Below are 72089 nucleotides of genomic sequence, written 5' to 3'. Positions count from 1 at the left end.
AACCATAAGCAAGTCACTTAACCATTCCAGTTTCTTAATTTAGAAATTTAATCTTAAACTAAAACACTCATTCCTATCTTTTTGCATTGTTGAAAGGGTTTGCTCTATAATCCTAGTACAAAATGCCCCCTCAGCATCATTCACTATCTCATAATAGTGGCTGCCCAACTGGTAGATAAATGGCACCGTGGAATTCAGATTGACCCTCCTTGGCTGTCTAGAAGGAAGGAATATAACGAAAGGCCAACAGCACATGTTCTTGGGAGGCTGTCTAGGAAGGAAGTAATATAACGTAAGGCCAACAGCACATGTTCCAGAGAGTCAGACTGCCTGGCTTTAAACATTCTCTCCAACACCTACTGGTGGTGGAACCATGAACAGTTTCTCAAGTTCTCCAAACCTTAGGTTCTTCGAATTAAAAGTAGGGAGGTAGAAATAAATAATGCTGTGTAGGGCTTTTGTGGTGAGTAAAGGAAATAATGCAGACAAAGCACTTAGCACAGTGATTTTGATAAGATTTTGATCCTAAGATGTTGGCTATTCTTACTTTGGTGGTACTGTGGTAATGCTGTATGAGTACACTGTTGGAGATCAGAATCATTAGTTCCACCCATAGTACGATCACACATTCCCTGGGGCAGTGTCAGGTGTGGAAGACTGTCAAAGCTGGTATAGCCAACTGTGGATTAATAAGAGCTCTTTGAATTACAAGTGTCAGATGTTCAACTCAAAACTAATTTCAATGAAAAAGGGGATTCATTAGCTCTCGGCAGTGTTCAGCCATTGGCAGGGATGAAGTTTGCCTGGAGCATGACTGGCTTCAAATGCTTGAAGTCATTAGGGCTCTCTAACTCCTTCCCTCAGTCCTGCTTCTCTCTGTAGATTGGTCTCCTTCCTTCTTCAATAGACGACCTTCTCTATGGAGCAAGTAACCCCAGAGGAAAGACAGAGCTTCTCTCTTCATACATCTGTGTGTGAAATCCAGGGAAAGATTCCAGTTGGCACAGTTTGGATCATATGCCCACCCCTGGACCCATCATTGTGGACAAATAGATGGCATATCCTGATTGACCAAGCCCAGCTCTATGCCTTTGGCCATGGTGCTCTTCCTACCATGTAGAATGGGGGTTGTTCAGATCCACAGAGGAGACAGGCTGACACTGTTACCAGAAAGAAAGAGAGTGAAGAATATTGATCATAGCAACAGATGCCTAGTGTAGACAACATTTAGGGGTCATTTTCTTTTTTTTCTCCACATTCAAGGTTCAGCTTTATTACCTGACACATTTCCAATGTCTAGAACACTGATTCTTCTAAATTTGACTAATTAAAATTTATTAGTATGTAACATCTAATGTAATGCCAATGTGTAATAGTGCCTGAAAAGCATTTCTAAGTTGAGAATGAAAAATAAAGCATATTATATATCATTAAACACAGATAGTTTCTATTCGATCTGGTCCTCAGTCAACAATCAGCAAGACCAGTCTTTTGAAAGTTCTTCAAGTTCTTCTGTTAAATCTTCTGTTGTTTTCTATGATGGGGGAAGGAATGGAAATCCCCACTGTTTTTCTACCTCCATACATGCTTGTGATGTTGGAGTTATTTGCACAAATTCTTTAAGGTCATAAGCCTTGCTCTTCAAGACACATCTCTCAGTAAGAAGGTCACAGGAGATATCTCATGCAGAGAGGAGGCCTGGTGCTCAGATGCTTATTCTAGGTTCCTGGAACTCCTTGAACAATTTGATCTTTTGGTGAGTTTTTTCCAGAACTCATTAGAGTAAAAAACTTCAGCCAGAGCACCAAAGTTTTTACTGTTTTGAGTGCTGCAAACCCATTCTGGTTGTTAGACAGCAGTTGGCCTGCTATATTGCTGTAGCCTCCATGTCTTTTGCTGTGTCAAGTATCCTATTGTGACCTTCATCTTCAGGTGATAGCATTTCCAACTCTTGCAGGATTCTAGACTGCTCTCCTTTCGTTAGAATATCCAGTAAACTACCTGCCATTAATATATGGGTAATCTTGGCATATAACAAAAAAAAAAATCAAAACAAAATATGGATGCTGAAAACTACTGGGAAGCTCAGCATCCTCCCCATAAGTTCAGTCACTTAAATTTGAATCGTCGTTGCTAATAGTTGTCTATGATGCAAATATAACACTGGAATAACATGATTCCTTTGGGCTTCTTGGAACCTCCACAAGACAGTCACTCCAGACTGAAGCCATTGAGTTGTTATCCCCAGTCTTACAGGACAGTGGCAGAGTTCTCCTACCACAGGATCTTCAGAATGGAAAAGTCTCCATATTGCTGGCCATCTGGTCTTCTTTCAGACTCCCCTGACTATAACAAGCCAGTTGGTCAGCTTTCCTCCAGATCCTTTAACTATTTTTAACAGGGCCAGTCTGCCTCTGTTCTCTTTCTAAATTATTGCTTTATAATTATCTTAGCACGTCTCTGACTTCCTTTTATTTTCCTCAATGGGAACGCTGAAGTCTTTGGCATCAATTACTACAGGGTTTCCTTTCTCCCTAGGATGGCAGCCGTGGTTCTCCCCATCTCTGCAAGGTGTGTGATTCAGCCTTCTGCTCTGCAGTCTTTTGTGAGTCTGTCATGAAATCTATCCTCTGACTCAGGCTCTGAGTTTGCTCTAAGAGTCTGCACTGCACCCCTGAGTGCAATATCCTCTTTGCAACTTTATAATAAATGGTCTCTGTTTGTTATAAAGCATGGCACTTCATATCTTTTGGTCCCCCTATGGACTGGTAGCCATTATTCTTAGATCTCCTCTTTTAAGTACTAAAATCACTAATATTTAATAATTGCGAAGTAGTCAGGAGTCACAGGAAGTAAAAAGAAAGCTCCTGGGTCCTTTCTCTGCAAATACCTTATCTATTGATTCAAAACTTCTGGAAGGGATGTCCATTGTCCTAACTAAAGAGCTTTCAGGAAAGCTCAGAGATAGAAATTCCAAACTTGCAGGAGCCTGGCCCCAGAGGCATCCTGGTTTTTTCTCCATAAGGTGTTGGTCTTGCTGCTGCTTAGCATCCTTTGCTCTTTGTTTTTCCCTTTTTTCTTCACCTGGGAACTGCTTTTGTCCTTTCTTTCTCTTTTTCCTTTTTCTGCCCCTGTTTGTTGTGATAATTTTAGGCCTCAGAGAGGTTTAAGGCAAAGAGACTTGCATACCAAATTGAGGCGGACCCTAAATCCAATGACTAGTATCCTAATAAAAAGAGGAGAATCCCTACTAAGGACACTAAAAAAGAAAAAGAAAAAAAGAAGAAGAAGAGGAGAGAACGCACAGAGACACACCCAGAGGAGGAGGCCACATGGAGAAGGAGTGCCTTTCCACCTCATCCTCACCACACTCTCCCCCGAGAAAAAAGTCAGCAGTGTTTGGTTATGGTTCTGGTTGCATAACTCTGTGAATGGTACATTTCATATTTTTGGAGACAGAGTCTCACCCTGTTGTTGCCCAGGCTGGAGTGCAGTGGTGCAATCATGGCTCACTGCAGCCCTGACCTCCCAGCTCTAGCAATCCTCCCACCTCATCCCCCCAAGTAGCTGGAACCACAGGCGTGCACCACCACACCAGACAATTTTTTTTTTAATTTTTTGTAGAGACAGGATCTCCTCATATTGCTCAGTCTGGTCTTGAACTCCTGTGCTCAAGTAATCCTCCTGCCTCAGCCTCCCAAAGTACTGGGATTACAATAGTACATTTTAAATGGGTAAATTATGTGATATGTAAATGATATTCAATAAAGCTGTTATTTTTAAAAATTGTGTCCTGACCTGCCAGTGGCATCATTTCCTCCCAATTTCAGGACCAGCTGCAGAGGCCTCTCTACACATGCCTTGTAGTGGCGTTTGTCCTACCCATGCCTCTCCGGCTTTTCTCCAACATTGATCCCAGCCCTGGAGCTTACACACCACTCTACCACTCTGCCAGATCCAGACAGAGAGGAAGAGAGAGAGGGGGAGAAAAAGAGGGAGAGTGGGGAGAGAGAGGTGATAAAATGCTTCGAAGAGAAAGTACCATAGAAAATAATAGCCTGGACCTACTGAAGGGCATTTTAGGTTGCTTCCACTTTTCCCCTACAAAGAAACTGTCATTCAGTGTTACTTGTGCACTAGTGTGAGTTTCTCTAGGATATAGGTGAGAGTGGAATTTCTGGATTATAAGGCATATCTTCAACTCCCCTAGATATTAATAGTTTATTCTCCAAAAAAGGTTGAAATAATTTACAATCCTACCAGCAATGTGTGAGAGTTCTCATTTTCCCACAACCTCCCCAGTCCTTGGTATATCAGACTTAATGGTTTTTCCAGCACAATGATTATAAAATATTATCTTATTGCTTAAAGGGGCATTTCTTTCTCTAATTATCAGGTGAGCCTCTGTTCATAAGTTTATAAATAGACAGGTTCTTTCTCTATGAATCACCCATTCATATCCATTGTCATTTTACTAGGGGCAGTCCTTTACTTTTTGGCTTGTAGATCTACATATATCCTAGGTTCTAATCAATTGTCAGTTATGTGCATAGCAAACATCTTCACTTGGTCTGTGCCTTGTCTTTTCACTTTAGTTATGATACCTTTTATTATTTGACAAGTTTTTTGTTTGTTTGCTTGTTTGTTTCAGAGATGGAGTTTTGCCCTTGTCACCCATGCTGGAGTACAATGGCATGATCTTGGCTCACTGCAACCTCCAGGCGATTCTCCTGCCTCAGCCCCCCGAGTAGCTGGGACTACAGGCATGCACCACCACACCTGGCTAATTTTGTATGTTTAGTAGAGGCGGGGTTTTGTCATGGGCCAGGCTGGTTTTGAATTCCTAACCTCAGGTGATCTGCCCACCTTGGCCTCCCAAAGTGCTGGGATTATAGGCATGAGCCACTGCACCCAGTCTATTTGACAAGATTTAATTTTAACATTGTCAAATATTCCTTTTGGGTTCATGGAAATTTTTTGTTTTCTTTGGCAAATCCATCTCTACTTCATAAAAATATTCTTCTGTATGTTCCTTTTTAAAGTTGTATACTTTTGTCTACACTTGGGCTTTAATCCATATGGGATTTATTTTATGTGTGCTATGAAGTAGGAATTCAACTTTATTTTTCTCTAGATAGCCACTGCTTCTAGTATATTTACTGGATAGTCCTTTGTTCCCCTATAATTTGTAGTGGCTCTGCTATCAAATCCAAGTTCTCACATACAAATGGAGACCTCAGAAATTCATCCCCCTTGACAAAAGTGCTAACAACACACAATGGGGAAAGGATAATGTCTTTAATAAATGGCGTTGGGAAAACTGGATATCCACATGAAGAAGAATGGAATTTGACCCTTATCTCACACCGTCTACAAAAGTCAACTCAAAATGGATTAAAGACTTAGACATAAGACCGGAAGTTGTAAAACTAATAGAAGAAAACATACATAAGAAAAAAGATATTTGGGCCAGTTGAGGTGGCTCACGCCTGTAATCCCAGCACTTTGGGAGGCTGAGGCGGGCGGATCACAAGGTCAGGAGTTGGAGACCAGTCTGGCCAACATAGTGAAACCCCACTCCACTAAAAATACAAAAATTTAGCTGGATGTGGTGGTGTGTACCTGTAATCCCAGTACTCGGGAGGCTGAGGTAGGAGAATCATGTGAACCCAGGAGGCAGAGGTTGCAGTAAGCCCAGATCCTGCCACTGCACTCCAGCCTGGGCAAGAGTGCGAGACTCAGCTGGGCGCAGTGGCTCATATCTGTAATCCCAGCACTTTGGAAGGCTGAGGTGGGAGGATCACCCGAGGTCAGGAGTTCAAGACCAGCCTGACCAACACTGAGAAATCCCATCTCTACTAAAAATACAAAATGAGCTGGGCATGGTGGTGCATGCCTGTAATCTCAGCTACTCGGGAGGCTGAGGCAGGACAATGACTTGAACCTGGGAGGCAGAGGTTGCTGTGAGCCAAGATTGCACCATTGCACTCCAACCTGAGCAACAAGAGCAAAACTCCTTCTCAAAAAAAAAAAAAAAAGTCAGACTCTGTCTCAAAAAAAAAGAAGGTATTTGTCATTGGTCTGGGATGCAATGGCATCCAACTAAAAAGCTTCTACACAGCCAGGGAAACAATCAACAGAATGAAAAAGCAACCTATGGAATGGAGGAAAATATTTTCAAACCATGAATCTGATAAGGGGCTAATATTCAAAATATATTTTAAAAAAAAACTCATGCACTTCAATAGCCAAAAAAAAAAAAACCAAATTTTGAAATGGACAAAGAATCTGAATAGACATTTCTCAAAAGAAGACATACAAATGGCCAGTAGGAGCCAGGCACCATGGAACGCACCTGTAGTCCCAGCTACTCAGGAGGTCAAGGTGGGAGAATCACTTGAGCCCAGGAGTTCAAGTCCAGCCTGGGAAACATAGACCCCATCTCTAAAGAAAAAAAAGAAAAAAACACACACACACAAATGGCCAACACATATATGGAAAGGTGTGCTGAACTTCACCAATCACCAGGAAAATGCAAAGCAAAACAGTGGGATATCACCTCACACCTGTTAGAATGGCTATTATCAAAGAGGAAAAAATAAGTGTTAAGGACGTGTAGAAATGAGAACCCTTGTATGCTGTTGATGGGAATGTAAAGGTTGGTATAGGCATTATAGAAAAGAGTGTGGAGCTTCATCCAAAAAATAAAAGTAGAACTACTTTATGATCCAGCAATCCCACTCCTGGGTATATATCCAAAAGATATGAAATTAGTATCTTGAAGGAATATCTGCACTCTCATGTTCATTTCATCATTATTCACAATAGCCAACACATAGAAACAACCTAATTGTCCACTGATGGATGATGGGATAAATAAAGTAAGGTATATATATCTAGATAGATATCTACATATATATATCACATACTGGAATACTATTCAGCCTTTAAAAAGGAAGGAAATCTGTCATTTGGAACAACACAGATAAACTTAAAGGACTTTATGCTAAGTGAAATAAGCCAGACACAGAAAGAAAAATACTGTATGATTTCACTTATATGTAGAATATAAAAATGTTAAACTCTTAGAAACAGTGTTAGAACGGTGATTGTCAGGAGCTGGGAGAATGGGGATTGGGAGATGTTGGTCAAGGATACAAAGCTTTCATTTATACAGGAGGAATAAGTTCAGGAAAGCTATTGTATAACAATGCGACTATATTTAACAATATTCTATACTACCCTCTCTGCTGAAAGAGTAGAACTTAAGTGTTCTCCCTACACACACACACACACACACACACACACACACACAAAGGTAACTATGTGAGGCAATTGATATGTTAATTAGCTTATAGTGAGTATTTCACAATGTTTACATATACCAAATCATCAAGTTGTACAACTTAAATATATGCAACATTTAACTGTCAACTGTACCGCAGTAAAGTTGAAGGGAATGGAAATTCATCATTCTGCAAAAGTTATACAGTTTTAATTCCTGCAGTTTTATGATGTCTTCATGACTTAAGGGCAAATATCCTCATCATACTCATCTTTTATATTGTCTTAGCTCTTCTTTTTCTTTTTTGATATTAATTTTGTCAAATTTCATAAAACCCCCTACTCAAAGTTTTATTTGAATTATATTAAATTTATAATTTAGGGTAGAATGTTCTCATTTATGAATATAGTATATAGCTCTGTATTAGTCTATGTTCTCCAGAGAAACAGAACCAATATGGGTGTGTGTGTGTGTGTGTGTGTCTGTGTCTGTGTGTCTGTGTGTCTGTGTGTCTGTGTCTGTGTAGAGGGATTTTAAGGAACTGGCTCACACAGTTGTGGGTTTGCAAGTTCAAAATCTGTAGGGCAGGCCAACCGGCTGGAAATTTCAGCAGAAACTGACTTTGCAGTCTTGAATCCTGAGGTAGTCTGGAAGAAGCATTTCTTCTTCTCATGGAGACCTCCATCTTTTCTCTGAGGTCACCCACATTATGGAGAATAATCTGCTTTACTCAATATCTCCTGATTTCAATGTTAATCTAATATAAAAAATACCTTCCTAGCAACATCTAGACTGCTGTTTGACCCAATAACTGGGTACCATAACCCAGCCAAGTTGACACTTTAACCACCACATTTTCTGTGTTTTTAGGTAATCTTTGATGCCTTCCATAAAAGTGTTGCATATCTGCTTGTTAGACTTATTACTGGACTCATAGTTTTTGTCGCTGTTGGAAATAGTATTCATATATTTTTAACTTTATATTGAGGTATAACATTCATATGGCAAACTGCACAAACCACAAATGTCCAACTTGATAAATTTTTGCAAACCTAACACATCCATAAAGCTAGCAAACAGAAACACAAAACCTTATCAACATCCCAGAACTGGCTCGTACCTTCCTCCAGTAGCTGTTCACTGCCTTTCCCCCTCATCAACAGTAACTGCCCTGACTTCCAACACCATGATTGAGTTTCCCTGGTTTGGGACTTTATATAAATCATAGAAAATGTGCTTTTCTTTAAGATGATCTCTTAACATTCTGTTTGATATTTTTTTCACATTGCATGCAGTTGTTGGTTCATTCTCACTGCTGTTTTGAATTCCATTGATTACACCAGTCTTTTGTCAGTTTATCCATTCTACTGTTGGTGGGCATTTGAGAAGTGGTTTGGGGCTAATGCAAATGGTATTACTCTGAGTATATTTTTGTTGAATATAAAGATATAGGAAATGTTTGTTAATGTCATTTGGTGAAAGTAGAATATAGGAAATGATGTATTTTTAATTATAGATTCTGTTATTTAAGATATTTAGGACCATTACTGAGTTTTTTAAGTTAATCTTAATTTGTTGTCTGAAGACTCTCTTGGAACATATATGTAGAGAGTTGTAACACCTGGGCGATATTTCCAAGCTATGCTGTGGCAATTAACACTTGTCCCAGGTCACCAGAAAGGCAAAAGTACCAATGCCCAAAAACAACTCCTTCTGGTGGAGGAAAAACCCCTTAAGCTCCTTTGTCCTCTGGCTGGCAACTCTCTCTGACTCAAGACAATCTTTGGAAGAGGGAATTCTAGTAAAATAGACATAACAATTCCTACAGCTGTGTCCCAACCACATACTCTTTACCGTCTGAATTTGGCCTTTGTGGTAGGCTGAAAAAGACTTTCCAAAAATATCCAAGTCCTAATACTTAGAACCTGTGAATACATTATCTTACCTGGTAAAGGGGACTTTGCGGATGTGATTGAATTAAGGATTTTGAGATGGGGACAGTATCCTGGATTATCTGGGTGGGTCCAACATAATCATAAGGGTCTTTATAAGACAAAAGCAGGAAGGTTAGAGTCACAGAAGGACATGTGATTGTGGAAACAGAAGTCAGAGAGATTGACAGATGCTACCCTTGCTGGCTTTGACGACAGAGGAAGAGCACATGAGCCAAGGAATGCAGGTGGCCTCCAGCAGCTGTAAAGACAAGGAAAAAGATCCCCTAAAGCCTCCAAAAGGAATCAGCCCTTTTGTCCCTTGACATTATCCCAGTGAGATTGATTTTAGACTTCTGATCTTCAGAACTGTAAGATAATAAATTTGTATTGTTTAAAACCACTAAATTTATAGTAATTTGTTATAGCAGCAATACAGCCGTTATCCCCAGCTCCCCTGCCCCCTGGTAACTGGAGAGGATGACTTCCTGCTCCCTGCAGAGCACCACTCCCAGCCCCACCCCCGTCCTCACTGCAGGACTTGGTAGATGAACAGGGCTGTCTACCGACTTTCTTTCACATACAGATGCACCTTGATTTACAGTGGGGTTGCATCCTGATAAACCCATTGTAAGTTGAAAATACTAAAAATCAAAAATGCATTGAATACAAGAGCTTAGCACAGTCTATCTTAAAAGTGCTCAGAACACTTACATTACTCTACAGTTGGGCAAAATCATTGAACACAAAGCTTATTCTATAATCGTATTAAATCTCTCATGTAATTTCTTGAATACTATATCGAAGTTGAAAAACAGAATGGTCATGTGAAACTAAATGAAAACTTACATACCTTGGCATAACTATTCTAGGATTTACAGTGGCAATGGAACTTAATCTTATGACTACTAATCTCAGATTTGAATCCCCCTCACACACATATAAATTCTTCAACATATTGGGGTTCTTCCCATCACAGTACACCACATCACATCATACTCAAACCTCACTGCAAGCCAAAATATAACATCTCTTCTCTTAGACTTAATTGGAATAGAAAAAGCAATACCAAAAAATGTAGCCCAATTCCAAAAACTCAAAGTACAGTTTCTGCTGAATGTGTATCACTTTTGTGCCATCTAAAGTCGAAAAATCCTAAATCAAACAATCCTAAGTCAGGAACCATCCACACAGTCTTCAACAGCTTCCTGGTACAGGCAGGGCTGCCCCTCTCTCTGCTCTATTCCCATCCTAGGATCTCCCTGGTTGTCCCCTGCCCTCCCTAAGGTACTGTCGGTCCACAGAGAGAAGAGAAGCCTGGGAGGTATCTGTTCAGAGGCATGGCCAGATTCTAACAAAAGGGGAAGCCAGTAGCAGTCCCCACGCTCAAAACCTCCCACAAAATCTCATCAGCACCCCCTCACCACCAACCCACCCTAGCCACCTCCTAAAACACTCAGTGCCAAACCCTCCAGTTGCAGCTTCAAGACAAGATCTCTAACTCTGTTCTACTCTCTTCCAACTGGATTGCATCCCCTAAATCCTGTGATCCAGAAATTCTGGAGCTTCCACCAGGAAGAGAGAGCATGGGGTTGAATAACAGGGTAGGTCCCAGGCATTGTTTTGATCCTTGCTCTAAAGGGGCTTGGATCCTCAGGACAAACTGGAAAACCCATCACCTTTTCATACCAGAGCATATCCCTGGTCTCCTTGAGGAGGACTCTCTAATGGCAGAGTTTTAGAGCCTCTAGTGGGAAAAGGAGAAGGTACGTAATTGCTTACAAAATCCTGGCTAAGGCATGGTGCCCACACCTGTAATGCCAGCACTTTGGAAGCCCAAGGTGGGAGGATCGCTTGAGCTCAGGAGTTTGAGACCAGACTGTATAACACAGTGAGACCCTATCTCTACAAAAATTAAAAATAAGCCAGGAGGCTGAGGTGGAAGGATTGCTTGAGCCCAGGAGATCGAGGCTGTAGTGAGCTGTGATTGTGCCACTGCTCTTCACTCTGAGCAACAGAGCAAGACCTTGTCTCAAACTAGCAGTAATAATAATTGTTTATAAAACCTTATTCTTCAGCCCGCATGTCCCCAGGACCCCCAGGGAAGGTGGCAGGAAAGGGGTTCTTAGAGAACCCAGCAACACCTGAGGGACCCTTAGGGATTCCTCCTACAGGTAGGCAAGACTCTTATAAAACCAGGACTAGGGCACAAAGGACTCAAAGGAAGAGTCTGAACTGAAATGACGACCCACTTAGCATGATTGAGGAGAGTTTAATAAAGAGATCAGTGGCATGGCAGGAACCAGGTCAAAGACAACAATCCTGTGATTTACCCTGAAACTAGTGACAGTGGGGAGCTGTTGCTATCTCTAGACCTGAGGGGCAAGGGAGGAAGTGGACACTGCAACACAGAGAGACCCATAGCCATGGGAGCCAGCTGTTTAAAGGGAGCCGCAGCCTTCAGCAGAGAGAGACAGCCATTGCCAGCCCACGCCCTTAATGAGAAATGTTAAGCCTCAAGCACTTTTTTTTTTTTTTGGAAACAGAGTCTCGCTCTGTCACCCAGGCTGGAGTGCAGCATTGTGATCTCCGCTCACTGCAACCTCCGCCTCCCGGGTTTGAGCAATTCTCCTGCCTCAACCTCTCAAGTAGCTGGACTATAGGCGCACATCACGATGCCTGGCTAATTTTTTGTATTTTTAGTAGAGATGGGGTTTCACTGTGTTGCCCAGGCTGGTCTCGAGTTCCTGTCCTCAGGTGATCCGCCTGTCTCAGCCTTCCAAAGTGCTAGGATTACAAGCCTGAGCCACCACACCTGGACAGCCTCAAGCACCTTCAATGGCTTTAGCACTTAAAGCAAAGCCCATTGATGAAGCAAAGAAGAAATCACCAAGCGGCCCTCTGCTTCTTACTCTCATGCCTTGGCCCTAGAGTTGGGTACTTCTTACAGCCAGGGCACCTGCAGGCTTCTGTTCGTTGCCCCCATAACAGGAAAACAAACGAGCACTGGGTTGGGTCTGACCTTGGCAGTCCTGGGCCGGATGAAGGATGCCACCAAAAACTCTCTCACACCACCAGCCACCACACACATACACTTGTACATCTCTGTGCATGTGTATTAACACCTATCAGGTACTCTGCAGTTGTTAGTTATTTTATTACCAGGGATGTTCTTCGTGGGGTAAATTGGTCTTTAAAATACAAAAAGACCAAGAAGAAGAAAGGATATCAGAGGTCGAAGATCAACTCAATGAAATAAAATGAGAAGGCAAGATTAGAGAAAAAAGGGTAAAAAGGAATGAACAAAGTCTCCAAGAAACATGGGACTATGTGAAAAGACCTAATCGACATTTGATAGGTGTATCTGAATGTGATGGACAGAATGAATCCAAGCTGGAAAATACTCTTCAGGATATTATCCAGGAAAACTTCCCCAACGAAGCAAGGCAGGCCAATATTCAAGTCCAGGAAATACAGAGAACACCACAAAGATATTCCTCAAGAAGAGCAACCTTAAGACACATAATCGTCAGATTCACCAGGGTTGAAATGAAGGAGAAAATGTTAAGGGCATCCAGAGACAAAGGTCGGGTTACCCACAGAGGGAAGCCCATCAGACTCACAGCAGATCTCTCAGCAGAAACCCTACAAGCCAGAAGAGAGTGGGGGCCAATATTCAACATCCTTAAAGAAAAGAACTTTCAACCCAGAATTTCATATCCAGCCAAACTAAGCTTCATAAGTGAAGGAGAAATAAAATCCTTTACAAACAAGCAATTACTCAGAGATTTCATCACCACCAGGCCTGCTTTACAAGAGCTCCTGAAAGAGGCACTACAGATAGAAAGGAACAACCAGTACCAGCCACTCCAAAAACATACCAAATGGTAAAGAGCATAGACACAATGAAGAAACTGCATCAACTAACGGACAAAACAGCCAGCTAGTATCAAAATGGTAGGATCAAATTCACACATAACAATATTAACCCTAAATGTAAATGGGATAAATGCCCCAATCAAAAGACACAGACTAGCAAATCGGATAAAAAGCCAAAACCCATCGGTGTGCTGTATCCAGGAAACCCATCTCACATGCAAGGATACACAAAGGCTCAAAATAAAGGGATGGAGGAAGATTTACCAAGCAACTGGACAGCAAAAAAAAGCAGGAGTTGCAATTCTTGTCTCTGATAAAATAGACTTTAAAGCAACAAAGATCAAAAGAGACAAAGAAGGACATTACATAATGGTAAAAGGATTAATGCAACAAGAAGAGCTAACCATCCTAAATATATACGCACCCAATACAGGAGCACCTAGATATACAAAGCAAGTTCTTAATGACTTACAAAGAGATTTAGACTCCCACACAATAATAGTGGGAGACTTTAACACCCCATTGTTAATATTAGACAGATCAATGAGACAGAAAATTAACAAGGATATCCAGGACTTGAACTCAGACCTGGAACAAGCAAACTTAATAGATATTTACAGAACTCTCCACCCCAAATCCACAGAATATACATTCTTCTCAGCACCATATCACACCTACTCTAAAATTGACCACATAATTGGAAGTAAATCACTCCTCAGCAAATGCAAAAGAACGCAAATCATAACAAACAGTCTCTCAGACCACAGTGCAATCAAGTTAGAACTCAGAATTCAGAAACTAACTCAGAACTGCACAGCTTCATGGAAACTGAACAACTGGCTCTTGAATGTTGACTGGATAAACAATGAAATGAAGGCAGAAATAAAGATGTTCTTCGAAACCAATGAGAACGAAGACACAACATACCAGAATCTCTGGGACACATTTAAAGCAGTGTCTAGAGGAAAATTTATAGCAATAAATGCCCACATAAGAAGCAAGGAAAGATCTAAAATCAACACCCTATCGTCAAAATTGAAAGAGCTAGAGGAGCAAGATCAAAAAAACTCAAAACCTAGCAGAAGACAAGAAATAACTAAGATCAGAGCAGAACTGAAGGAGATAGAGACACAAAAAAACCTTCAAAAAATCAATAAATCCAGGAGCTGGTTTTTCGAAAAGATCAACAAAATAGACCACTAGCCAGATTAATAAAAAAGAAAAGAGAGAATAATCAAATACATGAAATATAAAACTATAAAGGAGATATCACCACAGATTCCACAGAAATACAAACCATCATCAGAGATTATTACAAACAACTCTATGCACATAAACTAGTAAACCTGGAAGAAATGGATAAATTCCTGGACACTTGCATCCTCCCAAGCCTAAACCAGAAAGAAGTCGAAACCCTGAATAGACCAATAACAAGGTCTGAAGTTGAGGCAGCAATTAAGAGCCTACCACCCAAAAAAAGCCCAGGTCGAGATGGGTTCACAGCCGAATTCTACCAGAAATACAAAGAGGAGCTGGTACCATTCCTTCTGAAACTATTCCAAACAATCCAAAAAGAGGGAATCCTTCCCAAATCATTTTATGAGACCAACATCATCCTGATACCAAAACCCAGCAGAGACTCAACAAGAAAAGAAAACTTCAGGCCAATATCCATGATGAACATAGATGCAAAAATCTTCAATAAAATACTGGCAAACCAATTGCAACAGCACATCAAAAAGCTTATCCACCATGATCAAGTAGGCTTCAACCCAGGGATGCAAGGCTGGTTCAACATACGCAAGTCTATAAATGCAATTCACCACATAAACAGAACCAAAGACAAAAACCACATGATTATCTCAACTGATGCAGAGAAGGCCTTCAACAAAATTCAACAGCCCTTTATGCTAAAAACCCTCAATAAACTAGGTATTGATGGAATGTATCTCAAAATAATAAAAGCTATTTATGACAAACCAACAGCCAATGTCATACTCAATGGGTAAAAACTGGAAGCATTCCCTTTGAAATCTGGCACTAGACAGGGATGCCCTCTCTCACCACTCCTATTCAATATAGTACTGGAAGTTCTAGCCAGAGGAATCAGGCAAGAAAAAGAAATAAAATGTATTCAAATAGGAAAGGAGGAAGTCAAATTGTCTCTATTTGCAGACGACATGATTGTATATTTACAAGACCCCATCGTCTCAGCCCAAAATCTCTTGAAACTGATAAGCAACTTCAGCAAAGTCTCAGGATACAAAATCAATGTGCAAAAATCACAAGCATTCCTATACACCAATAACAGACTTAAAGAGATCCAAATCAAGAACAAACTGCCAGTCAAAATTGCTACAAAGAGAATAAAATACCTAGGAATACAACTAACAAGGAACGTAAAGGACCTCTTTAAGGAGAACTACAAACCACTGCTCAAGGAAATAAGAGAGGACACAAACAGATGGAGAAACATTCCATGCTCATGGTTAGGAAGAATCAGTATCGTGAAAATGGCCATACTGCCCAAAGTAATTTACAGATTCAATGCTATCCCCATCAAGCTACCAATGACCTTCTTCACAGAACTGGAAAAAAAACACCTTAAACTTCATATGGAACCAAAAGAGAGCCCGCATAGCCAAGTCAATTCTAAGCAAAAGGAACAAAGCTGGAGGCATCACACTACCAGACTTCAAACTATACTACAAGGCTACAGTAATCAAAACAGCATGGTACTGGTACCAAAACAGAGATATAGACCAATGGAACAGAACAGAGGCCTCAGAGGCAACACCACACATCTACAACCATCTGATCTTTGACAAACCTCACAAAAATAAGCAATGGGGAAAGGATTCCCTGTTTAATAAGTGGTGTTGGGAAAACTGGCTAGCCATGTGCAGAAAGCAGAAACTGGACCCCTTCCTGACACCTTACACTAAAATTAACTCCAGATGGATTAAAGACTTAAACATAAGACCTAATGCCATAAAAACCCTAGAAGAAAATCTAGGCAAAACCATTCAGGACATAGGCAAAGGCAAGGACTTCAAAACCAAAACACCAAACGCGTTGGCAACAAAAGCCAAAATAGACAGATGAGACCTAATCAAACTCCACAGCTTCTGCACAGCAAAAGAAACAGTCATTAGGGTGAATCGGCAACCAACAGAATGGGAAAAAAAATTTGCAATCTACCCATCTGACAAAGGGCCAATATCCAGAATCTACAAAAAACTAAAACAGATTTACAAGAATAAAACAAACAAGCCCATTCAAAAGTGGGCAAAGGATATGAACAGACACTTTACAAAAGAAGACATACATGAGGCCAACAACATATGAAAAAATGCTCATCATCACTGGTCATTAGAGAAATGCAAATCAAAACTACATTGAGTTACCATCTCATGCCAGTTAGAATGGCGAGCATTAAAAAATCTGGAGACAACAGATGCTGGAGAGGATGTGGAGAAATAAGAACACGTTTACACTGTTGGTGGGAGTGTAAATTAGTTCAACCATTGTGGAAGACAGTGTGGCAATTTCTCAAGGACCTAGAAATAGAAACTCCATTTGACCCAGCAATCCCATTACTGGGTATATATCCAAAGGATTATAAATCGTTCTATTATAAGGACATATGCACATGAATGTTCATTGCAGCACTGTTTACAATAGCAAAGACCTGGAACCAACCCAAATGCCCATCAATGATAGACTGGACAGGGAAAATGTGGCACATATACACCATGGAATACTATGCAGCCATAAAAAACGGTGAGTTCGTGTCCTTTGTAGGGACATGGATGAACCTGGAAACCATCATTCTCAGCAAACTGACACAAGAACAGAAAATCAAACACTGCATGTTTTCACTCATAGGTGGGTGTTGAACAATGAGAACACATGGACACAGGGAGGGGAGCATCACACACTGGCGTCTGTCGGGGGGAAATAGGGGAGGGACAGTGGGGGGTGGGGAGTTGGGGAGAGAGAGCATGGGGAGAAATGCCAGATATAGGTGATGGGGAGGAAGGCAGCAAATCACACTGCCATGTGTGTACCTATGCAACAATCTTGCATGTTCTTCACATGTACCCCAAAACCTAAACTGCAATTTAAAAAAATACAAAGAGATTTTGAAGTTCCTGAAAGCAACCTGGAGTGGAAGGGATGAGGAAAAGAACAAGAGGAGGAAAAACAAGGACAGAGAAAATTATAAGGTGGCTTAGGACTGAAGTCTATTGTTTTGTTGTTGTTGTTGTTGTTGTTGTTGTTGTTGTTGTTGTTGTTGTTTTTAGAGATGGGGTTTCATCGTGTTGCCCACGCTGGTCTCGAACTCCTGAACTCAGGCAATCCACCTGCCTTGGCCTCCCAAAGTGCTGGGATTACAGGCGTGAGCCACCATGACCGACTTGTTTTTGTTTTTTGAGACAGAGTCTTGCTCTGTCACCCAGGCTGGAGTGCAATGGCGCAATCTCGGCTCATTACAACCTCCACCTCGTGGGTTCAAGCAATTCTCTGCCTCAGTCTCCTGAGTAGCTGGAATTACAGGCGCCCGCCACCACACCCGGCTAATTTTTGTAGTTTTAGTAGAGACAGCGTTTCACTATCTTGGCCAGGCTCGTCTGGAACTCCTGACCTCGTGATCCACTGGCCTTAGCTTCCCAAAGTTCTGGGATTACAGGCGTGAACCACCGTGCCCAGCCACACCACTGTTAATAAAGCAACCAACAAGACATCTCCAGTGGTGGGATGTCAAGGGATTGTAAGAACACTTTTAACTTGAAATTGCTGTGTTGTCATGATGTAAACTCCTCCTCTGCCCCCACCTCTAGTACCGCAGTGAAGTCTGCTCCACACACAACTTGCCTTGTTTGGTGGGAGTGTGGATCGTGTGGAAAAAGGAAGAGATTGGATTGCATACATTGGAGAAGGCAGAGTTGGATGGAGACAGTCCTTAAACTGGGGATGCAGAAGTTTAGAAGCAGTGGAAACCACAAGCCTCTCTCCTACTATTTCCCCATCCACACCCTGGCCCACAGCCCCAAGAATCCACAGAAATGTTAGGGAGACCTCTGGATTTCCCATTTATAAAATAGATGGCTCGCTGGGCAAGGTGGCTCATGCCTATAATCTCAGCACTTTGGGAGGCCGAGGCAGACAGATCACAAGGTCAGGAGTTCGAGACCAGCCTGGTCAACATGATGAAACCCCATCTCTACTAAAAGATACAAAAGAAAATTAGCCAGTCATGGTGGCACATGCCTGTAGTCCCAGCTACTAGGAGGCTGAGGCAGGAGAATCACTTGAACCTGGAAGACGGAGGTTGCAGTGAACCAAAGATCGCACCACTGCACTCTAGCCTGGGCGACAGAGCAAGACTCTGTCTCAGAAAACAAAAAAAAGAAAGAAAAAAGAAATCGATGGCTCAAAGGAAGTTTATCTAATTCTTAAGGAATGAGGTGACCCTAACTGACACTTGGGCAACACTTCAATAGACTCAAAACACGCTGAGGCGAGGTTCTTGCATTTGCTTGATTCTGTTATTCAATGATTAGTCATTCATTCATTTATTCACTCATTCAGACATGCAGGCAGTCAATGAATCACATCTACAGAGGACTGGCCACAGGGAAGGCACTGAGCAATAAGCACTAGAGATTCAATAGTGAACAAGTTCCTGGCCCCACCCTCAAGGCACTTCTGACTGATGAGTGACACAGGCAAGATGAGCATAGAGAGACAAGGAGGCACAGGACCCCGTGGTCATCCAGGTTCTAGGCAGTAGAAGTGCCGCATTGGAGGGAAGCAGCAAGGAAACCCTCCCTCTAGAAATAATTTGGCTGTGACTGGCATTACCAAGGTCCCCCCAAATGTCTTCCTTTCAGCTGGACTCTAAGATCCATCTTGGCTAGTTACAGTCCCCTTCCTCTATGCAGAAGTTCTTCTCCATCTCAGCTCAGCCTCTCTGACTTCTAGATTCTCCTCCCTCCAGTTCAAGCAGTGAAGTAAGACAGTCTTCCTGGCTCCCTTTTTTTGTTACTCCCCAAAAATGAAGTACCCAGGAATCTCGGTTTTAAGGATTTGACTGCTAATTATACTGTAAGGTCATAGGGAACATTAAAAAATAAAATGGGGCTGAGCACTGTGGCTCAAGCTGTGCTATAATCCCAGCACTCGGGGAGGCAGGCGGATCACCTGAGGTCAGGAGTTCAAGACCACCCTGACCAACATGGAGAAACCCCATCTCTACTAAAAATATAAAATTATCTGGGTGTGGTGGTGCATGCCTGTAAGCCCAGATACTTGGGAGGCTGAGGCAGGAGAATCGCTTGAACCTGAGAGGCAGAGGTTGCAGTGAGGTGAGATCGCACCATTGCACTCCGGCCTGGGCAACAAGAGCAAAACTCTCTCTCAAAAAAAAAGAAAAGAAAAAAAATGATAAAATGGGTCTAGGTTAGTTACAAAGATTCCAAAATCTTACCAAATTCTGAGGGTCCTGATCTTGAATCAGGAGTTTCTAACATTCTCTGAGATAGTAAATGAAATGAAGATGATGATGATAATAATAGCAAGGGCCAGGCTCAGTGGCTTACACCTATAATCCCAGAACTTTGGGAGGCTGAGGCAAGTGAATTACTTGAGGTCAGGAGTTCAAAACCAGCCTGGCCAACATGGTGAAACCCCATCTCTACCAAAAGTATAAAAAATAGACGGGTGTGGTGGTGCACACCTGTAATCCCAGCTACTGGGGAGGCTGAGGCAGGAGAATCGCTTGAACCCAGGAGGCAGAGGTTGCAGAGAGTCGAGATCATGCCATTGCACTCCAGCCTGGGCAACAGAGTGAGACTCCATCTCAATAATAATAATAACAGCAGGTATTGAATGTCTAGGATTTCCAGGTACTTTGCATTCCACAGATGTACAAATGTAATACAATTATCCCCTTTTTTGCAGATGAAGAAACAAAGGCTCATGCAAAATGACTTGTCCAGGGGTGCAAGTCTAGAAAGAACTGAATGCTGGGGCCCTGCTATTTGCACTGCATCCCCCTCCACATGTATTTCTGAAGGCAGAGCTCACCACCTTCTCCTCCTCCCTTTGACTAAACCTTGGGCAAAGGTCGGAGGGACCCATTTCTTCCTGCTAACCCCTCTTCCCAGACTCAAAACAGGATCATGGTTGCTTTCTCTTGTTTCAAGTAGACAACCGGCCTCATCAAGGGTCCCTGGACTAGGCAATGCCAGGCTGCTCTGAACTTCAGGACTGACCTGGATTCCATACGAGGTCACACATTTTCCTCACAAGCACATTCTTACACTCAGGTGAACCAAGGAACTCACCAAGGAAGAGGTCAGAGCCTGCAAATAGGGATATTTTCTGTTTCACATACTGTTGTGAGGATAAAATCAATGTTGTAAAAACATGTGACACAGAGTAGGTACTAGATATGTGTGAGTTGATGCTAAACAGGCTTTTCACTCATCTCTAATGAGTAAACTCCTCTCAAGCCATCTACCCGATCCTCACTGCTCACTTGAACTAGCTCAGCAGACCATCCCTTCTCCCTAAATCTTCATCTCTTCCCTGTTTTATCAGTTCCCATCTCTCTCAGAAGGAACACCCACCTTACCCCTCCAAGACTGACCCCTCCATCTGGACACTCACATGCCTCAGACCAGGCCGTATCAGTTATTCCTCTTCTTTTGTTTGTTTTTGTTTGTCTGTTTGTTTTTAGATGGAGTCTCGCTCTGTCACCCAGGCTGGAGGGCAGTGGTGCCATCTCCCATGTTCAAGCAATTCAACCTTCACCTCACGGGTTCAAGCAATTCTCATGCCTCAGCTTCCAAGTAGTTGGGATTACAGGCAAGCGCAACCACACCCAATTGTTGTATGTTTAGTGGAGATGAGGTTTCGCCATGTTGGCCAGGCTGGTCTCAAACTCCTGGCCTCGGATGATCCGCCAGCCTTGGCCTCCCAAAGTGTTGGGATTACAGGCGTGAGCCACTGCACTCAGCCCAGTTACTCCTTTTTAGTCTTTGGTTTCTCATTCCATCTCCTTTCCCTTGCTTATGTGCCAACTTAGTCTTACTCAAGATTTAAAAAACAAAAACCTCATGACCCTGTCCTCCTTTCAAGTTACAGCCCTTCACTCCTCCCTCCCAACACTACTGCACTCCCATAATGCCCTGCCTGCCTGGTTTTCTGCAAATGGCATCATAAAAGTCACCAGGGACCTCCTCATTGCCACATCTGATGGTTCCCTTTTTTCTTGCTTTTGCAGCCGCACTTGACCCTGAGGACCACTCCCTCCTAGAAACCGTCCCAGCCGGTGCCACCATCTCACTGGGTTTGCTCCTGCATCTCCAACCACATTTTCCCAGCCTCCTCTGCCACCTCTTCTCCTCTTTGAATGTAGAAGGCCCCCGTTTTCTTTCCTTGGCCCCTTTCTCTTCTTACTTTGTCACTCTTCCTGGACAAGCCCATCCACTCACACATTTGCACCAGTCTTCCAAGTCATCATTGCCAGCACCCAAGCACCAGAAGTGTGGAACCAGCCATGCTTTGGTGGAAACTGTGGGTACTGTGAGGGTGCTAGGTTTGGTGCTATCCTATCCACAGCTCAGACTTCTGCCTGGTGACCCATGGACACTTTATGCTTAGCTGTCAAATTGATCCATGGGCAAGGTCTTCTGCTAGGCACTGGGGGGAATTCACAGAGGCTGAAAGCCCTGCAAGCTGGTCACTAGCCCGCCGTCTCCTTTTCTGGGTTCCCCTCCCTTAGGACATCCAGATGGCCACACCCCTCATTACTGCCTTCATAAGTTCTATGCAACAGAAGGAATGATCAATTCAAAAAGGATAAGCTGCCCCTTTGCCAACACCCAAATTCCTTATTCTCTCTCCCCAGCACACTTCCCATCACCCCACCCCATCCCCCAGTCAAATGGATTCAGCGTCACATGACAACAGTGACCTCTAGAGGAGTGTTTTTCAAATTGCAATGGTGCCGTCTCGATGTGGCTAATTGTATTTTCCAAAGATGATTCGAATCTCCCATCCCACCTGCTGTTCTTACAATGGGACTTTGATACTCCACCCATTATGAAGTAGAGTCTATGTTCCCATCACTGCATTGGAGTTGGTGGGTGATTCTGAAGAAAATGATGCTATATGACTTCCACTTGGAGCTCTGAGTCACCTTAATCAGTTCAACTGCCCTGAGGCTGCCATGCGCAAGAAAGCCCAAACTAGCCCAGACCTAGAGACCACATGGGGAGACTACCTGGAGAGAGATAGCTAATTCAGCCCGTCACTGTTCCAGCCCCAGCTACTGACCACAGTCACATGAGACACCTAAATCAGAACAGCCCTACTGAGCTCTTCCCCAATTCCTGCCCCACAGAAACCATGAAAGATACTGAAATAATTATTGTCGCTTTAGGTCATCATGTTGAAATGATTTGTAATGCAGCAACAGATAACTAGAACAGTGGGTCATGAAATCATTCGAGTGTGTCATGACCAGCATTGTTTTTTAAGAATTAACTGGTAGAGAACAGAATAGAATGGAAAATGTAATAACAAAGGTTTTGTTGAGAAACTTTTTTCAATAAATGTGTTTGCATATGTGTATACTGGATCAAGTAGTAAAATGTATTTGTTTCTGTGCATCATGTAAAATTTTTAAAGTTTTGGCCAGGCGCGGTGGCTTACACATGTAATCCCAGCACTTTGGGAGGCTGAGGTGGGCGGATCACTTGAGGTTGGGAGTTTGAGGCCAGCCTGATCAACTTGGAGAAACCCCATCTCTATTAAAAATACAAAATTAGCCGGGCATGGTGGCACATGCCTATAATCCCAGCTACTGAGGAGGCTGAGGCAGGAGAATCACTTGATCCCAGGAGGCAGAGGTTGCAGTGAGCCGAGATCATGCTATTGTACTCCAGCCTGGGCAACAAGAGCAAAACTCTGTCTCAAAAAAAAATTTTTTTAAGTTATAAGAACCTAGATTATTGTCGCAATTCCAGAAACTACATAAACCAAACTCCACTAAGGCCAATATCATCTCAGTGAATCAAGGAAGCTGGAAATTTTCATACCTTGTAAGCAAGTTACAGGTGGGCCCATTTAGCTTTGTCATCTAAAACAGAGGAACAAAAACGCCTTCTGCCTCTGAGAGCAAGAAAGGAGGCAATTCCTAGGAAAGTGGTGTTCTAGATGGTTCGTGGATATTTTTGCTATAATATTTGGTGCCTTGATCCTCTCAGTAATTAATGGAATTTCTGAGACAGTTTGATGGTATGTTTCTCCATAAAATTTATGATGCATCAGCATCACGTGGGGGCTTGTAAAAAGGCAGATCTGTTGGCCACGTTTCAAACATGAGGCAGGGGACCCAAGACTCTGTATCTTAACCGAGCCTCCCAGAGGAATTATAAATGCACTAAAGTTTGAGATCTACTGAGTCACAGGGAGGACTGTATGAGGATTGAAACTTAGGGCTGGGCATGGTGGCTCACACCCATAATCCCAGTGCTTTGGGAAAAAACATGCAAGGAGGATCACTGAGCCAGGAGGTTGAGACCAGCCTGGGCAACATAGTGACACAACACCTCTTAAAAAAACTGTTTTAGGTTAACTATCATCCAAAGGCCTGCACTGTCATCCAGCCTGGGTGACAGAAGGAGACCCTGTCTTTTAAAAAAAAAAAAAAGTTAGCTCTCATGCAGAGGCCTAATTGATCAGAATCCTAGGACATTTCCACTGCACTATGGATGTAACTGGAAATAGCCCTGATTGTCAAGAAAGCTCATCCAGGGCTCCTGTAAAGTAAAAGGCAAGGCCGGAAATGCCCTTATTTCTTTAAAAAGAGGTTGTATTTCTGAGGGTGTGTGTGTGTGTGTGTGTGTGGACATGCACATGCATGTGTGTCTGTGTCTGGCTGAATGTGTTTGTGTATCTGAGTATGTGTGTGGCTGTGGCAGGAGTCCCGAAAAGGCTTGTTAGACAAGGTGTTTCCTGACAAGTGCCAGGACAGGCCTATCTATTCAGACTACTTCACACCTTGTCATACCTGCATGTTTTTCTCACTCACTCACTGCACACACAGGTACACACACATACAGGCTCACACTTTACTTTGATTGGTAGGTAGCTAAATTCCTACTAGATGAAGTCTCTGCCTCTTTCTTCTTTCTTTCCCAGAACTGCACGCATGTTAGTCCAGATTCAGTGGCCTAAAAAGAACGTCCGAGATCCTAAAATTCAGTGCTTCCTTAAGAAATTCGACAAGAACACTTTGTTAAAATCATCATGCCTTGACAGAATGCTGGTAGGTCACTTGGATTCAACCAAGTAGCCAAAATGGTCTCATAGGAGAGAGTTAAATGCTCAATAAGATGCAAAGTTTATTTACATGTTGTTTTGTCTCATAATAAAGTGAAAATATTAGCTAGATTAAATCGTTTTATTGCATTAAGAATGAAAAGCACAATTCATGACCAAAAAAATGTATAATAATTACAAGACAAGAGACCTAACAATAGAGCAGTACCGTCAACTCCACCATCAGCTGGCAATCACTGCCTATCCCTGCCAAGCAAGCTCAACCTCATGTTTCTAGGCTTGGGTCACTGTCCCTTAAGGATGGTTTATTAAGTAAAAAAGATACACACACACTATATATGTGTCTTTCTATTTTATTACATGTTCTTCAATACATTTAAGGAAAAAATGTCATCTGGATTGTTTTAGAGTTTGGTTTTGGTTTTGCAATGTTTTGGTTGGTTTTAGGATGTTTAGGATCACTTCACAGAAGAGAGATTTAGAAACATTGATTTAACCTCACCTTCAGTGGGGAAAACTGAAGCCAAGGAGGGGAAATAACCTGCCCAAGATGGTAAGTCATTCTTGGCTTCAGGCTTTTAGGAAGAAAAGACTTAGAGAAGATTCACAGGCATGCTAAGTACCTGCTGGTCTCTGATCCCAAGGGGAGTATGGGACTCACAAGGAGCCAGTGGCTTCTGGGAGTCACAGGCAGAATCAGAAGAATTGAAGCTATTCCTGGAACATATATATATATATATATATATATATATATATATATATATATACACATATGCCTCCCAGGTTCAAGCAATTCTCCTGCCTCAGCCTCTCCAGTAGCTGGGACTACAGGCACCTGATACCACACCCGGCTAATTTTTTGTATTTTTAGTAGAGACGGGGTTTCACCATGTTCGCCAGGATGGTCTCGATCTTCTGACCTTGTGATCTACCTGCCCTGGCCTCCCAAAGTGCTGGGATTACAGGCATGAGCCACCATGCCCGGCCTCATCTAGTGAGTTTATAAATAACCTTTAGTCTAGCTGGGTGGGTCTAAATTGCCTCAGCGTGTCCTTAGTCCCAGCAAGCAATAGACTCAGAGTGTGGGCTGGCTCCCACTTGCTGTGACGATACTGGCAGAAGCCGCAACAAAGTCAGATCCATTCAGCTCTACTGGGCATAGTTCCACTGAGCAAATATTTTTTAATATTTTCCTTGTTTGTTTTGGGGATTTTGTTGTTGTTGTTGTTGTTGTGGTTGTTTTGTTTTGAGACAGGGTCTTGTTCTGTCACCCAGGCTGGAGTGCAGAGGCACAATCACAGCTTACTGCAGCCTCGACCTCCTTGGGCTCAGGTGATCCTCCTGCCTCAGCCTCCAAGTAGCTAAGACTACAGGCATGTGCCACTATGCCTAGCTAATTTGGGGGTTTTTTGTTGTGGTTGTTTTGTTATTTTGAGACAGAGTCTTGCTCTGTCACCCAGGCTGGAGTACAGTCGTGCTATCACAGCTCACTGCAGACTTGATTTCCCCGGGCTCCGGTGATCCTCCCACCTCAGCCTTCCAAGTAGCTGAGACTAAAGGCATGTGCCACTACACCTGGCTAATTTGGGTGGGGGGTAGTTATTGTGGTTGGTTTTTTGTTTTTTTGTTTTGTAGAGATGGGATTTTGCCATGTTGCCCAGGCTGATCTCAAACTCCTGGGCTCAAGTGATCCACCTGCCTCAGTCTCCCAAAGTACAGGGATTACAGTCATGAGCCACCATGCCTGACCCAAAATATTTTTTTATTAAAAAGAAATTCCAGGAATAGCTTCAGTTCTTCTGATTCTACCTGAGACTCCCATCAGTCCACTGTTCCCTCATGGGCGCCAAGCCACCCTGATTTCCCTGCACTAACACCAGGAAGCTGGGGAAAGCTGGTGCCTTAACCCCTGCTGCTGGGACCTGGAGACACATGCAAAACCATGGTGCCAGTATCAGGTTCATTCATTCTCCCTGTGCCCCAGGGACTTGCCTAAGGCCCTCACTTACCCACCAGCAAAGACCACAGGTTGGCACTGGTTGGTTGTCAGATTCCAATCATGGATTAGGAGGTGACACGGTAGAGAAGTCTAGGAAGCAAGGAATGGTTGGAAAGGCATGTGGTGGGCACAGAAACTCAAAGGGACCTCCCACCCCAGCAGAGGGTGCAGTCTCAGATAGTGCAACATAGAGCAGGTATATTCAACCTTGAGGAATGTGTAAAACTTTCTTTTTTTTTTTGAGACAGGATCTTGCTTTGTTGCCTAGACTGGAGTGCAGAGACACAATGATGGCTCACTGCAGCCTCCAGCTCCAAGGCTCAAGCAGTCCTCCTACCTCCTACCTCCTACCTCAGCAGCAGCCCCCTCAACCCTCAGTAGCTGGGACTACAGGTGCATGCCACAACGTCTGGCTAATTTTTAAAAAATTTTTTGTAGAATCAGAGTCTCACAAATCTATGTATTACCTATGCTCCAATAACAGATTCCTTCTTAAAGCCTCCAAAAAAATGAATGATTCAATATGATAAAGACATCACTTTTTCTTAAACTGTTATCCAGAAACTTAGTGTAACACTAATCAAAATCACAATTTTTATAAAAGTTTATAACTGATTTTTAAAACTCCATCTAGACCAGGCGCAGTGGCTCACACCTGTAATCCCAGCACTCTGGAAGGCCAAGGCAGGTGGATAACCTGAGGTCAGGAGTTCAATACTAGTGTGGCCAACATGGTAAAACCCCGTCTCTACTAAAAATATAAAAATTAGCTGGGTGTGGTGGCGGGTGCCTGTAATCTCAGCTACTCAGGAGGCTGAGGCAGGAGAATCACTTGAACCTGGGAGGCAGAGGTTGCAGTGAGCTGAGATCACGCCACTGCACTCCTGCCTGGACAACAGAGTGAGATTCTGTCTTTAAATAAATAAATAATCTCCATCACAAGAGAATATATACAATAGCCATGATTCTTTTTTAAATAGGGTGACAATGTAGGTAGAGTTGTCCTCTTGGTTATCAAATTATCCTATAAAGCTATGGCAACAGTGGTATTGGTATATAAATAGACAAATAGAACTGACTAATGTATACATGGAAATTCAGTATATGATAAAGGAGTACTTCAAAATGGTAGGAAAAGGAGCAGGGTGCAGTGGCTCACACCTGTAATCCCAGCACTTTGGGAGGCTGAGATGGGCAGATCATCTGATCTCAGGAGTTCAAGACCAGCCTGGCCAACATGGTAAAACCCTTTCTCTGCTAAAAATACAAAAATTAGCCAGGCATGGTGGCACATGCCTGTAGTCCCAGCTACTTGGGAGACTGAGGCAGGAGAATCGCTTGACCCCAGGAGGTAGAAGTTGCAGTGAGCCGAGATCACACCACTGCACTCCAGCCTAGGTGACAGAGTGAGACTCTGTCTCAAAACCAACAAACAAAAAAAGACAAAACGGTAGGGAAAGGGTGGCTAGTTGAATACATGGTGTTGGTCTATCTAGATGGAAAAGAGTAAAGCTATGTTTCAACCTCACATCATACCTTCTAAGATAAATATTTTTTTAACTATAAAAGTATTAGCAGAAAGTATGCAAAATGGGTTTAAACCATTGAGGAAAAGGAAGACCTTCTCAAGCAAAACATAAAATATACAAGTCATAAATGGAGTGTCTTAGTCTGTTCTGATTGCTATAACAAATACCATAATCTGGGTGACTTAGGGACAGTATTTCTCACAGTTCTGGAGTCTGGGAAGTCCAAGAGAGTCCAAGACCCAGGTGCCAATAGATTCAGTGTCTGGTGAGGGCCTGCTTCCTGTTTCACAAATGACTATCTTCTCCCAGTGTCCTCACATGGTGGAAGGGACAACAAGGGTCTCTTTCACAAGGGCACTAATCCCATTCACGAGGGATCTACCCTCATGACCTAATTACCTCCCAAAAGTCTCACCTCCTAACATCACACTGGTAAATTACATTTTAACATATGAATTTCCGGGGACACAAACATTCAGTCTACAGCAGGGAAGAAGTAAAAAATGTAACCATTTAAAAAAGAAAATAAGGCTGGGTTCAGTGGCTCACCTCTAATACCAGCACTTTGGGAGGCTGAGGCAGGTGGATTGCTTGACCTCAGGAATTCAAGACCAGCCTGAACAACATGGTGAAACCCATCTCTACAAAATACACAAAAATTAGTTGTGCATGTTGGTGCTTACCTCTAGCCCCAGCTACTTGGGAGGCTGAAGCAGAAGCATCACTTAAACCCAGGAGGTTGAGGCTGCAATGAGCCGAGATCGCGCCACTGCACTCCAGCCTGGCTGACAAAGTGAGACCCTGTCTCAGAAAAAAAAGAGAGAGAGAGAGAGAGAGATCCCTTCCCAACTCACTCTTATTATGGATCATCTGGGGTGTTTTCTCTCTCACTGCTGCAAACTAAATAACCTACCTTTTTTTTTACCGCTGGTATTGTTCCTGGTAGTCTTTGGTCAGTGAATATTCACAATACTATTTTATTATTAATTGTTTTTATTTTATTTTATTTTGTTTTATTTTATATGATAAGACATGTTACTGATTTCTTCATGAGTTATATTATTTGTGACTTCATTTCAATAAGATAAAGGGAGAACTATAAAATATTTATTTGAAAAAGGGGCACCAGGGCTGGGGACAGTGGCTCATGCCTGTAATCCCAGCACTTTGGGAGTCTGAAGTGAGGAGGTCACCTGAGGTTGGGAGTTTGAGACCAGCCTGATCAACTTAGAGAACCAGTCTCTACTAAAAATACAAAAAATTAGCTGGGTGTGGTGGCCCATGCCTGTAATCCTAGCTACTCAGGAGGCTGAGGCAGGAGAATTGCTTGAACCCAGGAGGCAGAGGTTGCGGCGAGCCAAGATCATACAAAAAAAAAAGAAGAAGAGGCACCAAGTCCAGCAGGATTGAGAAACAGCAGGGGAAAGAGCGCTTTGCCAGATTACAAGACAAATTCGAATTATGGCCACCCCAATCTGAGCAGCCTCTCTGGACTCCCGTAGTTGGGCTGTCTGAGACATTTCCCCACATCCTGGTGGCTGCCAGCCAAGACTGCATGGGAAATCCTTCAGCAGAAAGGAGGTGCTCCCATAGACAGTGCTACAGGAGCCTGCCCACACACCCCAGACGCTACAGCTGGACCAGATGACAGCTGCGAATCCTCAATGGCCTATGAGGGAGACCAAACTCTTCACATGGAAGATGGTTAGGAGATGTGCATATAACATGCAAAAATGCAAGAAGCTGGGATAAAGGAATAGCAGGTAAATCTCCAGGCCAGCCTTTAGTTGAGGAAGCATTGCAGTAACAGAAAAAGCCTGGCATTGAAGCAAGTGGGCAGAGAAAACCATTCGATGCCCACCAGAAAGGTGGGAGCATCCCTGGAGGGAATCTTCTCCAACTGCCCTTTGCCCCGATGAAAATTCAGATGAGAAGAGGAGGCATAGCATGTCCCAGCTGCACACCTCCTGAGGTAAAGAAGAGAGACAGAATTACAGAGAGTAAGATACTGAGGTGTCTATCACATTGTCTCCCTAGGTGCAGGGCAAATGACCAGGGGCCTTATACAAGGGACCCTGGGCACCATGAGAATCATGAACACAGAGCATTAGCCCAGAATCTACCTTTACCTTATTAAAATTATTCCCCCACCCCCACACTTCATGTTGTCTTCCTCCCTCCAGGAAGACTATCAAGCCCAAATGATTACACTTCCCTCCCTTCACACCCCCACCCAACCCACCACGCTTGGTGCTGCCATGGATACCCCCATTAAAGCACATTCTTCTGAACTCAGGCTCTGCCCTCTGTTAACAGGTGGCTTTCCTGAAGAAAGAAGTACCCATGGGCCAGGCGCCATGGCTCATGTCTATAATCTCAGCACTTTGGGAGGCTGAGGCAGGCAGATCACCTGAGGTCAGGAGTTCGAGACCAGCCTGGCCAATATGGCAAAACCCCATCTCTACTGAAAACATAAAAAATTACCCGGGCATGGTGGCAGGCACCTGTAATCCCAGCTACTCAGGAGGCTGAAGCAGGAGAATCTCTTGAACCCAGGAGACGGAAATTGCAGTGAGCCCAGGTGGCGCCACTGTGCTCCAGCCTGGGCAACAAGAAATTTGGCCAAAAAAAAAAGGCTGGGCGTGGTGGTTTATGCCTGTAATCCCAGCACTTTGAGAGGCCAAGGCGGGCGGGCAAATCAAGAGGTCAGGAGTTCGAGACCAGCCTGGCCAACCTGGTGAAACTCCATCTCTACTAAAGATTTTAAAAAATTAGCTGGGCATGGTATCGTGTGTCTGTAATCCCAGCTACTCAGAAAGTTGAGGCAGGAGAATCACTTGAACCCGAGAGGCGGAGGTTGCAGTGAGCCGAGATCACGCCATTACACTCCAGCCTGGGCAACAGTTCAAAACTGCATCTCAAAAAAAAAAAAAAAAAGAAGTACCCGTGAAGCTGGTTCTGCCAAACTAAGTGGAAGGCAAAAAGAAACTGTCCCCAGCTCTTGGTGTGGGGCCCTCAGCTGGCAGGTCTGGGGAGTCAGTGATGGGTGACCTCACAGGATATTACTTGGCTCAGGGCTGAGTGACCTTGATAAAATGTACTATGATAGCTCACTTCGGCCTTAAACTCCCAGGCTCAAGCAATCCTCCCACCTCAACACTAACCCCTGACCCCAGGGTAGCTGGGACCACATGCACATGTCACCACATTCGGCTAATTTTTCTTTTCTGTAGAATTGGGGTCTCATAAATCTATACATTACTTATACTCCAGTAACAGACTCTCCCTTAAAGCCTCCAAAAATAATGAATGATTCAATTTCATAAAGATATCATTTTTTCTTAAATTTTCTTTTTTTGAGAAAAAGTCTCACTCTGTTGCCCAGGCTGGAGTGCAGTGGCACAATCTCTGCTCACTGAAACCTCTGCCTCCTGAGTTCAAGCAATTCTCATGCCTCAGCCTCCCGAGTAGCTGGGATTACAGGTGCGCACCACCTTGCTTGGCTAATTTTTGCATTTTTAATAGAGATGGGGTTTTGCCATGTTGGCCAGGCTGGTCTTGAACTCCTGACCTCAAGTGATCCCACCTCAGCCTCCCAAAGTGCTGGGATTACAGGTGTGAGCCACTGCCCTCAGCTACTTTTTCTTAAATTATATTATCCATAAATTCAATGCAATCCCAACCAAAATCACAATATTTATAAAACTTCATGAACACAAAGCATTAGTCCAGAATCTACCCTCATGGGACCCAGGGACTTCAGTCATCCACACAAGGGGCTCTTTTCCCCATAATGTTCAGATTTATCAAAGTAATGCAGTCAGTAAAGAAAATTAGGCAAAATATTTAAAAAGTAGAAAGAGGAACACAGTTTCACCCACTTCCACTTTCAAAAACAACTTTGCAAACATGGCAGTGTATCTACCTTCAAATGTTTATAAAATTTGCAGGTTTGCTCTAACATACAACAATGCTATTAAATATGTTTGATGGTCCTAAAAGTCACATCCTGAGAACAGGCACCCAGAACACAGTTGCGTTTAGAATAAACTCCAAGCTCCTTCACAAATCCTGCAGGCCGGTATGGTCTGGCCCTGCCTCCCTGCCCGGTCTCATCTCTCAACCCCACTGGCCTCTCTGCCCCTCAGGCAGACTGTTTTTTCAGTCCTGGAAGGCACCCAGCCCTGTCCACCTTGGTGACACTAGGTGCACCATTCTGTTCCTAAGGTGCTTTGGGCGCCCCAAGGCCTGGTTCACATCCTCTCAAAAGTCAAAGCTTGGTTCTGGGGCCTCTCCTGGCCTCCCCCATCCCCATCTCAGTTAAAGTCCCTCTGTCATTCTCTTTCACAGCCCTCTACCTTTTCTGAATCGTACCTCCCCCAATTTCTAAGGATACACTTTACTTATCTGTTTGGCATCTGTGTCCCCCGCTGGAGGGACATGGGCGGGGTGACATGCGTTTTGCTCCTCTCTGGTGCTCCCCTCCTTACTGTTCTTTTGTTGCACATCTCCCTGTTTCATCTGCTCCAACACAACTTGCTCCCAGTCCCATCAGCTTCCAACCTCATGCTTCAAATCCAATGTATAATCTCTCTTTGCAACCCCCAAATAGTGTCTCCAGCTGTGACCTCTGTTTCTCTCCTCTAGTAGGAGGCAGTCTCCTCCCTGCTTTTTTGCTTCAGCTGGGAGGTGTGCAGCCCTATCTGCTCCCACCCAGCCTGACCCTAAGCAGCAGTCTCTCCACAGCTGCCGAAGAAGTTGCTGCAGACTTCTCCCCGCCCCTAGAATCAAACACATCCAGTGACATCAAACTTGTGCCACAAAGTTCCAGAGGCACCTCTGGGTTGCTGGGAGGAGCCGCAGTAACTTCATGCTGGTGTCTGGGGTGCAGAGGAGAAAGGGCCCCACTCTGAGCTCACAGAGTGCTAGAGGTCCAGGCTATGGAACACTGGAACACAGATGTTCCCCAGGAGCCTGGATGGCCACTCAAAGCTTCTTAGGCACTTATGAATCTTTACAGGCACAGGTCCCACCATCTTGGGTGAGGCAAAGTACAGTTTACCTTCATTATTCACAGTAGTCATGATCTGTAAAATTGGCTGGAGGCCAGGTGCAGTGGCTCATGCCTATAATCCCAGTACTTTGGGAGGCCAAAGTGGGAGGACCACTTGAGGCCAGGAATTCAAAAGCAGCCTGGGCAACATATTGAGACCCCATCTGCACAAAAGAAAATGTGTTCTAATTGGGCGGGCATAGTGGCCCATGCCGGTAGTCGTAGCTGCTCAGGAAGCTGAAGTAGGAGGATCTCTTGAGCCCAGGAGTTCAAGGTAACAGTGATCTATGATCACACCACTGCACTCCAGCCTGGGCAACAGAACAAGATTGTCTCTAAAAAAACCAAAAGCTCAGCAAAGAGCATCTCTGATATTTAAATAACGATTGTAGAGCACTTAACAGTTCTTAACACATTTGAGTGCATATATGTGTGTGTGTGTGTACACATATATGGTTAAATCAACAGCAGATCCTCAAGACTAACTACCGTAAACAAATTGCCATGATGCCTTTTCCATGAAAACTGCTTTGTACACCCTGGCAATCCATCAGAACAGAAGCCAGAGCCCCAGTGTGCCCTTCTGTACTCTGTACTCCAGCTCACCTGCCGCTTCCCAGCTCACCTGTTTTCCCAAAGTTACAGACAGAGGATAGACAATGCTGTTAAACTCTAGAGTGATTGCCACGGGCAGGGCAGCAGGAGAAGTGAGTAGGAGGGTGTTTTCTTCAAGTTGAAGGAGAGGAAAGACAAAATATCCAGCTGTAGCAATCAGATTGTTGGTACCAAAGATAGAGTGACTCAGGGCAGGTCCTTGGCAAGCAGGCACTGAGCCAGGCTGGGCCCACACCCTGGAGAATGAGAATAGCATTCTGTGATCAAAGTGGGAAGGAATGCATCCATTCCAGAAACCAGGTGAGGCAGGGCTGTCATTAAGACAATCTGGCCAGAGCTATGATTACAGAGGGAGCAAACTGACGGGATGAAAACAGAAATCCACAGTGCCTGCTCCCTGCTGAGCAGCCAAGCTTGCCCATGCTGCCCTTTCGTCTAGCTAATGTCTCTGGACAGTGATAAGGCCTCCAGTATCTGTGGCTAAAGCACCTGATTATTAATAAAAATAGTAATAATTTAAGAGTGCTGTTGAGTGAGCTATAGTATTACATGAACTATCAGTCCTCAGTCTTTTCCTCATTAATTAGGATAGATGTTCTAATGAGAGAATTTTTATACAACTAAAGAAGACACCATTTTTTTTTTGAGATGGAGTCTCTGTCACCCAGGCTTGAGTGCAGTGGCACAATCTCAGCTCACTTCAACCTCTGCCTCTTAGGTTCAAGTGATCCTCCTGCCTCAGCCTCCCAAGTAGCTGGATTTACACACCACACCCAGTCATTTTTGGATGTTTTGATTTGGTTGGGTTTGGTTTTTGTTGTTGTTGTTTGTTTGTTTATTTGTTTGAGACAGGGTCTTGCTCTGTCACCCAGGCTGGAGGGCAGTGGCATAATCTCGGCTAACTGCAACCTCTGCCTCCCAGGTTCAAGCGATTCTCCTGCCTCAGCCTCCAGAGTAGCTGGAACTATAGGCATATGCCACCACACCCCGCTAATTTTTGTATTTTTAATAGAGATGGGGTTTCACCATGTTGGCCAGGCTGGTCTCGAACTCCTGATCTCTTGATCTGTCCACCTCAGCCTCTGAAAATGCTGGGATTACAAGTGTGAGCCACTGCACCTGGCCATAATTTTTGTATTTTTAATAGCTATTAAAAATGTTGGCCAGGCTGGTCTCAAACTGCTGACCTCAAATGATCTGCCTGCCTTGGCCTCCCAAAATTCTGCGATTACAACTGTGAGCCAGAAAACACATTTATTAAAAGAAATTTAGAAACCCATGCAGACACTCAGAAGAAAATTATAGCCATTTCTAATCCAATCACTCATATGTAATGACCTTTAACAGTTTGTGCTGTGATGCTTCAGATTTTCTTTGCATGTATATACACACATTGGTTTCTTATTAAAAAAATAGAATCATGATGCATAAACTATTTTGTTACTTGGGTTTTTTCACTCAATCAAATGTAATATGCTTTCTTCATATAAAAAAAATACTCCTGGAGTGTGATTCTTTATGTCTGTGGGTACTTCATTGCATGGTCCTCTCGTTAGTTATTTAATCTGTTTCCTGTTCTTACACATTTAGTTGCTTCCAAATGTGGAATATTATAAATGCTGTACTTGCCATCCTAGCTCACATATATTTCCAAACACGTCTGCTTATCTCCCTAGGTCCCTTCTTCAAGAGGAATTGTTGGGCCAAGGGGTTTTCATGTATTTGTGGCTTGTGATATTAACTGCTAAATGACCTTGCTCTACAGGCTAGTCATACCATTTATGTCACCACTGTGTAAATGGCCCTTTTTCCTCGCCTCTTCGCCTGCAAACAGTTTTGCCCTACTAGCCAATCACACAGAGTTGAAGTGTGTGATATGAAGAACAGTGATTTGTTTTCCTTTTGATTTCTTAAATGTTTAGTGAAACTGAATGTGATTTCACACATGCATTAGTGTCCTCAGGCTGCTCTAATAAAGTATGACAAGCTGGGTGGCCTAAAACAACAGACTTTGATTGTCTCACCTCTGAAGATGGTAGGGAAGGATCTGTTCTGGCCTCTCTCCTAGCTGCAGGTAGCCTCAGCTGTCCCTTGACTTGCAGATGGCTGTCTTCTCTCTGTGCCTCTTCACGTGTCCTCCCTCTGTGCATGTCTGCCTCTGTCCAAATGTCCCCATTCTGTAAGGACACCCAGTCACAATGGATTAGAGACCACTCTATGACCTCAGTTTAACTAGATTATAAATTAATCCAAGTGTACAGGTCCTATTTCCAAATAAGGTCACAGTCTGAAGTACTGGCGGTTGAACTTCAACATATTGTGTTAGGAGGACAAAGCCTTCAACAATATGCTTATTCGCCATTCCTACTTCCTTTTCCTTTGATGAATTGCCCACTTTTCTATTGCATTTTTTGCCTTTTTCTCTAATTGGTAGAAACACTTTGTTATCAATCCTTTGTCGGACACATATGCTATTAATGTTGTCCCAGTTTGTGAGAAACAAGGTTTTTTTAAAAATTGTTGCATATCTATATTTTTCTGTTTTATTTCTCTCTTTTATGTCCTACTTAGAATCATTCTACCTCAAGATTATAAAAACAGTTTTTCCTGTGTTTCCCCTAGCACTTTTTTGTTCTGTTTTTAAATTTCAAATCTGGAGTTTATTTTGACGTGAGACTTGGATCACTTTTTTCCCAAATGGCCAACCAGTTGTTTTAGTATGTTTATTGAGTGACTCCTCTTTTTCTTGGTGATTTGAGGCCATCCTCATCTTGTTTAAATCCCTATATATATTTGGATCTATTCTGGGCTCTTTATTCATTTTTAAATATTTTTCTGTATGTCTATTGCCATGCTGTACTTTATAATACATTTTAACATTTGAGGTAGTTATTCTTTATCATATTCAAGGAAAACTTTCCATCCTTAATTTATTAGGTAATTTCACCAAAACATATTTGGATCAAATGTGCCTTCTTACTATATCTCTAGACAATGACATCATTTTTCTCATTTATTTATTCAACAAATATGTCTTAAACACCCACTATGTGCCCTACGCTGGCATGTGGTCATGCTCTCATTAGCAGACCCCAATCCAATATGGCTGATGCTCTTATAAAAAGAGACTGGGATTCAGATGTACACAATGGGATGACCATGTGAACACACAGGGAGATGTCGACTATGATTCTTCTGCAAGTCAAGGAGAGAGGCCTCAGAATAAATCAATCCTGCCAACACCCTGAGCTCAGACTTCTAGCCCCAGAATTGCAAGGAAATAAATTTCTGTTGCTCAAGCCACTGAATCTGTGATACTTCATTATGGCAGTCCTAGAAAACAAGACAAGACATTATGGCGGTCCTAGAAAACAAATCCAGCCCTAGCAAACTGAGACGCCATCACCCACATTTCCTTTCTTTCCATTTTATTTTATTACAGTGACTTGCCTTTGACATCAAACAGCATATCATCTAGGGCTGAAACTACAAACTACCTCAGGCTTGGAGTGCACACGGTGTGGGCCAGTGTCAAGCATCACAATCTTCTCCACTAGAATTTGAAATACCCCAGGGACTCTGAATTTGCTGTAGTATTCCAGGGCACTGCAATTTGGGAACCTATGGCTCTTGAAGGAGAAAGACATAATGTGTGTGTGTGTTTTTTTTTTTTTTAAGGTTTTAAAAGCAGCATTTACTGATTGAAAATAAATGTGTAGATAAGCTCACAACAGCATAGAATCCATTATTTAATGAAGTGCATGAAGACTCCTTAGATCTTCCACCATGTATCTTGTGTGTGCTTATAACAACCACCGTATTCAAATGGAGGGGAATTTTCAATATTTTACTGAAAAAAATTAGAAATTCTTCCTTCAGCAGCTCTCCATAGTTTGACAAACTTTTGGAAAGAGATAAAAACACACGCCAGTATTTGTACGTCGAACGTTTATTACAACTAATTGGCGAACTGATAAGACAGTGCTCACGTGGCCTGAATATTGGTCACAATCACAACAAAGCTTAATCCAGCCCAGCATATACAAGTGAAAGTATAAACCATGAAGACACGTTTAGAGATGTATAAGTACTTAGAAAAGTGACGCTGAACAATTATATAGCTTTAAAAAATATAGGGCCAACTAAGGCCATTTTACCTCATTCAACTCTCACTTTTTTATACGAAACATGTCTTTTTAAATTTTTATGAGACTTCTGTTAACTAGGCAGTGCCATGGAAAGAAAGGAAGCTGCTGTAAAATTTGCAGCACTTCTAAGTGGAGGGAAACAAATAGGGAAGCAAAATAAATTTGGCATTAACAAGCATCCCAGAAGGAACATTCATGCTTTAAACGATGACTTTACACATAACACTGTGAAGAGAGCAACATGTTTTCTGTAAGATACTGTTATGAAGAATTCCTGGCAAATTAACATTCTCACTTTATTTTGGGCATCAAAAACAACTACGTATGTCATTATGACCACAAAAAAATTCATCTCAGGAGTCAAATGTGCCTTGGCCTTAAAAATTATGTGCTTATTATTATGAAACAATCCTGTTTCTCATCCCAGATTCAGAATGCCTAAGAAATAATTTTTAGTGTAAAAGTATCATTCCAATTAAGTCATTAAAATAATTCCCTTTATTTTTGAAAATATTCCCTTTTATTTAAAGGTATGTAATTTCCAATAGGAGTAACTTCTTTGGAGTAACTTTGGTTTTTAAAGTTTCAACAAAGTTAAGTCTCCATTCATTTGATATGTGACATGTAATTCCCTTCATATATATATATATATATACCGAAATGCTGCACTAATCTTTGGTTTCATAAAACCAGGTTTCACATTATAATTTAAGTTTCCTTTGTCAAATACAGTAATTAGTAAATGCATACTGCCTGATTTTACATGTATATGTGCCATTTTCATATGTGAACATAATCAGATTAAGAGAAACTGACCTTTAAACTTTAAAATATCCAGAAAAGGTATCTTTTTCTGCTACCATTCGAATTCATATTTAAGTCCCTTATCACTTGATTAACTAAAGTTCCCTTTAAAAAAAATTATGTAGGCATGAATGAAGCAGCTAAGCAAAACAGTAACACTGACAAGACATCATCTTACACCATTAGCTAACATGGACATGAAGGGAGTGACCATCTACAGTGCGTGAAATGCCACAAGAAGTCGACAAGGGAGGAGAGTTATGTCAGTCCAATTTCTTTAAGAACACTACGTGGGGTTTCAGCTTCCTCCTGCAGTAGATCGGCCTGCTCAATTGCTTTAAGGACATTTTTCTTGGATGTTTCCTGAACTTCCCCTCCCAAAAGAAACTCATCCAAAATAAAATAAGCCTTCTCAAAATTAAAGATGATATCTAGTTCACAGACACTGTCAAAATACTTGTCAAGTAATTCCACATAACGATGAATTATTTCCAGGGTAATTAGTTCATTGTCCTGATCCTCAATAGCACAGCAAAAATACAGACTAGCATATCTTTTGTAAACAATCTTCAGATCTCACCACTCAAGGAGGCTGCACATTTTAGGTTTCCGTGCTAAAACGGTCTGAACAAGTTCTCTGGTGATCTTTTTCTTCTCTTTGTCTGATAGTGGGACATACCATTTTTGCAGTCAAAGCTTCGCCTGACGACTAAAAAGCAACATAAACTGCATGGCGGCTGCGGGCCGCGGGGGCGGCGGAGCTTGGCCGGCGGCGGAGGCTAAGGGGAAGCCCCTGCGGCCTTGCTGAGGAAGAAAAGCCGTGGTGCTGTGGGGAGGGGACCCGGCTGGCAGAGCAGACATAATGTTTTTTATCTGATGCCATGGTTCCCAAACTGTAGTGCCCATGGCATCAGATTTTTAAAAAATTACATATTTCTCTTTGAAGACCAGGGGTTTAGTGATTGATATGGGTTAATTTTTTTTTTTTTTTTTTTACATATCCATCCTTACTACTGGGTTCATTTGACAAATAATCTGCATCAGCATAGTATTACACTTGATGGCCAAGCCCCAGTCATAGAGGTAATACCACGCTCTGAATTACTCCTCTTCTATAAACCCCTTTTCTGCCAAATTATTTAGCAGTATTGTTCTCACTCTGGTTTCCATCACGCAACTTGGGTGTCGCGGTGGTAGTCAGGCTGTAGCCCCAGTGGCACCACGAGGCTGAGAACCGGCGCTCAGTTTCATCTCCGTGGCTGCAGAGTGCCCAGCCCCAGATTCTGTGCCCGCAATTCAGGAGCAGCGGGCCAGAGCAGCGCAGTCTGCGGTGCCCTTGGACGTGGCCGGGCGCGGCTCTGGGAAGCCATGTCAGCCCAAGGGCGCCGCAGCTGCAGCCGCCACGAGCACATGGACCAGCGGTCGCCGCGGATTGGGAATCCCCCACCAGGACCGCGTGGACCCCGGAGCCAGCTGGGCAGCGAGCGGCACGTCAGGCAGTCAGCAGCAGGTGCGCAGGGCCTGGACTTCAGCCCCTGGTGCAGGAGGCAAACACCCTCGGCCGGGTGGGCCACACGCTCAGCGACCAGGAGCCCCGCCGGCCCGCGACGGAGCCCAAGCTGCAGCCGCCACCTGCAAGTGGGGTGCGGGCTGCAGCGGTGGCAACCCCGGATCCCGCCCTCCAGCCTAGCGCCCATCAGCACGGACCCCGGGACGACGCAGCACAAAGTCGGGCTGTGGCCTGGGCGGCTGCACCACGCGAAGGCCACTCAGCCCCATCTCTGGGCTGCAGAGGGCCCAGCGCAGGGGGGTCCGCGTGTCGGGAGCCGGTGGAGGAAAGTAAGGGGGCGCGGGCGACAGTCAGACGGGCCCTGGGGCAGCGAGGAGCCTCGCGCTCCAAGGAGCCCAGCCAGCCTGAGGCGCCTCTGCAGCAACCTCCGCCTGCACGTGGCCCGCTAGAGAGCCATTGTCACCATTTCTCCGCCTCGGGCCTGTGACGCGGGACGGCTGAGGTGCGCGCGCACGCTGGTCCTAACAGTTCTGTTGGGCGTTTCCGTGGAGACGCGGGAGGCACTGAGCGTCTGTGCGAAGGTCCGTGGCCTGAGCACGTTGTTGTTGCACTTTGGAGGCGGCGATCCCCGAAGACATGTCTGAAAGTAGAAACTTTAACTTCATCCACAACTTGCTGCTGAGGAACCGCCTACAGATTAGCGAGGACTGTTCAATCTGGCAGCGGAGGAACCATCCCTTGCGGCACTTGTGGGGCGACGGCTTCTCGTGTGCCGAATATGACGTTAAACGACGGCATCTGAAAAAGATCCACAGAGCTGCCGTCTATGGTCAACTAGAGAAACTAGACACCATTCTAATAACAGAAAATTGTCTTGATAAGAAAGACAAGAAGAACAGGTAAGGGGGCTGGGAGCTGGGGCTGCGGGAGGAGGCCTTCGGATGTGGGCCAAGTGCCCCTTCCAGGCTGAGGGCTGCGGGGTGGATGGTCTGGGGCTCGGGGTATGGATTTGGGGGAGAGGGGGTGCCTGACAGGGGTGGGAATGAGTGGAGTGGGACCTGGGGAGTGGGGGTAAATTGAGTGGTGGGGTGGGGAGTGAGTTGGGGAATGGGAGTGGGGAGTAGGGGATGAGATGGGGGGTTGAATGGACTTAGATGGATGGAATGAAGGCTTGGGGGTAGGGGCAAGGACGGTGTGGGGTGGGGAGATGGGGTGAGGGTTCATTGGGGTAGAGGACTGGGGCTGGGGGTGAAGGGTGGGGGTGGATGGGTTGGGGGACAGGGATGTAGGGGTGAGGGTGGGGGCGAGTCCTCTCACCAAAGGGGCTGGACTTTCTTCCCTGGCCGGCTCAGCTGCACCTGGGATGTGGAAACCTCGGCAGGGCTGAGCACCCAGGCTCAAAGACTGTGTATATGTATAATCAAAAAAAAATTGGTTTGATTATACGTATACACAGTCTATGGTGTTTGTAAGCCAAATATGTGTACAAAATATAACATTTTTTCTTTTCTGGCAGGTATATTGTGATTTTTTTCTTGTTATGATGTATAAATGATGAACATGTATAAAACTTCTAGTAAATTTTTTTTATTAAGGAAATTATCCTTGGGAAAAGAAGAAAGATAAATCTTGCACAGAAGAAGATAATTCTCACTTTCTATTTTATTTTATTTTTACTTATTTATTTGTTTATTTACTTACTTTGAGGTGGAGTCTTGCCCTGTCACCCAGCCTGGAGTGCAGTGGCATGATCTCAGCTCACTACAACCTCCACCTCCCAGGTTCAAGCAATTTTCCCAGCTCTGCCTCCTGAGTAGCTGGGATTATAGGTGTGCACCACCATGCCTGGCTAATTTTTGTATATTTTAGCAGAGACGGGGTTTCACCATGTTGGCCAGGCTGGTCTCAAACTCCTGACCTCAAGTGATTCCCCCCGCCTTGGCCTCCCAGAGGGCTGGGATTACAGGGGTGAGTCATCGTGCCTGGCCTCATTTTTATTTTTGTTTATTGGTATCTTTTGTGAACTTTTAGCCTCTTCAGAGGTAGAGAGAATATTTTTATTTGTGCTCATTTATTATGCATAGATTTTAGTATATAAATGTTTTTATTATAGTTTTATTACATATATGCAAACAATTTTAAGTTCATTTACCAGTGTCCTCATGAAAATGAAAATGAGCAAATATAAATGATTATTACTATTCCATAACCACTGCTTTAATTTATAGTTTTCTTTCATAATAAACTCCCCAACTGTATGTGTGCATTCTTTCAATCCAGTTATTCATCAAACATAATCTGATACCTATTGTGTAGCAGACACATTCCACTGTCTCTCAGGACTGTTCAACTTCACGTTGAACAACTTCATGTTGAACAACTTCATGTTTACCTTCCCAGCCTGAGCAAGCTGAGAGATTTAAAATGGAAGTATTAGGACTGAATCCCAGCTGAATCTTTTATTCCTTTTTTTTTTTTTTTTGAAACAAAAGCACTTCTGAAGTTAGAAAATAGTAAAAGGTAACTAACTGCCTTTTCAAAAACTATGACAGTCTTAACTATTAATCATTGCAAATACCTAATTTACGTAACAGTCTATAAATCTAAGTATTGAAAAAAATGAGCCATACCTATTCATTTGAATCCTGAGTTTTCTTTGGGTTAATTTTTTTTTGTAAATTTAAGTAAGAATTACTTCGTTTTAAGAATTTGTTGTTTTGATTACATATCTAAGGTGTGTTAATTTGTTGTTTTTATTTTGGTCTTCTTTTTCCATAGTACTTTATTTAGGTGCTGATTACATGAGTAGAACTGCCTGTTCTATGTACTGTATCCCATTTAATGTAAGGCACTACAGATTGGGTGATACCACATTACTTTATATATCATTAAGAGAATGTTTAAAATGTTGCCAGTTATAATTGTAATAAATAATGAATTGTAAATGGTATTCCAGTTTCAGGAGATGTTAATATATAAGAGAATAGTAGCTTATTTAAGAGAATAATGAGAACATGAACATCCGAAAATGATTGAAATGCAGTGATACTTCTAATCTTTAATACGTACCTCAATGTAGTTATGATTGTATCATCTTACCTAAATAAAATGTCTTTGTAAGTAGTAATGTCTAAAAATTATTGAGTTGTCATTTGTGTGAGGAACTGTTCTAAATGCCATACATAGATTCTCATGTAAGCATCACAGTGTTGTTCTGTGGGATAACTACTATTCTCTTATATATTTTCTTGATGAGGAAATTGAAGCAAAGAAAGGCTAAATTTTAGCTAAAATAAAGTAAAATTTATTAAAAAGAGCTTAAAGTAAAATTCAGGCCCCCAATTAAACTGAATCCAAAGGCCAAGCTTTTTGTGTTAAATAGCCTGCTCTTTTATTAATAGGGTGAGTATTAAGGGCTAACAAAGACTATACTTTCTTTACAAGAAAATTAAATATTTTTTTTGAAGACAGAGAAATAGCATGCAAATTAAGTTCTGGGATACATGTGCAGGACATGCAGGCTTGTTACATAGGTATACACATGCAATGGTGGTTGGCTGCATCCATCACCCTGTCAATTACATGTTTTAAAAAGTCCTTTCATTCTCACAGGACTGCTCTACATTTGGCCTGTGCCACTGGCCAATATGAAGTGGTAAAACTCCTGGTGACCAACAATTGCCAGCTTAACCTTCTCGACAGTGAATGCAGGACACCTCTGATCAAGGTATATAGAAGCCAACTCTGAGCATGAGATGGATTTGGTTTAAGTACATAGAATAAAATGAATTTGTCTCATTGTAATACCACTATATAACTAGTTGGTAAACCCTGTGGAGTGTTTATTTTGATTTTCCAGTATTTACAATCTTTTTCTTGGTCTAATATTGACAGGCTATACAACTTAAGCAGGTGTTTCGTGCAACTATTCTGCTGGAAAAAGGCACCAATCCAAATATTACAGATTACTACGGCAGGACTGCTCTACACTACGCTGTGTACAATGAAGATACAGACATGATAGAAAGACTACTTTCACATGGTACAGATATTGAAAGAAGGAGCAAGGTATAGATCAACCAATGTTATTTTCAAACAACCTGAAATGCATTTATTTTAGCATATAAGGGTCATTTTTTCATATTTGGAATCTCAAATATTCCTTGAATGAAAATATTTTTAAATGCCTTAACTGTGTAAGATTTTACTTTAAATATTGGAACTTTTAAAGAAGCATTACAGGGTACAGCTTTCTTTCATGCACTTATGGTAAATAATTATAACAAAAAATGAATTGCAATAAATTTGTAATTCATGGTAACTGAATTTGGGAAAGGTAACAGTTAAGTTTTTTTCCACTAAATTACTCTTTTTTTCTGATTAGTGTAAAGTGACACAGGAAAGTAAAATTTGCCCTTGTAAATATGCTTTATTTTAAATTTCAAAGAAAATTAAAGCATTTCACAATAAATGTAAATCTTGCTGCTGTTGACAAGTAAGGTATGTGAAGGTGATTTCATTTGAAAGTGCACTTTGGGGGGCCAAGGTGGGCAGATCACGAGGTCAGGAGTTCAAGACCAGCCTGACCAACATGGTGAAACCCCATCTCTACTAAAAATACAAAAATTAGCTGGGCGTGGTGGTGCATGCCTGTAATCCCAGCTACTCAGGAGGCTGAGGCAGGAGAATCACTTGAACCCAGGAGGCAGAGGTTATAATGAGCCAAGATCACGCTACTGCACTCCAGCCTGGGTGACAGAGCAAGACTCCGTCTCAAAAAAAAAAAAAAAGTGATTCCCCTGTGGAAAGGCAGCTTAAGAGGGAAAAATGAAAAGGAGAGCAATCAGAAATACACAAGCTAATTTGGAAATTAGGTGATGAGGGAAAATACTGAGAAGAGGTTTTTTGTCTGTTGTTTTCAATTTATATGTTTAGACCAGTTTCTTACTTTGGGAAAGAGTTTGTAAGTTGTAAAATTGCCTATGGATCAATTTTGGTAGGACTCTGAAGAAATCAGATTGGCGTTGAATAGTGGGGATGAAGTGGGACACAGTTCAGCAAAGAGAAGAACACATAAATAATGGACATTATTCAATTCTGGCAGAAACAGCCACCTAGATAAGCATCTAAACTGTACTCTCAAGTTCAGAATGTCTTTATGGGCAGGTGAGAGATAAGGAGCTTATATATAGTAAAATCAAGTTGGATTTTGAGTTTACTATTCTCTTCTCTATCCCTACCCAGGAAAAGTAAATGGAGTTTTCAGTGAATGGCTCTATCTTTTGCTTTTTACTCTTTTTGGCCAAATCCCAAATGATAAAGGGGATTTGCTATGTGGATGAGAGATGAGACTGAAGTGATTATCAACTGCACTAGTTCAAAGCTAGAATTGTGCATGAGAGTAACCTGAGGAAATTAAAAGCAAATCTATAAGTCTAGAATATCCCCTGAAGATTTTAATATAGCAAATCTAATATAGCCTGGACATGTATGTTTTAAAATATTTCCTTGAAGCTGGGCATGGAGTTACTTCTAGCTAGAGCAACAGAATAAGAGCCTGTCTCTAACAACAAAAACAACAAGTTTCTTGAGATACTGATACACTACTAGTTAAGAACCACTGTATAGATAAGTATAATATAAATTCCCCTATCTCAAAAACTTAAGAAATCTCCAGAAGAGTTGGAGTTTGATAGGTGCTGCTTCCTTTAAATCTTTCCTTCCCAATAATATTAGCCTAACTTTTATCTGTCTCTACCTCTGTGGTTGGGAGGTTAAAAGGACTATTATTTGCAGTATCTATCAGCTTAAGACTAACATCTTTTCTTTGCCACCATCACTTATTCACTGCCATTCAGAGGGTTGTTAGAAATTTGCTATTGAGTAGTCTTTTAATAAGTAGAGACTGACTCAGGATTCTGAGTCTCTTTGTTATCATTCTGGTGATTAGGTCAATACATCATTATTAAAAGCAGGGTTCTCTCAATTACAATAGTAATAAATTCTAAACCTTTTTTTAAAGCTGAAGCTCTATTATGGACTGTTTCAGTATGTCAAGTACATAGAACAATGCATAATCAGGATAGCAGTTTTAAACACTGAAAACCATGAAGTTAGTAAGAATATGGAGAGGTATCCTTTTAATGATTTAGTTTCAGTAGTCCTATAAACTAATTATCCATTTGGTGAACAGTCTGGGTTTTTTTGTTTTTGTGGTAGAAGGAGTCTCACTCTGTCTCGCCCAGGCTGGAGTGCAGTGGCATGATCTCAGCTCACTGCACCCTCTGCTTCCCCAGGTTCAAGCAGTTCTCTGCCTCAGCCTCCCAAGTAGCTGGGATTTTAGGCATCCACCACCATGCCTGGCTAATTTTTGTATTTTTAGTAGAGATGGGGTTTCACCGTGTTGCCCAGGCTGGTCTCGAACTCCTGACCTCATGATCCACCCGCCTTGGCCTCTCAAAGTGCTGGGATTATAGGCGTGAGCCATCACACCTGGCTAATCTGGGAAAAGTAAACATAAATTATAGATGAATGAATGTTGTAAAAGTGCTTGAAGTGGGTACTATGACTCTTAATAATAATTTTTATTGCATTTTTGAGCCTGTTTTAGAAAAAAAAAAACTGAAACAAAAGAAAAGAAGTATTTTGCATGAAAATACTTGCTTTATGCACAACCGCTTAGAGACATATCCATAGCAAATATAAAAATACAAGGTCTATAGTCTAAATGTGGCCCATAGACGTGTTTGGTTTGCCTCTATAAATTGTGTCAACATGTAAGGTTTGGGAGACTGTACACAGATCTGGATTCCAGGCTTCTTTTAAAGGATCTAGTCTGGTGTCCCTTGAGCCCATCTCACTGTTAAGGATGCTGTCCAGAGGTTGCCCTTTTCTATGAGGCATGTGGTCTTCATTTTGCTACTGTGCCTACTTAGGTACTTCACTTCCTCGGGTCATCTCCCTTGCCTCTGTAAGGATGATTTTACAAGCCCTGTTTTATAGTATATTTTAGTAAATATTTCAAGGTTTTCAAGATATTTTATATTTATTCAAATATGTAGTCTATATTTTATATAAATCCTTTAGTAATGGGGTTGAACTTTTGAATTTAGACAGTGTTTTATAAACTTTTTTTCTTTATATATACTATAAAGAATCATCTTCCCATTAGAATGCAGGTAAGCTTTTTCAGGTTTATCAGTTGGTATAGTTGCATAGGTTATGCATATTGCCAACAATATTATATCTTTCTCTTCAGCATTGTCTCCTAAAAATGCAGGTAATTTAGTAGCTTTTATTATGCTATAAATAATTCATATAGGTAATTATTAGAGCTTTAATTGATAAGCCATTGTATTTTTATTTCTGATTTATATTTTATCTAAAATAAAAATATTTTAAGTAACAATATGAAAACTAGAATACAAATAAATTTTAAAACGAGTTATGTACCGGGGCCCTAAGATTATAATTACATAATTATTTGCACCAGGGTCCTAAGATTGTAGTTGAGAATAACATTTCATATAGAGCTTTCTCACAGCTAAGATAAAAATGCTACTAGAGAAAACCCATGGACTATTTAATAATAAGGAGTGAAAGTTTATTTGAAGCCTATCTCCTTTAATTCAATCTGAATTAAAAAGAGATAGGCTTCAAATGAACTGTCAATCATGTCAGAATCTCAGATGACAATATCAGGTGCTCCCCAGGAGATTCTGACACCTTTGATAGAAACAAGCAAATGTGTATCACCCAGAGGAAACCTCCACCTTTACTGGTAAGCTCTCACAACTGTATCCCTGAAACTCTAATTCCTCAAATGTTAATGTTCTACATGAAAAGTATTGACAAATAGGGATTAGGTGAAGTTCAAAAGATTTCTCAAATACTAGTTACATACGGCACAGTTTTGTAACATTTTTCAAACTTGGGTGATCATGGAGTCTTTCGTTTGGAGTCTTTCTTCAACTTCTGGTAAAGTAAATATTCTTTGGAATATATTAATAGTTTAAGAAACACTGCTCATAGATAATAATTTAGATCATTAATAAAAATACCTGAAACATTTATTACTGTGTCTTAGGGTTTGAGGACATAGAGAAAAAAATACAGCTCTTGCTCTGAAGAAGCTCTTGGTTCAGGTGGGAATCAATAAAATCCTTACAAAATACCATGCTAAATGCGGTGACAGAAGCAAAGATTCTTGGAACTGGTAGATGTTTGAAATGAGTTTTGGAGATGACCAGAGTTCTTTTTTTTTTTTTTTTTTTTTTTTTTTTACAGTCATATTTCTTCCAGGTTGCCACAGCGAACCTGTAACACAACTCCAGAGCAGCTGTTTTCCCTTTTCCTGACAGTGTGTCATGTCAAAATTCTACCAGGCATCACTGCTAATCAGGCATAAAAGCACTCTGAATAATAATAACGATAAACAGAACGTGGTTAACCCTTTGTTCTGAGTCATCCGGCTAGAAGCTGACAACAGATCCTAGGTGCTTTTTTTTTTTTTTTTCCTCTTTTTTTTTTTTAAAGAGAAAGAGAGAGAGAATAGGAAGGAGGAAAAAGGAAGAGAAAGAGAGAGAGAGAATGGGGAGGAGGGAGAAGGAAAAGAAAGAGGGAGAGAGAATGGGAGTATTGCTTTCTTGCCCAGGCTAGAATGCAATTTAGTAATGGGTATTGAAAACCTCTTTTATACTGATAATTATACTTAATGATGTAGTCAGGAAGGAATAAGGGAAGAAGATAACAAACAAACAGCCAACCAATATTTAATTTAAACCTATGAAATGCTATACGATTACTGAGGAGTGATTTACTTCCAATTATATAGTCACCTTTGGAATAGGTGTGAGGTGGTAATGTATGTTTTGTGTATTTGAAGTGGAGAGTTCTATAAATGTTTATTAAGTTTACTTGTTCCGGGTCTGAGTTCAAGTTCTGAATATCCTTGTTAATTTTCTATCTCGTTGATCTATAGAATCGTTAGCTCTTCTTGTTGCATTGATCCTTTTGCCATTATGTAATGTCATTCCTCGCCTCTTTTGATCTTTGTTGCTTTAAAGTCTACTTTATCAGAGGCGAGAATTGCATCTCCTGCTTTTTGTTTATTAGTTTATTTTTACTCTCTGTTTGATTGGTAAATCTTCCTCCTTCTCTCTGAGTCTTTGTGTATTGTTGCATGTAAGATGGGCCCGGATGCAGCATACCGATGGGTTTTGGCTTTTTATCCAATTAAAATATATATAAGTTTAATACCGGCATTTGATGCTAGCTGGCTGTTTTGCCCATTAGTTGATGTAAATTTTTTTATTGTGTTAAAGTTCTTTGCTTTTTGATATATTTTTGGAAAGGCTGATATTGGTTGTTCCTTTATATGTATAGTGCTTCTTTCAGAAGCTCTTGTAAAGCAGGCCTGGTGGTGGTGAACTCTCTAAGTACTTGTTTGTTCGCAAAAGATTTAATTTTTCCTTCGCTCATAAAGCTTAGTTTGGCTGGATAGGAAATTCTGGGTTGAAAGTTCTTTTCTTTAAGGATGTTAAATATTGGTCCCCACTCTTTTCTGGCTTGTAGTGTTTCTGCTGAGAGATCTGCTGTAAGTCTGATAGGTTTCCCTTTATGGGTAACCTGACCTTTCTCTCTGGCTGCCCTTAGTATTTTCTCCTTCATTTCAACCCTAATAAATCTGGCGATTATGTGCCTTGGGGTTGGTCTTCTTGAAGAATATCTTTGTGGTGTTCTCTGTATTACCTGGAGTTGAATATTACCCTGCCTTGCCAGGTTGGGAAAATTTTCCTGAATGATATCCTGAAGAGTATTTTCCAACTTGGATTCATTCTCTTCATCACATTCAGGTACACCTATCAAACGTAAATTAGGTCTTTTCACATAGTCCGATATTTCCTGGAGACTTTGCTCATTCCTTTTCATCCTTTTTTCTGCATTCTTGTCTTCTCGTTTCATTTCACTGAGCTGGTTCTCGACTTCTGATATCCTTCCTTCTGCTTGATCAATTCGACTGTTTAAACTTGTGCATGCTTCGCGAAGTTCTTGTGTTGTGTTTTTCAGCTCCATCAATTCACTTATATTCTTCTCTAAATTGTCCATTCTCTTTAACATTTCGTCAAACCTTTTTTCAAGGTTCTTAGTTTCTTTGCATTGGGTTAGAACAAGTTCTTTTAATTCACAGAAGTTTCTTATCACCCACGTTTTGAAACCTGCTTCTGTTATTGGAACACACGTGTAATCTATTAAGCCTTGTTCCATTACTGATGAGGAATTGCAATCCCCTGTAGAGGGAGAGGCATTCTGATTTTGAGTATTCTCTACCTTTTTATGCTGGATTCTTCCCTTCATTATATATTTGTCCGTCTGTCGTCTTTATAATTACTGACTTTCTAACTGGGTCTCTGACGTCCAACTTGTTGATTCCCTGCACCGAAATCTGAGCAATCCACTGAGCCGGCCAAAACAGCGGTGTTAAGATTGATGGTGCTTTTCTGCCCGGGAATCTCTGGACTCTGCACCAAGAACTGGCATGCTAAGGCACCAGCAAAACCACCACGCCGGCCACGAGAGTCGCCCTGGCGACCCGTGGAGCTCCTCCACTGGGAATCTCCTGGTCCGTGAGCAACTAATATTCGTCTGAAAGTGTGGCATCCTCTCGTTCTTTGTGCTTTCACTGGGAGGTACGTGCCCGAGCTGCTAATCATCAGCCATCTTGGATCTCTCTCCCCTAGGTCCAGAGTTCTTACAGTGAGGCAGAGAAGAGTTGTTTCCAGGGGAAGGAGCAGCACATAGAAAAGCACCAAGGAGTGAAAAGAAAGAGACACCTCTTATGTTATTTCAATTGTATATATTTAAACTCATAGGATCTTGTATAAGGTTTTCAATTCAGTTGATAAATATGTGATTTTGTGAATTATAAATTGTTGCTGTTGTTTTACAGGAAGAACCTCCACCACTTTTACTTGCTGTGAGTCAAGGAAAACTGAAGATGGTGGAATTTTTATTAAAGAAAAATGCAAATATAAATGCACTTGATTCCCTTAAAAGGTACAGACCTTAGTTCTTGTTGCATTGTTTTAAAACCTGAGTGTCATTTTAGAGTGACGGCAGTCACTCAAGTCAGAAATAGTACATTAATAAGAAGACTAACTTTTAATTATTGGGATATAGTGAGAAATATCAACACAGATTATAATTTAGGTAGAAAAACAATTATTTGGATGAATAACATAAAGAAGAGTGTTGGTAGGATTTGTCTCTATATATAGACATACACATAGAAGGCTTCTATATATAGAAGTCTGTGTATTCACAGATGTTTGTTATTTGTAATATGATGTGTTATTTATAATGTAATAATGTGATGTTTTTGATTGTATGATTTTATATTAGCTAAAGGAGTTTCATGTTTTTCATTTCTACTGTGTTTTGATGTTGTTTTTAATTGATATGGGGAGAGGGAGAAAAGATAGCTTTAAATGAGTAAAACTTTAATGAAGACAAGCTTTAGGTTCACACAGGACTGGGTTTAATCCCAAGCTTTCCCACTTGCTAGATGTGTGACCTTGGGAATATTACTTATCACCAAGTATGTTTTCTTATGTGAAAAGAAGGATAATATATTCTTCAAGGGTGATTGTGTATAAGTCATTATATATATATATAAAATGTTAGAATGTCCAGCTAACACAGCAAGGTGCTGGTGTTTTGGAAACAATGGCCAAGCATGTAAGTATGTGCTCATATATGTGTGTGTGTGTGTGTGTGTGTGTGTGTATGGTTACACACAACCACCCTTAAAGGATATATTATCTTCCACATATATATGTGACATTTAATTAAATGCCTAGCACATGCTTATCAGTGTCATTAACTGAAGCTAAGGCTTTATTGTTTTAAGCCTACAGATAGCTCTTATCTGACCCCTTAGTTGATTTTGCATTATAATATCTCAGACTAGGGAAGAAATGAATAATTCTTCACTTAAAATTGCCTACTTTACATAGGTGGCCAGAGCACAGTTTCTCGCCCATCAAAGGACTTTAAGTCAACGACTTTAACTGTGTCATACCACAGTGGGACAAGAGGCTTCCTTTTTGTTCATTGCTTTTAACCTTTGTGATAATTTACAAAGATAAACCCTTGAGCACCCAAGATGCTTGTTTATTAGTACATGTAATTGTGTTAATTCTACATGGACAAGCAAGATATTAAGTTAATAAAGTATATACATTTAGCTTTTAAAAACATTATTAAAGTTCTTAATTATCTCTCTGTTATTTTAGATCAGCCCTCACACTTGCTGTTCGTCTTGAAAAAAGAGATATAGTCATTCTTCTTCTGCAGCACAATATTGATGTGTTTTCTCAAGATGTATATGGGGAGACCGCAGAAAATTATGCTGCTGCTGCTAAAAATGAAATATAAGTCTTTACATAAAAAGGCTAGTGAACACTAAATTGAAGTTTAAAATAATTGTAACAATTGCATCTTATGTATCAGGTGAGATTTCATAGTTTGGTTCAGGTAGTTTTCAAGTGGCAAATTTTTAAGTTTTCAAGAGTTATGGAACTTCATCAGCCAGAAATCAAAAAAAATAAGTAGCAGTAGGTACAAGATTCTTGATATTGAAACTTTTAAGACTTTTCTCATTAGGGATTCCAATGTTCTTTTTATTTCAAGTATAACCCCTATGCATAGGATAAAGTAGTTTCACATCTTTGATTTTTCTAATTAGTTATTTGGATCTTGAAATGTCCAGTTTATCAAAAAAATCTTGTGCTGTTTACTGGGGACCATCTACTATAGCCTGATCCTTGAATTTTTCAAGAACCTAAGGGGTTCCCTAAGTTCAAGGAAGGCAAATAGTTTCTATAAGTCAGAAAGGGAGGGGGAAAGGACATGTTAATCATTGTTTTGTTTTCATTGATTCTGTTGCTGCTTTCTTGCCATTGAAAGTGCTCCTACAGTCTGGTAATGATTAACCTTTGCCACCCAGGTTGCCCCGATGCCCTTTCTGTTTGAGATCGCTTAATCTTCACATTGATCCATTAAAAAACTTCAAAGTTACAACTGTTTTTTAGTTCACATGCATATACTTATATGTTCAGCCATTGTTTCCAAAACACCAGAACCTTGCTCTGTTAGCTGGAATTCTAACTTTATGAATACACATAGTGAGTAAATTGACACTTTCACCCACACTCAAAACCTGATGTAGAGCCCACATTTTAAGCTGGACTTCAAGACCTTCGTGGTGAGTTATTTTTTGAGTCCCTTGGTTTTTTTGTTGTTTTCTTTTTCTCTTTAAAGCAAATATTAGTTGGGATAGTTCTAAGCTGTCAGAGATATTCAAATAATGTTGTAGAAAGAAATTACAGGTTTTTTTATTGCTACCAGATATGTACCCTGAGACTTTTAAAATAAACAGTGTAAGAGTTTTTCTCAGGTAGTGGAAGCTTCTATGCCATCCTTCCTTAGAGCAGTAGGCATCAACTTGTGGTTGGCCCCTCAAGTGGTCTGTTTTCTATAATAATGAAGATCTCTCAAGCCGCTTGCATCACTATCTCAAGTTTTTAAAATATTTGTAAATTCTGCTTTATAGGAAGTCATTCATCAGAATTATCTGAGTCTCAAGTTGGTTAGTTAGATTTAACAGAACTAAGTCTCATCCATGGCTCATCAGCGTTTATATGTAAAAGGTTTTGTGCTTGCTTTGGCAGCACAAATACTAAAATTGGAACAATACAAAGAAAATTAGCATGGTGAAGCATTTCATATTTTGCAGTCACAGGAAGGTCATTTGGCTGCTGGCTAGCTAAGTAATAGTTTGAATCAAAACAAAATGGATGGCACCTTATATTAGAATTGTGATTTTCGTTACAAAGGTGATCTATAAACTGAGAATGGAGCTAAGTAACACATGGGGTGTTGCGTAAATATTTTGTTAGTATGTATCTTGAAATGAGAAAATGTCAACTTTCATCTATTTTATGGAACTTAAAAAAAATGAAAGTAGGGCTTTATCTTCCATGTCAGTTGGAGATAACATGGAGATTAACTATCACTCTAGCAAACATCTGCTGGTTCAGTTCGAATCTATAGAGAAGTGATAGTGGTAGCCCAAGCCAGATCTTGACATCTGTTAGTTTTCTCTCCTTGGAATTGATGAGCTCAGTAATAGTGGACAATCATGTTACCTATTTTAATGAAATAATGTATTCATAAATAAATTGATTTACAAATTATGAAATAATTGAGATGCCCTGAATTATAAGCCACAAATAATAGAACAATAAACAAAATTAGGACAACATTTTTCTTAAACTGAAGCATTTGAATATTAGAACCTATGAAAAAACACACATTGGGTTTGATTTGGGATTTCAAAATAGTTCCAGCAATAAAATTTAAGAACGGATTCCACTACTTTACTATTTCTCTGTGAATGTTAAAAATGCTACTTCATTAAACCTGTAAAACAACCTCATGAAAGAAGACAGTACAATCTAGAAGAAGACATTGCGCCTAAGAGAAGCGACCTGTTTAACAGCAAATACCTGTAGGCTATAGAGCCAGGACTTATCAGTAAGAGCCAGGAAGGTGACTTTCTATTATGTCAAGGTGATGTGAGTTAGTTTATGAGCTATACTGCCTTCACTTCATGAGTACTTCACCTGTCGTTATTATTTAATTAGAAAGGTACTAAGAAGTTTGTAGAGCTCACAGAACAGAAGTGTATAGGATAATTAACATCCTGATACTGTTTAAAATACTCTAGTAATTTAGTATGTTTGGTAAATTTTTTTAATAATAGTATTAAAATATAAATTTTCTTTATTAATTTTATGCATAGCATTCTCAAACTAATTTCTAAATACAAAGAAGAAAAGAAATCTAAAGTGCTTTCTATAAATAGCAATCCAGGTAAGATTTCTAACAGTGAATTACTCTTGATGGTATTACCATAGATAAAAAAGAATAAGGATGTTTTGATTACAAAAAAGCACTGTTTAAATGGCATGCATTTAAAAAAATACTTTCTTAGTAGTCTAGATTTCATAATTATTTAAAAAGTTAATTGTAAATGATTTATAATCTGAAATAATATTGTTTGAAAAAATTGTTACTTAATTATGGTTCCTAATATTCTAGATGATCTTTTTGTGTAAATAAGAAAACAAATTTTAAGTTATGCTGTATGTTTTCTTTATAGTCACATTAAAATGAATTAGACTTTTTAATTAGAACTTCTATTTAATTTGTATAATAAATTCTTTGCAGCTAGTAAATAAACAATAATTACAATTGACCCTTGAATAGCATGCTATTTAGCTCTACCAATCCCCATGCAGTTGAAAATACATATTTGGTATGTTACATGTATTATATTCTGTATTCTGCATACAAGAAAATAAACTAGAGAAAGGAAGCTTTTGCAGTAGTTAAAGCTGTAGTTTCCTTGTAGTTCAATCCTTGAACTACTATCAAGCTAGTGTGAGGTATTTACCCTTCCATGGTAAAATAAATAAATAAATAAAGTAAGCTCCATTTACTCATTTTAAAATGTTGGCCTTTTTCTTGGCCTTGTGCCTTCTTCATTTGTTTTGCTTAATTTTTCCTTATATTTATAAAAATACAATAATAATTGACAGGGATTTTTCTCTTGTGAAAGCCATCAGTGAAGAGGCCATGTTGACTTAGGAAATATAAACATATTTATGTTGTGGCAGTAGATATATAAAGCAGAAGCAGAAAAGAGGTACAGTTAATATGATTTAGTGAACACTGAATGTAAAACACTAGGGTGCAGAGAGAAATCTTGGACCATTCATAGGTTTCCAGGTTGTGTACTAGCCTTTATACTGCACACGAGAAAGGAGTAGGACATGTTCAGTGAATGGAGAAGTACAGCTGGTCAACAGGGAAGAATAATTTCCCTTCCCTCCAACTCTGAGGTTGGAGATGCAGACATAGATTGATGTTATTCTAATTATTAGGCAAAGTCATTGATCTCAATGAGCTGTCCATGATGCAGACGTAGAATGAGATGGCATCCAGTGACAAAACCCCAGGAATGTCAATATTTCCCCCCTACCCCCAGAAAGAAAAGAGTTGGTTAAGGAGAATGAGCAGTGGCTAGAAAAAAGTAGGAGAGGAGTCAGAGGAAGTGATGTTGCAAAAATAAAAAATGTGAGAATTTCAAGGAGGGAGTATCAATTCTAACAAGTAAGATGACTAAAAAGTCAATTAGATTTAACTTGTAAAAGCTCTTTGGTGGTGCCCTTTTCAAAAGAACCATTTTTGAGGTGTAAGGTGCACTATTGATGTGATTGGTATGTTTGGTGTCCAAGTATGGAGGAATAAATCTATCAAGATCCTGCGTAACTCTTTTGTAACTGCAGAAGCTATGTGCACAGGGTCAGGGAAAATGTCTTGACTTCTGAGTACATGTACCAATGCTTTTACAGAATTGTCAAAACCTAAGGGTAATGTGTGAGAAAAAACTGTGGCCTCCTTATCTGCTCCTTGTGGAAATACTTAATTTGTACTGAAGCCCCTGATAAGTTCTTCTGGATGCATTCTGAAACAAAAGTCTGGTAGCAATAACTGCACCCAACTTCTCCAAAGCACATACACCCCAACTCACTCCAACATGGAATCATAACACAGCTGCATTTCAAGAGTCTCTAGTTTCAGTCAGAAGTAGTTTACAGATCAGCAGTTTGGAGAAGCTAACGTCTTTTATATAATATGGAGAAAAATGTAAGTTGATATGCTAAATATACCAGTTCTCTGTGTTCTGGGACAATTTGTTTTAGTGCATTTTCCTTTTCATTGCCTCTTACAATATCTGCTTTTACTGCTTTCTTTTGAATTTCATCCCTAAAGAAAATATTATTAGAACACATTTCTAACACAGGCATGTTTGACAACTATATATTATTTCCTTTTAAGAGAATTAGCTACCTATTCTAAAGTATATCTAGTATTCTATTAATCTTTAATGCTAAACTTCTTGATATCTTTAGCACAATGACATTGTAAGTGATGACAGTCCTTTATGATTTTGAGTGTCTTTTAAATTTTCAAATTTTAAATGTCTTTTAAATTTTCAAACTTGACATAGTTTTAATGTAAAACACTTTCCTGGTATTACCTTTCTTCAAATATTGCTAATCTGTTACTTACCTGGAATATTTGGTCAATTGGATTACGAGACTTTTAACCATTTATATATTTCTTTCTTTCTTTCTTTCTTTCTTTCTTTCTTTTTTTGAGATTTAGTCTCTTGCTGTCCCCCAGGCTGGAGTGCAATAGTGTGATCATAGCTCACTGCAGCCTCAAACTCCTGATTTCAAGTGATCTTCCTACCTCAGCCTCCTGAGTCGCTGAAACTGCTATAAGCATATGCCACTGCATACAGCTAACTTTTTTCTCTTTTTTATTTTTCAGAGACAAAGGTCTCTCTCTGTTGGCCAGGCAAGTCTTAAACTTTTGCCTTCAAGTGATGCTCCTGCCCAGCCTCCCAAAGTGGTAAAATTATAGGCATGAGCTATGGTGCAGGTCCATAACTTCCGTTATTCCCCAAATAAGTTTAAAGTCCTCTTGACCCTTGATAATAAAAATCCACTGTTTGGGAGGAGAAGTGGATAACTCATCCTACATTTCAAATGCAGTTTTTGACTTTTTGACCTGTTCTGTGAAGAACGGCCTTTAACAGATGATTTTTAGTTTTAATAGACATTTTTAGTCTTATAAGAAGCTAAAAAAAAAAAGATTAGAAACAAATTAATTGAGCTCTATGATCAGTGGTACAGTATTATACTATATCCAAGGGCTACATATATTTCTATAATTATCACAATGACTTGAATAATGCAAATTATTTTATCTATGTTTTCACTAATACTTTTTTTTTTTTTTTTTGAGACAGAGTCTCTCTCTGTTGCCCATGCTGGAGTGCAGTGGTGCAATCTCGGCTCACTGCAACCTCCGCATCCTGGGTTCAAGCGATTTTCCTGCTTCAGCCTCCTGAGTAGCTGGGAGTACAGGTGTGCACCACCATGCCTGGCTAATTTTTATATTTTTAGTAGAGACGGGGTTTACGCCATGTTAGCCAGGATTGTCTTGATATCCTGACCTCGTGATCCACCAGCCTTGGCCCCCCAAAGTGCTGGGATTACAGGTGTAAGCCACCGTGTCCAGCCTACTAATACATTTTAGAGATAGAGTCTCACTCTGTTTTCCAGGCTGGAATGCAATGGTTATTCACAGGCACAATCTGCACTGTAGCCTGGAACTTTTGATCTCAAGCAGTCTTCCTGCCTCAGGCTTTGGAGTAGTTGGGACTGCAGGTGCGTCTCATTGCACCTGACCTGCCTGATACCTAATTATTATAAAAGAAACCTTGCTGAGCTGAAGAAAATTGACTGTGATCTGTTTGTTTCTCTTCTAGAATATTTCATACTATGGGATATATTTTTAATTATCCACATTCTCAATTTTTTTATTCTGGTTAAAATAGGATTGCTGCTTGTTTTTCATTTTTTTGGCATAATTGTTTCTATTTCTTTTATGGATTTATTCAAGCAGAAATACAGGAATCTTAAAGGCAACTGTCAAGGAAAACAGATTAGGGAAAGGTATTTTGTAAAACAGCTTTCTGATTGTAGTCACATGTCACATCACTTTAAAGAAAACAAATTTCGAGGCGGAACCCACAGATTTTCCCGGACCCAAGTGGAAGCGGCGCTCAAGATGCTGCGCCGCGAGCCCGCCTGCGCCGCGAGTACCTGTATCGCAAGGCCCGCGAGGAGGCGCAGCGCTCGGCCCAGGAGAGGAAGGAGCGGCTGCGGCGCGCACTCAAAGAAAACCGCCTGATTCTTACTGAGTTACGCCGGGAAGCTCTGACCTTACAGGGGTCCCTGGAGTTTGATGATGCTAGCGGTGAAGGCGTGACCAGCCACGTGGATGACGAATACCGATGGGCAGGAGTCGAGGATCCCAAGGTCATGATCACTACCTCCTGAGACCCCAGTTCCCGCCTCAAGATGTTTGCAAAGGAGCTGAAGCTGGTGTTCCCGGGAGCCCAGCGAATGAACGGAGGTCGACATAAAGTGGGGGCGCTGGTGCGAGTCTGCAAAGCCAACGGCGTGACCGACCTGCTGGTGGTCCACAAGCATCGAGGCACACCTGTGGGGCTCATCGTCAGCCACCTGCCCTTTGGCCCTACTGCCTGCTTCACGCTGTGCAACGTGGTCATGCGGCATGACATCCCAGACCTGGGCACCATGTCGGAGGCCAAGCCCCGCCTCATCACACACGGCTTCTCCTCCCGCCTGGGCAAGCGGGTCTCTGACATCCTCTGATACCTATTTCCTGTGCCCAAAGATGACAGCCACCGGGTCATCACCTTCGCAAACCAGGACGACTACATATCATTCCAGCACCATGTGTACAAGAAGACAGACCACCGCAACGTGGAGCTCACTGAGGTCGGGCCCCACTTTGAGCTGAAGTTGTACATGATCCTCCTGGGCATGCTGGAGCAGGAGGCCACCACAGACGTGGAGTGGCGCTGGCACCCTTACACCAATACCGCACGCGAGAGGGTCTTCCTGAGCAACTGAGCCCACTCACCACTTAGTCAGGACGTGGACTTGGAACTCAGGACGGGGACTCTCATAGACAGACCTGCCAGGAGGGGCTCACCAACAGGCCCACTGAGCTGGGATGTGGAACTGTGGCAGGTGGAGAGGTGTGAATAAACCGTCTGTGTCATGTGAAGGAAAAAAAAAATTTCATGTAATGCAGTTGTGTCAGGGTTTCCCAAGACTGCCTCTATGTTTGGTGATTCACTTAGAAGGATTCAGCAAACAGTCATACTCAGGGCTTTGATTTGTTACAGTGAAAGAATACAAAATAAAATTAGCTCAGGGCAAAGGGACATGTGGCATATCTGGGGGAAGCCAGGCACAAGCTTCCAGGAGCCCTCCTGTGGAGTTACCAGGATGTGCTTAATTCTTGTAGCCTTGAATTTTGACAGCATACGTGCAATGTTGTTTACCACTATGAGTCTCATAGAGACTTACACAGTATCCAAAGATTTTATGGAAGCTAGTTACATAGGCATCCTCTCTCACACGTGCAAAAGTTCCAGACTTCCAGAAGAAAAGCAGCTATTCAGAGTCAACTACATTGTTTATGCAAACAGTTTAGGTACAGTGATCTACTTTTCTCAGAAAACGGTGAGAAACCTTTAAAATATAAATTTCCAAACACCAGTGAAAGGCCAGTTTTGCATGTAGGTCTTTCTAAAATGACAGTCTTATGACTGTCATGTGAATTATTTTCTTTACAGCAGTTATAGCCCCAACTTAATTTTAGGTATTGTCTTAAAAGTTCTATTTTAATAGTGAATAGTATAGTGATACAGCATGGTGCTTATTTCATTTGCATGAGTTGCAATTTAATATGAAATAATAAATTTCTGTGCTGTTAGATTTTTGACTTTTGGTGAATATTTAACAGATTTCTATACAGAAGTTACTATGGCAATATTAGGTAATTATAATCTGTTCTTATTTGATAAACCTTTCAGCAAAATTGTTAAACTAAGTAATAATTTCTGATTTAAAATTAAAATAAAAAATTTATTTCATTTTAATTATATAGCTGGTCCAGTTTTGTTTTATATTTTGTTAAATTTCTGTTTATAATTATGAAATTTAAAAAATCAATCATGTGTTAGCTATTTTCTTGCCTACTAATACAATTAAGTTATTTGCTTTATGTATTTTTATATACTATAATTCTGCAGTGATATTCCTATTCTGTTTCAAATTGAGTGTATCTTGCTATAATATATGGTAGTAGAAGATTTAGTGACAATCTTTTTTTTTTTAATTATACTTTAAGTTGTGGGGTTCATGTGTAGAATGTGCAGGTTTGTTTCATAGAGTAATGGTGGTTTGCTGCACCCATCATCCTGTCATCTGCATTAGGTATTTCTCCCAATGCTATCCCTCTCCAGCCCTCCACCCACTGACAGGCTCTGGTGTGTAATATTCCCCTCCCTATGTCCACATAACTCCCACTTATGAGTGAGAACATGTGGCATGTGGTTTTCTGTTCTCATGTTAGTTTGCTGAGAATGATTGTTTTCAGCTTCATCCATGTCCCTGCAGAGAACAAGAACACATTCTTTTTGATGGCTGCATAGTATTCCATGGTGTATATGTGCCACATTTTCTTTATCCAGTCTATCATTGATGGGCATTTGGGTTGCTTCCAAGTCTTTGCTAGGTGAACAGTGCTTAGATAATCATATGTGTGCATGTGTCTTTGCAATAGAATGATTTATAAATTTTGGATATATACCCAGTAATGGGATTGCCAGGTCAAATAGTATTTCTGGTTCTAGATCCTTGAGGAATCACCACACTGTCTTCCACAATGGTTGAACTAATTGATACTCCCACCAACAGTGTAAAAGCATTTCTATTTCTCCACATGCTCTCCAGCATCTGTTGTATCCTGATTTTTTAATGATCGCCATTCTAACTGACGTGGGATGGTATCTCATTGTGGTTTTGTTTGCATTTCTCTAATGACCACTGATGATGAGCTTTTTTTCATATGTTTGTTGGCTGCATAAATGTCTTCCTTTGAGAAGTGTCTGTTCGTTTCCTTCACCCATTCTTTTGATGAGGTTGATTGTTTTTTTCTTGTAAATTTAAGTTCTCCATAGATTCTGGATATTAGTCCTTTGTCAGATGGGTAGATTGCAAAACTTTTTTCCCATTCTGTTGGTCGCCGGTTCACTCTATTGATAGTTTTGCTGTGCAGAAGCTCTTAAGTTTAATTAGATCCCATTTGTCTATTTTGGCTTTTGTTGCCATTGCTTTTAGTGTTTTAGTCATGAAGTCCTTGCCCATGCCTATGTCCCGAATGATATTGCCTAAGTTTTCTTCAAGAGTTTTTATGGTGTTAGGCCTCATGTTTAAATCTTTATATCCATTTGAAGTCAATTTGTGTATAAGGTGTGGGGAAGGGATCTAGTTTTGTCTTTCTGCACATGGCTAGCCACTTTTCCCAACACCATTTATTAAATAGGGAATCCTTTCCCCATTGCTTTTCTCTGGTTTGTCAAAGATCAGATGGTTATAGTTGTGTGGTGTTCTTTCAGAGGCCTCTATTTATTCCATTGGTCTATATCTCTGTTTTTGTACCAGTACCATGCTGTTTTGAGTACAGTAGCCTTGTGATATAGTTTGAAGTCAATAACATGATGACTCCAGCTTTGTTTTGTTGTTGTTGTTGTTGTTGTTGTTTTGCTTCGGATTGTCTTGGCTATGCAAGCTCTTTTTTGGTTCCATATGAAGTTTAAGGTGGTTTTTCCAATTCTGTGAAGAGGGTCACAGGTAGCTTGATGGAGATAGCATTGAATCTATAAATTATTTTGGGCAGTATGGCCATTTTCACGATATTGATTCTTCCTAACCATGAGCATGGAATGATTTTTCATCTGTTTGTGTCCTCTCATTTCCTTGAGCAGTGGATTGTAGTTCTTCTTGAAGAGGTCCTTCACATCCATTGTTAGTTGTATTCCTAGGTAACATTATTTGTTGACGTGTATGTTTTTGCAAAACTGGACAAACAGATGGCAAGAGTGCTGAACTGCTGAACTCAGAAAATGTAGGTATATCAGGAGACTTGAGGAGTATAAAGAAAATGATTTTTAAAATTATGACTCAAGTATAAATGAACTCATTTCAGATGTATTTAGAATATTTGCATAAAAGGTGATTTGATTTTGGCTGCTCCAGGAACTACTGGAAGCAGTAAAGAGTGCTAGAATTAGGATAAACCACAGTAACTGATTACTACTCTTATTTACTATTGGGCATCAGAGATACATGTTTTGTTGATATTAGTTATTCAAATGAGATAAACATGAATATATATACATTAACTTTGTTTCTCCAGAAGCTAACTTTTGGATGAAATAGCAATTTAATAAAAATTTTTAAGAGAATAGCATACTTCAAACTAGACTATTTTGGAAACAAAAATAATGTTGAATTCATTAATTGTCTCCTAAAAGGTTTGTTTTCAATGAATATTAGAGTGAGTTTCAAATGTAAAAGCTTATTCATATCTATCCTTGTAGCAACTTTATTTTGTATAAGTATGTCAAATTTGATAATTTATTATACTTTTTGATGAGGTTTATATATTGTATATTCTTGCCATGAGTGAAATGAAGAAAATTTCTGAAGGTTAAACTAGAGGATACAAGAAATGTAGGCACATTGTTATACGACATGTGAGGTTTGTTCTTGGGTTCTTGCCGAGTTTAAAAAGAAGAAACTGAGGCCAACACAAGAAGATCCAATATGAAGGAATTTATTCAGGTTCCCGGGCAAGGTTCTGCGGTCCGACAGGAGGGGCCGGAGAAGTCGCACAGACTCCTCTCAGACGTGGGGTTTTATAGGGAGTGAAGGAGCTCGATTGGTTGTGGGACAGCAGGACTACTATTGGGTAAGGTTACGAGCCTTTGTTTGCATACAGGACTTGGCTGCTATTGGCTAGAATTACTCGACTTCTATTGGCTAGAAAGACTTGGCTGCTATTGGCTAGAATCTCAAGACTCTGCTTGCATACAGGGTTCTTTAAGGGAAGGCCAGGCTGTGCAAGAAGGGGAGAAGGGAACATGCCTGAGCATGTCCAAGCTTTCAGACAAAAGCGGGGGGGCGTGTGCGTCCGAGCTCACGGTGAGGCAACCGACCTTACACCACATGGGTATGAGGAATAAAGAATATTATATGCTAGGATTCACCAAACCTATATCCAAGCTGATCATTCTGGGACACGTCCACTGAGGAGTTGTGAAGCGTTCATTCAACTAAAGCGTCATAGTCATTGCGCACCTGCTCAATTATCAGGCAAGTAGAAGAGCGTAATGAATATTTGTAGTATAATGGTACAAATCCTTCTGATGTCTTGCATGAAAGACATGACATGCAGGAGCATTTACCACCTGCTTTGACATTGATTCCCAGACGTATGAGTTGCTCCTCTGATTTTAGATCACATTTATTCCTAATCACTCAGCATATCCACATGCACAATGACACTATTTTATTGTGGTAATAGACATATAAAGAATAATATCACGTTTGAAATTATAAGTGTATGTTCATGACACCTGTATTTCTGTTCTCTTCAGTGTATTTCTGTCATGTTCCTGTTCCAAGATACAAAGTATGAAACATCAAAGCCTACGCTAATACAGGCAGGGGGATAAAGCTTGATGCTAACACTACATGAATGTCTGGTTAACTTTATCGTATTTACATATGATTGATTATGTATCCCTTTTTCATTTCAGTATCTTCTCTGAAACAACTAGCCTTCAGGGTAATTACGCTCTCATTTATATTTTTAATTATTAACTCCATAGTCTATGAAATATACTTAATGTATTGATTATTTTGTTTCAAATCCCATTCAGGCTACAAGTGACAAGAAAACATCTGTTTCAGTTATAGCCAGAGAAATAAAGAATGGAGACAAATCTGGGACAGGTAATTTTGCAATACACATTTAATGTCATGTTCCCTCAAGATTGAAGAGAACTTCTATTTTTTGAATAAATCAGTGGAAGGCTCAGTGAAGCTGCACATTCTGGTTGAACAGGCCTGGGCTTCTGCATTAATAATAATTTCTTGGTTGACACTGGTACTGCTGGTCCTTGGCCTTGATCTGAGTAGTAAGATTATAGACTTCCCTACATTGAAATTGGGAAGAAGAACCATTAACGAGCAGTTGAAGACATACCAGAGTCAGGGACAGCATAATTTTGCTTTAGTTCTACAGCATGTTTTCATCAAGAGGGAAAAGAGAAGGAGATGAAGTAATAGAAATTATAGGCATCAGACCATATTGTCAAAACCAGAGGGAAGAAGTGATCGTAATAACCCATAAACAGTGAAGAACAACAACTAAGGATACCACTGATGGAGTAATTACTTTCCTTAAGGAAGAGAGATTGTGAGGCAGGAAGGAGGGAAAAGAAGAAGGTATTCATGTAATTTTGGGGATTCTGCTGAGGAAACCTGAGTGAACTCCCTTCAGATGCATTTAGAATATTTTCATAAAAGAAGATTTGACTGTGGCTGCTCCAGGAACTACTGGAAGCAGAAAGAGTGCTGGAATTGAGATAAACCACACTTGACTCTTTACTCCTCTTTGTTACTGCTAGGCAACAGAGATACATTTTTTTTTTTAGTTATAAAAATGAGATAAACATAAATATGAATACATTGTCTTTGTTGTTTAAGGAGCTAACTCTTGGATAAAATAGCTATTTAATGAAAATTCTTTAGAAAATAATATGGTACTTCAAACAAGACTTTTAGAAATAAAAATATTGCTGAATTCATTAATTTACTTAATGACTTATTATGTATCCCTTTTTTCAGTGTCTTCTCAGAAACAACAGGCCTCGAAGGTAATTACACTCTCATTTGTATTTTGAACTATTAACTGTATAGTCTGTGAAATATGCTTTATGTGCTGATTATTTTGCTTCAAATCCCATTCAGGTTACACATGACAAGAAAGATCCTGTTTCAAATACAGCCACAGAAAAAAAGGATGAATCAAAATCTGGGACAGGTAATTTTGCAATACACATTTAATGTTCTGTTCACTGAAGATAAAAGGGAACTTCCCTTCCCAAATAAATCAGCAGGGGGCTCATTGAAAGTGCACATTGTGATGCAGGAAGCCTGATATTCTGTATTTGTAATAAGTTATTTAGCACCAGTGATGCTGCTGGTCCTTGTCCATGATCTGAGTAGTACGATTATAAACTTTTCTACATTGAAATTAAATAGAAGAACCTCTGAAGAGCAATTCAAGACATAGCAAGCGCAAGGGACAGCATAATTTTGCTTTAATTCTACAGCATGTTTTCTTCAGGAAGGAAAGGAAAAAGAGATGTAGTAATAGAGATGATAGACATTAGGTTGTTTTGCTGAAACCAGAGGGAAGAAGTGATTGTAATAACCCATAAACACTGTAAAATGAGAGAACTAATGAGATCATTGATGTAATAATTATTTTCTCCAAGGAAGAGGGATTGTGAGGCAGTAAGGAGGGAAAAGAAGAGGTTATGTATGTAATTTAGGGGTTTCTGCTGAGGAAACATGAGTGAACTCACTTTGGATTTATTTAGAATATTCGTGTAAAAGAAGATTTGATTTTGGCTGCTCCAGAAACTATTGGAAACAGAAAAGAGTGCTAGAACTGGGATAAACCACGGTGACTCATTACTCTTCTTTGTTGCTATTAGGCATCAGAGATAGATGTTTTGTTGATTTTAATTATTAGAAATAAGATAAACTGGAATATGAATACATTGGCTCCATTGGTCAAGGAGCTAACTCTTGGATAAAATAGCTATTTAATGAAATTTCTTTAGAGGATAACATGATACCTCAAAGAAGACTATTTTAGAAACAAAAATTATGTTGAATTCATTTACTAACTCCAAAAATGGTTATTTTCAATGAATATTGGAGTGATATCGGAATGTAAAAGCTTATTAATATCTAATGCTTGTAGTAGTTTTTTTTAGTAGAAGTATGTCAAAAGCGATAAAGGCTGATACTGTTTATTGAGGCTTATGTGTCATATCGTGTTGCATGAGTGTGTGAAGAAACTTCCAGAAAGCTAAACTAGAGGATACCAGAAATGTTGAAAATTATTACACCACATGGGTGTGAGTAATAATGAATATTATGTATGAGTATTCAGCAAACATATATCCAAGCTGATCTATTTAGGACCTTTCCCCTGCAGAGACATGAAATATACATTCAACTGAAGTGTCATTGTAATTGTGTACCTTCTCAGTTGTCGGGCAAGTTACAGAGCCTGATGAATATTTGTAGTACAATGGTATAAATTCTTCTGATGTGTTGCATGAAAGACATGCGGGAATAGTACCTCCTGCTTTGACATTGACTCCCAGGTGTATGAGTTGCTCCTCTAATTTTAGATCACATTGGTCCTCATCACTTGGTGTATCCACATTGCTATTGACACTCAGTGTTTTAGAAATAGGCATATGACAGGTGTGTGCCACCAGACCTGACTACTTTTTGTATTTTTATTAGAGATGGGGTTTCACCGTGTTGACCAGGCTTGTCTTCATCTCCTGACCTCAAGTGTTCCACCCACTTTGGCCTCCGAAAGTGCTGGGATTACAGGCACAAGCCACCGCACCCATCCCGCATGATTATATTTATAAAGATAGAATCTTGCTGTGTTTCCCAGGCTGGTCTCAAACTCCTGGGCTGCTCAAGCGATACATCTGTCTCAGCCTTCTGAGTAGCTGAGATTATATTAACAAGCCACTGTGACCTTTTACATTTTTAACATTCCATCCTGTCTTTGTCTATACTAGCCTTTTTACTCTTGGGCATCAGAGATACATGTTTTGTTGATATTAGTTATTCGAATGAGATAAACATGAATATACATACATTCACTTTGTTTTTCGAGGAGCTAACTTTGGATCAAATACCAATTTAATAGAAATTATTTAGGTAAAAATGTAATACTTCAAACCAGACCATATTGGAAAGAAAATAATTTGAAATCATTAATTGATTCCTAAACAGTTTATTTTCAGTGAATATTGCAGTGAGATTGAAATGTAAAAGATTATTCATATCTAATCCTTGTAGCAACATTATTTGGTATAAGTATGTCAAATTTGATAATTTATTACACTTTTTGAAGAGGTTAATATATTATGTCTTCTTGCCATGAGTGAATGAAGAAAATTTCTGAAGATTAAACTGAGGATGCAAGAAATGTAGGCACATTATTATACCACATGAGTATGAGAAATAAAGAATATTATATATTAGGATTCACCAAACCTATATCCAAGCTGATCGTTCAGGGACACTTCCACTGAGTAGTTGTCAAGCATACATTCAACTAAAGCATCATAGTCATTGTGCACCTGCTCAATTATCAGGTAAGTAGAAGAGCATGATGAATATTTGTAGTATAATGGTATAAACCCTACTGATGTCTTGCATGAAAGACATGACATGCAGGAGCATTTACCACCTGCTTTGACATTGATTCCCAGACGTATGAGTTGCTCCTCTGATTTAAGATCACATGTTTTCCTCATCACTCAGCATATCCACATGCACAATTACACTGTTTTATTGTGGTGATAGACATATACAGAATTGTATCACGTTAGAAATTATAAGTGTATGTTTCATGACACCAGTATTTCTGTTCTCCTCAGTGTATTTCTGTCATCTTCCTGTTCCAAGACACAAAGTTTGAAACATCAAAGCCTACGCTAATACAGGCAGGGGGATAAAGCTTGATGCTAACACTGCATGAACGTATGGTTAACTTTACCATAGTTACATATGATTGATTGTATATCCCTTTTTATTTTCAGTGTCTTCTGTGAAACAACCAGCCTCAAAGGTAATTACATTCTCATTTATATTTTTAATTATTAACTCTATATATAGTCTGTGAAATATACTTAATGTATTGATTATTTTGTTTCAAATCCCATTCAGGCTCCAAGTGACAAGAAAACATCTGTTTCAGTTATAGCCAGCGAAGTAAAGGATGGAGACCAATCTAGGACAGGTAATTTTGCAATACACATTTAATGTCATGTTCCCTCAAGATTGAAGAGAACTTCTATTTTTTGAAGAAATCAGCAGAAGGCTCAGTGAAGCTGCACGTTCTGATTGAGCAGGCCTGGGATTCTGCATTCGTAATAATTTCTCGGTTGATGCTGATGCTGCTGGTCCTTGGCCTTGATCTGAGTAGTAAGATTATAGACTTCCCTACATTGAAATTGGGAAGAAGAACCATTAAAGAGCAGTTGAAGACATACCAGACTCAGGGGACAGCATAATTTTGCTTTAGTTCTACAGCATGTTTTCATCAAGAAGGCAAATAGAAGGAGATGAAGTAATAGAAATTATAGGCCTCAGACGATATTGCCAAAACCAGAGGGAAGAAGTGATCGTAATAACCCGTAAACACTGTAGAAAACAACTAAAGACACCACTGATGGAGTAATTACTTTCCTTAAGGAAGAGAGATTGTGAGGCAGGAAGGAGGGAAAAGAAGAAGTTATTTACGCAATTTTGGGGATTCTGCTGAGGAAACCTGAGTGAACTCCCTTCAGATGCATTTAGAATATTTTCATAAAAGAAGATTTGACTGTGGCTGCTCCAGGAACTACTGGAAGCAGAAAGAGTGCTGGAATTGAGATAAACCACACTGACTCATTGCTCCTCTTTATTACTGTTAGGTAACAGAGAGATATATTTTCTTGTTTTAGTTACAAAAATGAGATAAACTTGAATATGAATACATTGTCTTTGTTGTTCAAGGAGCTAACTCTTGGAAGACTGTTTTCCTGTTTTCTTCTGTGTGTTTCTGTCATGTTGCTGTCCCAACACACAAAGTATAAAACATCAAAGCCTACACTAATACAGGCAGGAAAATACAGGTTTATGCTAACACTGCATCAATGTATGGATATCTTTATCACATTTACATATGATTTATTATGTATCCCTTTTTCTTTTCAGTGTCTTCTCAGAAACAACAGGCCTCGAAGGTAATTACACTCTCATTTGTATTTTGAACTATTAACTGTATAGTCTGTGAAATATACTTTATGTGCTGATTATTTTGCTTCAAATCCCATTCAGGTTACATGTAACAAGAAAGACCCTGTTTCGAATACAGCCACAGAAAAAAAGGATGGATCAAAATCTGAGACAGGTAATTCTGCAATACACATTTAATGTCATGTTCACTCAGGATAAAAGGGAACTTCCCTTCCCAAATAAATCAGCAGGGGGCTCATTGAAAGTGTACATTGTGATGCAGGAAGCCTGATATTCTGCATTTGTAATAAGTTATTTAGCACCAGTGATGCTGCTGGTCCTTGTCCATGATCTGAGTAGTACGATTATAAACTTTTCTACATTGAAATTAAATAGAAGAACGTCTGAAGAGCAATTCAAGACATAGCAAGCGCAAGGGACAGCATAATTTTGCTTTAATTCTACAGCATGTTTTCTTCAGGAAGGAAAGGAAAAAGAGATGTAGTAATAGAGATGATAGACATTAAGTTGTCTGAAACCAGAGGGGAGAAGTGATTGTAATAACCCATAAACAGTGTAGAATGAGAGAATGAATGAGACCATTGATGTAACAATTATTTTCTCCAAGGAAGAGGGATTGTGAGGCAGCAAGGAGGGAAAAGAAGAGGTTATGTATGTAATTTAGGGGTTTCTGCTGAGGAAATGTGAGTGAACTCACTTTGGATTTATTTAGAATATTTGCATAAAAGAAGATTTGATTTTGGCTGCTCCAGAAACTACTGGAAACAGGAAAGAGTGCTAGAACTGGGATAAACCACGGTGACTCATTACTCTTCTTTGTTGCTATTAGGCATCAGAGATAGATGTTTTGTTGATTTTAATTATTAAAAATAAGACAAACTAGAATATGAATACATAGGCTCCATTGGTCAAGGAGCTAACTCTTGGATAAAATAGCTATTTAATGAAATTTCTATAGAGGATAACATGATACCTCATAGAAGACTATTTTAGAAACAGAAATTATGTTGAATTCATTTACTAACTCCAAAAATGGTTATTTTCAATGAATATTGGAGTGATATCGGAATGTAAAAGCTTATTAATATCTAATGCTTGTAGTAGTTTTTTTTAGTAGAAGTATGTCAAAAGCGATAAAGGCTGATACTGTTTATTGAGGCTTATGTGTCATATCGTGTTGCATGAGTGTGTGAAGAAACTTCCAGAAAGCTAAACTAGAGGATACCAGAAATGTTGAAAATTATTACACCACATGGGTGTGAGTAATAATGAATATTATGTATGAGTATTCAGCAAACATATATCCAAGCTGATCTATTTAGGACCTTTCCCCTGCAGAGACATGAAGTATACATTCAACTGAAGTGTCATTGTAATTGTGTACCTTCTCAGTTGTCGGGCAAGTTACAGAGCCTGATGAATATTTGTAGTACAATGGTATAAATTCTTCTGATGTGTTGCATGAAAGACAGGCGGGAATAGTACCTCCTGCTTTGACATTGATTCCCAGGTGTATGAGTTGCTCCTCTGATTTTAGATCGGTGAGTGTATGTTTCATGACGCCTGTATTTCTGTTCTCCTCAGTGTATTTCTGTCATGTTCCTGTTCCAAAACACAAAGTATGAAACATCAAAACCTACGCTAATACAAGCAGGGGGATAAAGCCAGAGCCGCCAGAGATGCCGCCAAAGATCCCGCCAGAGCCACGGCCAAAGCTGCCAGAGCCGCCGGAGCTATCCCCGTCACCAGAGACGCTGCCACAGCCGCCTGCAGAGCCACCAGAGCCGCCCGAGCTGCCAGAGCCGCAGCCAGAGCCAACGGAGCCGCCGCCAGAGCCGCCACCAGAGCCGCCAGACCTGCCAGAGCTGCCAGCACCACCACAAAGCCACGAGAGCTGCCAGAACCGTCGCCAGAGCCACCGCCAGAGCCACGAGAACTGCCAGAACTGCCGCCAGGGCCGCCACCAGAGCCGCCAGAGCTGCCAGAGCTGCCAGAGCCAACACACAGCCGCCAGAACTGCCAGAACCGTCACCAGAGCCACCAGAGCCGCCGCCACAGATGCCACCAAAGTTGCCGCCATAGCCATGGCCAAAGCTGCCAGAGCCGCCAGAGCCGTCCCCGCCACCAGAGCCACCGCCAGAGCCGCCTGCAGAGCCACCAGAGCTGCCAGAGCTGCAAGAGCAGCCAGAGAAACAGCCAGAGATGCCAGAGCCACCAGAGCCACAGTCAGAGCTGCCAGAGCCACCATCGCCAAAGCCACC

The 72089-nt window shown here is 40.8% G+C and overlaps 1 protein-coding gene and 2 pseudogenes across 1 annotated transcript; 2 read left to right on the top strand and 1 right to left on the bottom strand.

Moving 5' to 3' along the window:
- Window positions 1–38440: 38440 nt before the first annotated feature.
- LOC135269735 (AP-1 complex subunit sigma-2-like) lies at window positions 38441–39333 on the bottom strand (annotated as a pseudogene).
- A 1132-nt stretch (window positions 39334–40465) lies between these two features.
- On the top strand, window positions 40466–65624 carry LOC135269698 (ankyrin repeat domain-containing protein 36B-like). Its single transcript, XM_064364212.1, has 8 exons — window positions 40466–41010; window positions 43724–43838; window positions 44006–44179; window positions 51060–51166; window positions 52405–52542; window positions 64515–64543; window positions 64638–64710; window positions 65608–65624. The coding sequence occupies exons 1-7, from the start codon at window positions 40748–40750 to the stop codon at window positions 64646–64648; spliced, it is 837 nt and encodes a 278-aa protein (XP_064220282.1). The 5' UTR covers window positions 40466–40747; the 3' UTR covers window positions 64649–64710; window positions 65608–65624.
- Window positions 57155–59751, top strand: LOC135269709 (U3 small nucleolar ribonucleoprotein protein IMP4-like; annotated as a pseudogene).
- Window positions 65625–72089: the final 6465 nt, after the last annotated feature.

Source organism: Aotus nancymaae, unplaced genomic scaffold (assembly GCF_030222135.1).
Source record: "Aotus nancymaae isolate 86718 unplaced genomic scaffold, 86718_ANA_hifiasm-v0.15.2.pri h1tg000057l, whole genome shotgun sequence".
NCBI lineage: Eukaryota > Metazoa > Chordata > Mammalia > Primates > Aotidae > Aotus > Aotus nancymaae.
The sequence above is the reverse complement of the archived record's forward strand: the minus strand, read 5'-3'. Positions and strand labels throughout refer to the sequence as shown.

Coding starts and splice junctions, on each gene's coding strand:
- LOC135269698 (XM_064364212.1), top strand. CDS start 40,748: ATGTCTGAAAGTAGAAACTTTAACTTCATCCACAACTTGCTGCTGAGG. Junction 41,011..43,723: donor AAGAAAGACAAGAAGAACAG/GTAAGGGGGCTG, acceptor TCATTCTCACAG/GACTGCTCTACATTTGGCCT. Junction 44,180..51,059: donor ATATTGAAAGAAGGAGCAAG/GTATAGATCAAC, acceptor GTTGTTTTACAG/GAAGAACCTCCACCACTTTT.